Source organism: Taurulus bubalis, assembly GCF_910589615.1.
Source record: "Taurulus bubalis genome assembly, chromosome: 16".
Classification (NCBI taxonomy): domain Eukaryota; kingdom Metazoa; phylum Chordata; class Actinopteri; order Perciformes; family Cottidae; genus Taurulus; species Taurulus bubalis.
Window position 1 is genome coordinate 9,249,199 of NC_136604.1, and position 66,125 is coordinate 9,315,323.

Below are 66,125 nucleotides of genomic sequence, written 5' to 3' on the forward strand. Positions count from 1 at the left end.
TGTTCAACAAACAGGATTAAACTCTGCACCAGCACCCATCCCAGTAAAAAGATTATAATAACCACATCATCGGTGAGTGAATTCTCTTCTAAAACCAAACATATAAATGAGCTTCTTTGTTAAATGCTCTAATTCACATCAAAATAAAATGTTCTTCCATCAGGAAATTAAGTCACTGCAATTTACATTTCGCTTCGTTTCAATTTGCACGTTTCAGCTGATTGAGCTCTAAGGACAACTGACCCAAACCCACAGCCTTTCACCCTGACGCAGGGCTTCACCACTACCCTCACACAGTGCTCTTCCCAGCTGACTAACAGAGGCTATTATTGCAACAAAAGATCGGATTTGTCAGAAAACAAGACACGATAAAGTATTGCATCTTTCATTTGTCTTTCTTACTACAGTATTACTTCTTTTTTTTAACGTGCAGCATTGTCAGCTATTAAAACATTCAAAGATTACTTTACCCTACGATCAACATCATTCAGTAATAATACACGTTTAGTTTTGATTGATACAACTTGCATACGTTTTAATGAAGTACTCTCACTTTCTTTGTAATTTGGTCAATTATTCTTGATATTCTGTAGTTTTTCAGAGGCAAAGGTGGATATTTTCAAGTCCACTATATGTAAAGTTTTAGTTTGCACGAGCAGAAATATGATTTTACTCAATTTTAAGTCTGTGGAAAACGGTAAATCTGCCTCCATTGTCTTATTTTGGAAGACATGTCTTTCCAAATCTTTAAATATCAAAATGTTGCTTAAATTCAAATATTTAAAAGAATAATTTGGCTTTTTTGGAATACACAGATGAGAAGATCGATAGCACTTTCATGTCTGTTAGCTGAATAATTTCACATTCTTCCTGTCACCCCTCTATCCTTTTCTAAATACCCTTTCAGCGTACAACACACATATGTAATCTTAAATACTATATTATACTTATATTTGGCCCTGTACAGTGGAACCAAGACACCTAGACCAGAAGCGGAAATCCTCTATCGAGGCTCACATAACAAGCCTGAACTAGAACGATTTATTTTGCTTCTCTTCCATTACATATTTTTTCTTTTAATATATCCCGGACCCATTCATTACTGGTAGAGTTACTGGATCCACTAGAACAGAGGAGCTCAAATGTGTCCAAGAGGACTTCAAAATAGCCTTTTTTTTTACTAGATGCTATTTTACACGATTTCAAACAATGGCTCAGCTAATGTGCAGTTAGTGACAAACATTGTGCTAACAGAATAAAATAAAAATAAAATAAAAAATGAACCAAGAAAGTAGAGAGAGAGTAAGAGAGAGAGCGAGAGAGCAGCTCCACATCTCTCTCCTCTTCTTCTCTGGTGTTTGGTTTGTATCTTCTCTGCTCCTCTATCATGCAGCATGTAGGTCAGGCTAGATTATTCAAAACAAACAGAAGCATCATTCTGGGCCCTTAATAAATCATGACAATAATATTTGGGATTGTAATGCCCTGTATACTGCACATATTGCATCTACACTTTTTTTTCTTCCTGGAATTTCACTTCATACACATCTGTATTCGTGACCATTAATATACAGGCCACTTCTGAGCAGGGCCTGTTGTCAACTTTGCCCTGGAGTGAAGGCTACATTAAAGACTTTTGCACTCCTGTGGAGGAGGGCAAAAACACACACACATTTGAAATCAATCTGTGGATTAAAGAGTCATTTTTTAAGAACCAAGAAGCAGGCTTTGGGCTCTTAGTTTCAGAAATGCCCCTTGCAGAAGTCCCTAGAGTCTTAAAGCTACTGTTGCAGAACGATGAAAAAAGTCCTGCAAATCCGAGCGTGTTATTGGGTATATTTTGGTGAAAACTTCAGCAGACACACACTCGCACACACTCTTGTCGATCTCGTCGGCATCATCATAGCAGATTCGAACAAGCCGATTCCACGGCGAGGAAGAACAATTTTCAGCATTTTTTTATGATTGCAGCTTCAAGGACTAATATTCATCAACAATGTTCATTATTCATGTGTTCATTCGATTGTGTTGACCACAGATGAAGAGGTGTGTGTGCGTGTGTGTGCGTGTGTGTGCGTGTATGTACGCGTGCAAGTCCCCTGAATTTTCTTGTCTGGCCCTGAGAGACAGAGACAACCTCTCCTTAAAACCACAAGTGAATAGAATATCTGTAATGGCCGAAACAGCACTGGGACCAGAATGCTTTGTTGGCCTGCTGTCCCATGTAAAATGTAGTTGTTTTCGTCAGCAAATCAAGAAAAAGCCAGTCAACGCACTCAAACTGCCCTCGTCTCTCTTCATTGTGTCTGTGGACTCCAGCATGATATCCTCAAGTCTTCCCATCAGCAATCTTTTCAGTGAATTTTGTTGTTTCTGCAGCAACGTGTCTGTGGACTTAAGCTAGCCAATCACAGAGCTGACTCGTTCTCCGTGTGACAGGAAGCGGTGGTGGTGGTTGCCTTGCCCTTCTTGTTGAGTTTCAGGAAGCTGGGTTTCTCTGTCACCACTGTAACAGCCCCTTTGTTGCCATTGTGATTTTCCAATTTTGACAAGGACCGTTTTGAAGCTTTGGCTGATTCCCCATCCCTGTCAATCATAATTAAAATCACAACTGTTAAGACTGTGTTTTGGGGCTTAAGGAACAGTTTGACAATCTGGGTAATTGTGTATTTGCTTTCTTGCCAAGAGCAAGTTAGCCGGTTAGCTTAACTAAGCATAAATACGGGAACCAGTCACAACAACTGAGCTTTGAAGGTGCTGATACCTTCTGACAGCCAGGCAAACTGTTTCCAGACTTGTGCTAAGCTAAGCTAACCAGCTGCTGCTTGATATTTATCGTAATGACACGAGAGCGGTATCTAACTCTCGGCAAGTGAAAAAGTGTATTTCCAAACATGTCTAACTATTCCTTTAAAGACAGCAAAATAACTCACCCGTTGTTTGGAGACGGGTAAATGACCAGAAAGAAGGCGGTGAAGAATCCAAGGAGGGAGCCCCCAGAGGCCACCATGGGAATGACACGAACGCTGCCAACAGCCTTGACTACAGCACCCAGAGCTGAGGCCACCAAGATCTGACTGATGTACACCTGCAAAATAGCAAATGATTAAATAACACATATTTATTCTCATGTACTGTATGTATACATATACTTCACATACATATAAGACTAAGCCACAAAGATTTCATTACGACAATATCACTCACCTGGCAGGATAAGATAGCACAGTCGATACCAAAGCCTCTGCGGGAGTTACCAGGACTGTGCGTGATGTACTGCAAAAGGCAGAGACAGTTACAGTTAATGAAAAGCTACATATTAGTAAAATAGCTTTTCCCATACAGTAATACAGAATGATATGTAGTCCCTGGGAAGATTAATATTGAAACTAACAAACAAGGATTTTCAAGTTGAATCTGTCTGTACCTGTTTCATTTCGTGATACTGTCCCAGCAGAGCATACGGGCAATAGGAGATGCTCATGGAGATTATGCCCATGGTGCTGATCATCCCCATGGAAACATACACATTAGGGAAGATTGCCATAACAGCTGTTCCTAAGGAGGGAAATAAAGAGGAAATAAAAAGTTATTTATCAGGTGCTCGCTCATTTATTTTGTTTTATTCTGTTACTGTACTGTGGTTTATACCTATGGAAAATGCAAGCGTTCCCATGATGTAGATGACCTTAATGCTTAGGTCAAAGTTGTCAAGGTACTTCTGGAGGATAGCTGGAGAAGGTAGATTAGGTGGTTAGTCCAGAGTTTAATGTCGAGACGAAAATAAAAGAGCACTTTAAAGCCAAGTTAAAGGAACAGTGAGCAGGATTAAGTGGGATTTATGGGCATAAATATACTATGTTAATTATCACATGAGACTAAGAGTCATTGTGCATCATTAGCATAGAATGAGACATTTATATCTACATACGAAGCAGCCCTCTTCATGGAGTCCGCCCTTGTTTCTACAGCAGCTCAAAACGGACAAAAAAGTCGTGGCTCTGGAGGGCCATGGACATTTTCACTTTCCTTGAAGGCCACCGTAGATTTTAGCACACACTTGGGGAGGAAGAGGTGAGCGGAGGGTGTGTTCTGCAACCTCACTAGTAGATACCACTAAATCCTACACACTGTTCCTTTAAGACAGTTGTGTGTGCATGAGACTGTGTGCATTCCTGTGTGCTTGTGTTACCTGAGCATGTAGCAGCAGTCATGGCATATATAACAAGCCCCCAACATCCCATCTGAACTCCTTTGTGATAATCCTCCAGCAAAGTAGAGTTAAGAGGAGCCTGAAGGAGAGAAAAACAGGCTTAGTTTTTAACTGAGCTGTGGATTAACTAGGTGGAGGCACACTTTTAGTGTGTGTGTGTGTGTGTGGCTGCTGTTTCACGTACGGTAGGATCTCCATGGTAGATGACTTGACCCATGAAGTCAGTGAAGAAGACGGCCTCAGCAATGATGGAGAACCAGGTGAGCAGGTGACAGGCGCACAGTCGCAGCAGCTCTGGAGGCATCTTCAGCATGGAGAGCCACAGCAGCTGCACTGTGGTCTCAACCTAAAGACAGGAGACCAGGTCAGACAATACCCAACCAAAAAGACACACTTAACATATCAGAAAGAAATGAGGGAGTTCGAGTTGGTAAATTCCTTCTCACCTCTCCCTCTTCGCTCTCCGTATCCCCACTGGAGGAGTTAGTGTTCCCGCTGCGCTGTCTGTTTCTCTGTCTGTGCCTCCTTCTGTGTCTGGCCTCCACTTCGCACAGGTCGCTCATGCTGCGAGACGGCTTGATGAGATAAGCGCCGTTGGCCTGGCGGTAGCGGTGGCTCCCCACTCGACCGTAGTAGGAGAAGGTGCAGGACGGCTGGCGGTAGAAGATGTGACGGTGCCGCAACTGCCGCATGGGGGCTCCAGTACTGGCAGCTGGAATAAGAGACAACATTAAGTGATGGTTTATTATTATTATTCTTATTATTATCATTAGTCAGAGGTTAAGAAGCATTAAACACACTAAGGGTAACAAATTTCCCCCCTTTTTTCTATATTGTGTCCACTTGGCACACTGGCACGGCTCTAGCTCTTCATCTCCTCAATGATACTGCTACCATAAAAGGTGAATTAATTATTTAAAATATGTTGTTGTAATCAGCAAGATTCAATACAAATACTTCAGTAAAAAGTCCCCCAAAATTGTTTTCTATCACATCACTTAAAATAGCAATAAACAATTAGATAACTCATTAATAATTAAATGTTTTTGAATGAATACTATTTGTTATCCCTCTATTGAATCTAGAAATGTGAAAATGAAACACAACATGAAAATACCAACCTTTGACCATTCCAGCACGGTGTGCCTGTCCTTTAGAGCTCAGCCCGTTGGTGCTCGCTGTGTCAGGGTTGGTCACACCGGCTAACAGCCTCCCGTTCAGTGTCCGCTGCTCATTGAGCTGGTTGTTCAGCAGCGCCTCCTGACCGTCATCATTTTCCATTTCCTGTAAAAAAGCTGAAAGGCGGGAAATTCTGGGGCTGGTGGTTTGTGTTTGGTGATTGTTGGTTTGGAGCAGGTCCTGACTTCCTGCACTGCTGCTGCGTCTGATGTTGCCAAACCGGCGTGGCGGAGTGCTGTTGTTTGGATTGAACAAGTTACCAGTCGCAGGAGGCGAGCCGTGATAGGGTGAGAGGCGGTCAGCAAAGATGGACGGCTCTAAGTGGCACAGGTAAAACGAATCGTGGTCCAGGTGGTCGAGAGTGGCGTCTGCCATGGCGAGAACACTGTCACTTTTACCTGGAGACAGACGAAGAGAGAGTAGTTAGCAAAGATTGACCTAGCAGACACCCATGTATGTATCTCTACATCCACTTGCATGTACAGTATGTGTGTATATATATATATATATATATATATATATATATATATATATATATATATATATATATACATATATATATATATATATCTATGTATATATATATATATATATATACATAGATATATATCTATAGATATATCTATATATATCTATAGATATATATCTATATATCTATAGATATATCTATATCTATATCTATAGATATATCTATATATATATATATATATATATATATATATATATATATATATATATATATATATATATATATATATATCAGGGCTCTCAAGTTTTTAAGACAGGTAAGAGTGACATATCTTCCCCCTCCCCCCGGCCGCGCCTCCGCCCATGTCGTATGCCCACAGACCAGCCCTCCTTCCCCCCATATTATTATTAGCTTTATTTTCATTGGTTGCTGGATTACATTTCACCCAGATACAACAGATGTGTTTTTCTGATTGGCTATTCGTAGCCCATTTCTTTTTTTTGATTGGCTGATGAGTGGCACCTCACGGCAGAACTCCAGGGGATTCGGGGGAGACGTGCTTGATTCCTCCATGGTGAGGGCAGCGCGACCAGGTCATGTTTGCGCGCTGCGGCACATTAAATAGCCTAGAGTTTTTTTCAGCGTGAGAAATACGATCTGTGGCGGGAGGGCGTGACTTAAGACCGAAATGCGTGACAGTCACGCTCAATGCGTGACACTTGAGAGTCCTGTATATATATATATATATATATATATATATATATATATATATATATATATATATATATATGTACACACATAGAGGGCAGAGACTACTGTTTCTGTTTTATTAGGAAATCAAATCTTTTACTGCAATGGCAACTGTGATGAAAATAAGCTCTAAATAAGCTCTAAATATGAACATAGCATCATTGTTTTCTTTCCTGGCTCTTTAAGCCTAGAAAACAAAGGACCACCAGATATTACCCTCCCGCAACCGATTTCCTTTTACAAATTTGTTTGGTTTTGAAGGTTCAGCGAAAGAAGCAAGGGTCTATGAACTCACTTCTCACAAGCTCCATCTCTAGGAAGTCCATGTCCATATCCCCATGTTCCGACAGGTTGTCTCCATAGGGGTCATAGAGATCGTAGCTGTTCATCGTCTCATTCTCTCCAATCAATTCAAGCTTGGGGGCGAGATATCCGGTCCTGCCATTGGTGGATGCTTGCTGTTTGGTGCGATCCGGACTCTCCTGGTGAGGACAGAAAAACAAAGTCTTACGGTTGTTGTTTTTAAACTACTATTTAATTTTAGATTTCGAACACACACACACACACACACACACACACACACACACACACACACACACACGCACACACACGCACACACACGCAAACACACACACACAGTACCTGATCCAGTCTGTCATGTTGGGTCAAATAGCGCTGCTCGTCGATGCTGAAGAGATGCAACACCACGGAGACGGAGAAGAGGATGGCAGCGAAGAAGAACAGGATCTGCTCCTGGGACTTGAAGGCTTTTCCCAAGAAGGTGTGCGTCCAGTCTAAACCTCCGAGGGCGTAGCCAACCGCACCACCAAGACCTGCATACATGGACCAAAGTTTAGACGTACAAACGAGACATAAACAGAAAAAGATTGTGCCTAATGTTGGCAGGACCACAATTATTACAAAGTATATTTAAGTGCATTACACCTACCATTGCCATATTAAAATCATGTGACAGTGTGTCAGAAGTCAGTGGTACCTGCTGAGGCAGCGTGGATGTTGAGCGCCATGTCTTGTTCCTCCGTGTTCGCCACGTCTAGCAGGTACGCTCTGATTGGTCCCTCCGTTGCGTCTGCACTGAAGTCCAACACTACCACCCCCAGTACAGTAAGAACAATTCCTATTGGTTGTCTCCCCTGCTCGTCACCCATCGACAGACCTAATGGAGGAAGACATGGATAGACAAACAGTTTTAACTGTAAAATACGTGTTTGTTGTCATTTTGCAATGAACTAACCAGCAATAAAAACTGTTTGATTGTTGAACAGTTAACAGAAAGAGATGTGGATAAAAATAAGGCAGATGAGATGGACAGACAAGCTTTGTTTAGTAAAAAGATTGGTCAAATTGTGTAAAGTGTTTAACCCTACATTTGACCAATGACCGTGTAGAAAGTTTAATTTATTCGTCCACATTTTAAGATATCCGTGACCATTGATGCAATGATTGTTAAAAAAAGACAAATAAATATCTACAGAAATTGAATAGAAATTCAGGATTTCAGCAAACAAAAAACCTAAAAACATGTACATTTTAATTTTACAAATTAATATTAAGGTAGGAAATATAACACATCTGGAATATTACACTGATTAGCGAGTTACAACAGCTGCGCACCACCACAAAGACATACAAAAAGGGGTCACTGCACATTTCCCATACTGTTTTGCATGATGTGTGTGACCTTGTGAGACCCAGTCCTGCCCTCAAGCTGCTCAATTCTGTGTTTGTGTATCAGGGTCTGAGTGTGAAATAGTATGGATGCATGAGCACAGTGATTGAGGATCATGTAAATGTGTGTGAGTGAGAGAGAGAGAGTGTGTGAGGGTGTGTGTGTGTGTGTGTGTGTGTGTGTGTGTGTGTGTGTGTGTGTGTGTGACGCAGCATGACTTCCATTAACGCCGGGGAAACAAACGTTCATAGAAGTAACAGCAGTGTGTGTGTGTGTGTGTGTTTGTGTGTGTGTGTGTGTGTGTGTGTGTGTGTGTGTGTGTGTGTATAGGTGTATGTGTGTATGTGTGGGACAATGGAGCGGCACTACTCACTAGACTAGAGCCAGGCACACAGACAGGAAGTGAATTGTGATTGGTGGAAAGAGGGAAGCAAACAGGAAGCATTTCCCTGTGAACTGCCTGCTCCTGTGTTCCCATGTCAACACACACACACACACACACACACACACACACACACACACACACACACACACACACACACACGTTTACTACAGTGTTCCCATGTCACAATGTGATGTTAACACACATTCATATATACATAACCATGGGAACATACACCTTCTCTCTATCTCTCATTCTTCCCATACAGGTTACTGTTTTTTTCCCACGTCAACCCCACTGGCAAGGTGCTCTCTCACACACACACACACACACACACACACACACACACACACACACACACACGCACACACACACACACACACACACACACACAGTCGGGCGCCCTAAAACGAGTGCCAACCTCTGTGCAGAAGAATGGAGATAGAACTAAATAGAATCTGCTGACAGAAAACAGTTCACACAGCTCTCGTTCTTGTTATTTATAACTCCGTTGACAATTCATTTTACTTCGTTCTATTTACAGACATTTAAAGTCGGCTCTTGTTGCACTGTACATTTATTCACCCATTTGGTCCACATTTGAATATATTATATAATGTGGCTTGGATGCACCAATATGGGATTTTCAAGACCAATAACGATAACCGTCTGTTGTGGGAAATACTAAGGTGGTGACCAATAACACTACACCTGCTATTGCAAAAACACATATTGGGAACAACATTCTTCTTCACAGTGTCTTTTCTCTCTTAAAAGTCCGAACAGACAACAAAGCAATTGCCTGTGACACTTCATTCTTTATTAATTTGGCTATTTTAAAAAAAGGCTCCTCAGTTTAAGACGCAATTATCATCTCAAATGACATCCAAGATACTAGATCAGCCACTAATACATGGTGTATTCCCTACAATTAACACCACATGGGCTCTAAATATTGAGCGTGCTGTTCACCAATTAATCCATAATAATGTGTACTCTATTAAAATCACATGTGGTTGACTTCCCTTTGCCTGGTTTGACGCACAAGTTACATTCAGAGACAAAACGATGTTTTGTTAACTACACAGTCGTACCAGGAGAGAATACATGCAACAAAGGGCTGTAACACCAACAACATGCCTGCAGCGAGCTGATAACATCAGGTTTCAGCATGTCAAAGGATTATTTTAGCACCCTACGTCTACCAGGGATGCAGCTGATAACTAAAACTATGATGAAAGCTAATGTTAAGCTATGTGTTAGCGAGCTGCTATAGTCTGCTCACATTAAAGCAGTTGCAGAAACAATAACGCCTAGCTTGCTGCATGTGTAGACAGAGTGTCAGGATCCCACAGGTTTCCCATTCTGCTGATGTGTAAGAGATGAGGACACACACTACTTTTTAGTGTGGGCGTCAGTGAAATAATTATTAAACATTCAGTCATGGAATTAGAGTTCAAATGATATAATTGTGTTTACAGGAAGATGGTGGTGAGGAAAAGTCAGGACAGCACATCCCTCATTTTTGTTTCACCATTCCATTGCAATCCTCTTCACTGGACTAGTTAAGAGAGTGCTCTCCTCTCCTAGACAGACTGTGTCTGGCCTGTTTCCACAGTAGTTCAGTGGTCTCGCTGAAGCTTACTGGTAGGACACCGATGATCACAGCTACTGTACTAGTGAAGAGAGTGCTCTAGCTCAGGGGTTAGGGAGCGAGAGCACTATCTTCACTAGTATTACAGTAACTTTGATCATCGATGACTCAAATCAGATGACTATCCTTGTAAACAGAATGTGGATTGGTTGCTTAGTTACAGAAAATGTAATGTATACTTGTGTGATCTGAGTCATGTACAATATTATTGTATTCAGAATACTCTTTAATAATAAAAGGTCTGGTTTGATACTTAAGCATGACACAGAATAAAGCAGGTGTTCTGGTCTTGCTTCTAGAAGTTAGCTTAGCATAAAGCTAACATATGATCCATGAAATAAAGACACAGCAATCTAGAGTAGAGTTTAGGGTTTTTAGTGAGAATTTTTCCTTATTTTGTATGAAAATGACCGTACAAACTACCCATATACATGAATGTTAAGGTATGATTTAGCATAAAGCCATCAGGCCAGAAAAGGTAATTAACATGACTCACTTGACTAGTTAGTGTCTAAGCTAATTTTAACAGTGATGTCAATGGAGAAATGCTAATTGAGGTTATACTAAAACGATAAGCACACAGAGATTATATCGTAGACTATATTTACATGTTACATACAGAAATACTTAGAGAACTAATTAGACCTCCAAAGGCTACCAAACAGTAAAAGTGAACAGTATCTGCAGTATATCCTTACTACTACGGCAAGAGAGGAGGGAAAAATCTATGAATGAAGATGCAATTACATTGGTTTCTAATGCAACACATGCAAATGTGGGGAAAAACAGCATGTGATCACGGTTTATAAATAAACATATACATTTTTCTCCGGGCTAAACAGGTTTATTAACTGCTGTTAAAAATCTTGATATGTGTTTGAGCTGTTAATTGCGCTCTGTTTTTATGCCATGAGACTGAGATAAATAACTGGACCAAAGCTTACAGGTCAATACTATAAAGTCAGTGGTTAGTGGATTGTGATCAGTGGTTATTCTTCATCTCTTTCTCCCAATATGTTATTGTGTAACAACATTTTTAAAAGTGAACCAGAAGGTTTTGATGATAAAAAAAGTGATGTTTAAAAAAAGCTAGTGATTGCAAAATCAATCAGCTTGTTTGTGTGTGTGTGTGTGTGTGTGTAGACAGATGTGGTTAATTACATTACAACCGGAATTATAGTAATGTAGTTGACCAAGAGATCAATATCTGTGAGGCATGATTGACAACTGATCAATTTGATTGATTGGATTGGTTGTGTGTGACCTTGACATTTAGATGACTAATAAACTGAGGGTCAGACTGAGGGTGACTTAATCAGTCTCTGAATAAGGACATGACCCTGCGGGAAAGCTTTCAGCAAGTGATGCTGAAAGAAGCTGTCCTGTTCTTTTAGTTCCTCTGTGGCACTAGTGCATGATGGGTAAAAACAACAGCGTCTGGATTGTCAAAGGTTAATTTCCCACTGAGGTTGTGAAAGTCTCAAGTGGTTTAGATAACAGCATTCAGCAGATGGCACAAAGCAAACCGCTGCATTTTTATGCCATGTTTCTGTGATTTATAAATACTATTTTCTTTTACTTTTGTCTTTAGCGTGATTAAATCTGTCCGTTGTTGCTTATTTCTTTGTGAAATAGGGACAAACTGCAAATAGCTTTTCTTTCTAAAAACTCTATGTAAACATTAGTTTACTTGACTAACTAGATGTTTGCAGCTGATGAAAGGACCCAGAGAGCAGAAATAAATGGATGACTGATATGCTCTCTCTCAGTTCCCATTTACACACAGAATATAAATATTGAATAATAAACACTCACCAATCAACGATCCATTCAGAAACAGAGCCACTCCGATCAGTGTCCCGATACAGAGAGCCAGGATGAACGGCCTCCTCCTGCCCCATCGCAGAGTGCAGCGGTCGCTGGCCGAGCCGATCAGAGGAGTGAACATGAGGCCGAGGACCGGACTGAGGAACCACGTCAGACTGTAGTACTGCTCTGGAAGACCTGCACCCAGACAGACAGATGAGTTATAGACAGTTATGCTGACAGGTAGTGACAGGTGTGAGCTCTTTGATTAGCATCTACATTGAGATCGATAATCAAAGATAATCAAATATAACCAATAAACTGATTTGACCATGGAGTTTTTCTGGCATCCACCAGGGGGTGCTAAAGTAGCATCTTGTAGGAGCAAGAGGCATCGTTTATATTTTGATTGGTTTAAAATAAACAAATTATTTTGTATATTACAAAAACAAGGATGTGCATTTGATTCATGCGAAACTGCAAAAACAGGATTTATTTTTTATATTTGATTGAATCTCTAACAGGGACAATGCCCCAAACCGTCACTGCACCAGATAGAGCTAAAGATAAAACCAGTGGCCTTTTAAAACAAAAATGAAAAAACATCATAATAATCACTGTCTGGGTTTATCAAAAATGATGTTAACAGTATCCTGCAGTTGTTATGTTCATTTGTACATAATTTAGAATATGATAAAAAAAAGTAGCTACTTATGAGAACAATGTCGTTGCAGTCATTGCAAGTGAAGTATACTGCAACATAAATTGACCGTTGCGTTGTTGCCTCAAATACTTAAGTCTAAACGTGAGGCTGGCCTTTATCAACGCTGTCTGTGAAAACACTCTCAGATGGAAAAAAGGAGACAAGCCACAGCAACCATATGCAACAGGAGCACCTGTGTGAACCCTCGCCCTGGATTATCAAACAAAGAACTACAACATTCACTCTGGTGTGCTGGTTAATGCAGAGAAAAAGAGCAGCAGTGTGGCGACTCAGTGATCAAGTTTCTTGGGTTTTTGTGACACAACAGAAACATCACCAACAGCAGTTTGTCCATCAGGATTAGTGTTTTCATGAGCATGCATGAAACAAATACATTAATGTGGCCTGCGTCTTTTGAAAAGTACAAAAGATTTTAAAGTCTTGTCGTCATTTTCCTGTCTTTTCTGAATACTGGTACTTAAATCGACTTGATTTGAACATATTAACGTCATAAAATGTAAGTGAAAGTCATGCAGGCGAAAAGCAAAAAAAGCCTTTGTTGAGTATTTTAAATATAAAATCCATTTCCTGAATTCAATGGATTGGACTTGACCGTAACCTAGACTGTTATTTTCATGTAATTTTGTACTTTGTACCTCAATTTTCCATCGCCAGACACCAGGTGAAGATCACACACACACACACACACACACACACACACACACACACACACACACACACACACACACACACACACACACACACACACACACACACACGTTGCATGAGAGAGGATCTCACATTAGAATGATTGAAATAACTTTGTACATTTAGCTGTAAACACACAGGATGCAATAATATAAAGGAAATACTGTTCCAGAAACATCTTTTAATAGCTTTTAATAGTCCCTGCACACACAAACCTGTCATCAAGCCCAGTTTTCATTAAGGTGTCTGTCAGGGCAAGCCGTTTAAACACACACACACACACGCCCACACGCACACGCACACGCACACACCTGGGATCATAACTGCGTCAATGATAGTATGTAATATTTTAAAACACAGAAATGTTAATGTTTTAAACACATTATGTATTTGTTTTGAAACCCCATCTTTTTTTCAGTAAATTCTATTAAAGAAACTGGTAGGAAAGATGGGGGTTGAAAAGCAGGACTAGATAGTAGATGAGCGTATGAAATGATTAAAAATAGCACACATATCCGATACCATTTGCTTTGAAAGATATTTACCGACAGAACTTCTCAACATATCCCTGAGTCATTACACGGACAGGCATTATCACCACCAAAATAACACAATTACATCCGACTGCGCCATTGGACACATGATTTAATTGTGCTGCTTCAAGGAAGAGGAAGAGGATGAAGATGAGGAGGAGGCAGACAGTCTCTGAGAGGATTAAAGTCAGCTGAATTGCATATAATTTAATCAGGACTTCGTCACTGTCTCACTGTAGCTTAATCAAAAATAAAGAAGACAAATACATTAAATGCCGTTTGGCTGCCACACTATCCCTTTCAAATGGAGTCTGAAAATATCTTCTCAGGAGTTCGTCCCACTCTTGATAATCTTTCCGCCTTCAGTTTGAAGGTACGGCAGCCTAAGTTGGCTCAGATAATGATTAATAACTCTGCTTAAAGTTTGAACACATTTAAGAGTTGAAAAATGCCTCAAACAAAGGTCTTGGCATTTACAAATTACCATAATTAAACAGTGGTAAAAGGTCTATTTCTCAACGCTCATTTCTAAAAGGGTACCAGTGTGTTTGTTTCACTGTAAAAAGCAAAAGGAAGTGCACCATTCAACGAGGATCACATTAAGTGATTTCAAACAAATTTTATTTTTATTACATCTACAATACAGAGTGCTCTGGATCAATTTATTCCTCAGTGAACAAAAGAGATGGAAAGCTGGGGACCGAGAGCAGCTCATGTGATTGAGATGACATTAGGCTCCAATACATTTTAAACGCATTTTCATATTTCTCAAACAGAATGTAATGTAATGACATGGACATCATAATGGAGTGCCACAGAGAGTCTAACAATATAGAGCTTTAGTAAAATGTCCCCGCCTCCTGCCCAGATCCTTTATCAGACCTTATAATGTCTGAGGTGTGACTGGTTAGTTTACCTGCTGACTGAGGCAGCAAATCCAGTATGATGTGCTCATTTGGTTGGTAAATTCAGGGAAATGTTGCATGGCTCAAGTCAGTGGGTGTCTATGAGTGATGCTGGTGGAGCTGTTGTCAACATTTTGAAGTTTGGAAAGGAGTTTGTTTGTTTGCAAAATGCTGCAGTCATGTGAAAACCGTCCCTGCTGCAATCATGGTAATTTTCATGTTTTCGTCGCTGCTGATAAATCTCCTGTTTCTCAATGACAAGAATTATGGGCTGTAGACCTCTCACAGTCTGTGACGCAGAGCCCGAACCTCAACAAAAGGATTTCCAAAGAACAGATTATGTAACTACTAGATATACAGTATCTTGGTATTTCCCCCCATCTGTTTAAATGATGTCTGACTGTCAAACGTAAGGGGCACTCGTGCAACCACAGGAACACAGGCGTATGAAGTGAACTGCAATCATGTTAGTCGCTAGTCGTTAGTGGAGAAAGGACAAGAAACGTGATGAGAGAGCAACAACGTGAATACATGCTGTGCATCTATTGTGCCACATTGGCGCTTTGCCTCACTTTAAAAGGCGCTGTACAACTGTCGACCTTTGTGTTTCTCACGAGCGGGTCATAAACACGGCTTGACCCCTGTCTCTGTGGTGACCACGTCTTTGGAACCCTGTCACCACGGAGACTCCATCACCTTCACTTCCTGGCTCCTAATACGGCCGTGTCATTCACATAGGGCTTCCTGTTGTGGGGTTTGTTCAAACCAAGGAAAACTTTGTTTCTCTGTATTTATTTGTATTCCCCCTTGCTGTCTGTCGCACACACACACATCAAGCTATACGTGAACGCAACCAGAACATTAAGACAGTATGCACACATACACACACAACCTGTTTAAACTCAAACAGTGGCACAGCCATAAAACAGGAGACAAAGCAGCAGATAGCAATCAGTCTGTCTGTAAGTTTGTCAACATCAAAAACAGGAAAACTGGTTCTTATTTAACAGCCCCCCCCCCCCCCCCCCCGCCCCCCCCCCCCCACACACACACACACGATACAGAAGAAACACAGCAAGTAAATAAAGACATGTCTCTGTTCCCACACACACACAGACAAACGCACCTACCATAATAGCTGAGTTCCCACACACTCTCCTTTACTGTAGGTACCCACACACACACCGACATGGAACAATACTGAGAGAATCATGACTCAGGAAGTATTTCAGAAAGAGGGGAAAATAAATGAGTCGAGTAAAGAGAGAGTGTGAGAAAGGATTAAGTTGAAAGCAATGTTAAAATAGGGAGAGGATAAGGTCAGACAAGAAGGGAGGAAACATAGAGAAAAGAGAGGGAGAAAGCCGGAAAGATGGAGAGACTGACGGAAAAAGTTCAGATTTAAGCCGGCAGGCGCAATGATTGTTGTTGATTGATCGTGGGAAAGAAAAATGTACAATCTGCTCCATCTATCATCAAAGTACTCATTTTACTATGGACAATTCCTCCGCACACACACACACACACACACACACACACACACACACACACACACACACACAAAATATGGAGCTCATTGTGACTGAGTACAGACTATCCATTCATACCAACTTCTTCGTAGACTTCATGTGTGTTTCTCCACGGTGTGCCTCTCTGCCACTCAGAAATACGTCCATTTAGGAAAGTAAAATTCTGTGGTTCTAATTTAAAAATTTAAAATAAAATGGTATTACAAACAAATGATGCCCACTGTCTCCTTCTAGGAAGACTGACATCAGTTGATGTTACTATGAGCCCTCTTGCAAATATCACAACAGTCAATTCCTTGTTTTCAGGAAGTCCTGAAAAATAATTATTGTATTTCAGTTTTTGTACTTTGCACTACGATTTGTTTTGAAATGCAATTTGTCTAATACGCTGACTCCCAAAAATATCTCCAACCACCGTCTATTTGAGTAATTTGAATTACACAGTGAGTACAAATTCACTTTTACAAGCTGTAATCATGTGCCAGGAAGAATGAATATTTTCTCTAACCCCTCCATTCCTACTATACTTCACCTCTCATGATGATAACAATATTGTGTTTCCTATCCGGTAAACAAAGGCTACTACCACTCTATCCTTACGTCGACACCTCTCCATCTCTCGTTCTCCAGGCTCTCATCATCCTCATCACAAAAGTCCTTCCAGTTCCAATAAACTCAACAATCTGACTTTTCTCCAAAAGAACTGACAAACATCAACCTCATTCTCTCCTTATTTCCCTTCATCTCTCCTCTCTCCTCTCTCCTCTCTCTCTGTTCCCATCCCTCCCATTCCCACTCTCCCATAAACACAAAACAATCCCTCCATATCCTGCGCTAGCGTGAGAAAACCACAACAAAAATGACAAGTTTCCCGAAAAGAGCCGGAGAAATGGTGTGAAAGTGAGAGTAGGCCAGAGGTCACGAAGGGAGAAAGTGGGCAGGAAGGAAGGAGGGTGAGAGCGAGAGAGTGAGGGACGGAGAGCACGAGGAAAGGAAAGGAGGAAGCAGGTGTTTTTGACTAAACAAAACATGTGAACTGAGTCAGGTGTAGCATTCAGAGAGGAGGAAAGATAGGGAAGCAATGCCACAGAAGGACTTTGGAAGCACATTTGAAATATTTACATCAATATTCTATTATTGATAGGCATCTGGTTGCAGGTTTTATGCCAACACTAGCAGCAGGCCCATCTGTGTCTCTCCAACTAACTAGATCGCTTCTGTTTATTCCTCTTCTTAGAGAGGGATAATCAGATACCTAATATGTATGGAAACATGAAACTGTTGCACCAGCAATACTTTGGTCAGGTGTTTGAGAATTGATTCATGTTGACGGCTACATGAGCAACATGTGTGAACAAAAGAGGAAAAAAAACAATACGTCTTTTTTTCATTTAAAATGTATATAGTCCTAAAAATTCCCAGAATTTCCATTCTGGGAAATGATGTAAATGATTGACCATTGACTTCATTTCCCAGAATGCTTTTGCACAAACTGTTGTGTTCAGTTCAGCACAAAACTTGGCCTTTACAAGCAATGTTTATAAGGCCAGTACCTCAGCAGCCACTGAATAAACAGAGTTAACATAATATAATGAGTGAACATCTCTGATAGAAGCGATGTTATTGAATAAAACAAAATGAAAAACAACAATAAGCCGTATGTCTCAAGGAACTAACTCTCATTTTATAGATCAAACGACAGACGCAGACTAGTTCTGTTTTTGTGCCTGACATAAATCATCTTGTGCATTTATTTCTGATGATCTGTGTGAACAGCTGCATTAATCCATAGTGAATCAAAGTGGTGAAACAATAAAAACATTAGTTTGAATTCATGGAGGGTGCAGACGCTTTATAGAACCTGTAAAAGTACTAACTGCTTTCTACATAGCCTGCAGATAATTGTGAAACTTAGTGAACGCTCCTGAGATTGAATCAAGTATTTAAAAAGAGAGAGAGAGAGAGAGAGAGAGAGAGAGAGAGAGAGAGAGAGATGTTGCCTCACAATATATTCTGTCTTGTCACAGCCTGAGGGACAGTGAATGACCAACAAACACACACACACACACACACACACACACACACACACACACACGCATGCACATATGCAGACACACAATCAATAACCATTTTATTGTCTCAAGAAACACAACTGTTTTCTTCTTTTAACTTATTTACTGTAATGTTGTTATCTTAAAGCTTTGGCAATATTGTCTTTTTTTAACTTTCATGCCAATATAGCACTTTGAATTGAATTGAGAGAGATAGAGAGAGAGAGAGAGAGAGAGAGAGAGAGAGAGAGAGAGAGAGAGAGAGAGAGAGAGAGAGATTAGGTAAGAAAGGAGTGAGTCATTGTACTTCCAAGAAATAAGAAATGGCGAGAACATCAATCATATAACAGACACACACAGACTCAACAAGCTGCACAGGCAAGGTCATCATTAACAAAGTGCCTGCAGCATGAAATACTGAGCTATGTGTGACTCAGCGCACAACAACAAACTGACAATCAACCAATCAATGCTGAAAAGAAAATAGTGGTGGTAAAAGAAAATGATACCTCAAATGCTGGAGGAGAATCAGCGTATAGCTTAAAACTGCTTATTTTTAAATTCATTTAGAAATAAAACAAACACACACCAATGTTCTTACTATGGAAAAAGGTGGCATTCAAATTGCATGAAGCAAGCTTATACGCACACACACACACACGCACACACACACACACACACACACCCACACACACACACCCACACACACACAGCTGCTCCTAGTCAGCAGAGTTATGTAACACCACTGCAGTAAACTGGCTACCTCCTACTGAGAGAGACACAGACGGAGGGAGAGACTGAAACTGAGAAAGAAATTTAAGGTGTGAAATCTGGTGAATGCTGATCCACAAATGTCTGAATGTATTTATTCAGCTCTATTTTAATGCCTCCACCATTAATAAACAAACTATATGTAACTGACAGCAGGGAGGCGGGCCCTCAGACTGAGACTGCCCTATCACACAGGAAGCTCCAAACAGCATCACCGACTGCCCTTTCACTTCCAAAAAAAGCGATCGATCAAGCCGATCAGCAGCAATCAGTCAGTCATTTTATGTAACCGCAAATACAGTAGGTCAGCAAAAACTCTCGTTATAGTGCTGCCTTCAGGTGTCAATTAAAAATGACAGAAATGCAAATCTGTGGCAACATTTCTGTCAAAAATCCTAACCAGCGCACAGTGAGATCCCAAAACACACCTGCAATTACCGCTAAGAGAACAACACTGAGGTCGTGAAGACTGTACTTTTAACGTTTAAATAAGTGCATAGTGCTTTTTAAATTAGCAAACAAAGGATCACATTTGGCTGATAATTGTGTGTTAGCCATGAAGACCTACTTGGCATTGGTCACTATGTTTGACATACCTTATGGCAATGTTGCTAGAAGTAATGTTTTCAAACATATAAAAAAGTTCTTCCTTAATTTGTATTGCACGCAAATTAATACCATGATAGTAAACTAGACTGTATATATATATATATATATATATATATATATATATATATATATATATATATATATATATATATATATATATATAAAAAGTTCTTCCTTAATTTGTATTGCACGCAAATTAATACCATGATAGCAAACTAGACTGTGGGCAAAGCGTATGACCTTTAATACCTTCCTGGGTAAAAATATATAGTATTTTCCTGTTGTAAACAAGGAAACATGGAGCGCTGGTGAGAGCCCACAACAATCTGACAATCAGCCCACTACTTTTCTCTGAGCAAACAGATCTTGTGCTTAAATTACTCCCACGTCCATCATTTTAGTCCGCACAAGATTAGTCTCGTCAGCATCCATCACTCCATCCTTCCTTCAAGCTATATACTGTCAAAGTGAGAGATAGCAGATGTTTTTCTCTTTTTAAATACACACATATATAAAATAAGCCTGAGGCCAGCCATTACTGCATCTCTCACTGGCTGCTGCTATTAGGGCAGTTGTGTGTGTGTTACGTGTGTGTGTGTGTGTGTGTGTGTGTGCGTGTGTGTTCGTTTTTTATTGATTTTCTAGTCTGTTCGACTCACTGCTGTACTACCAGTCCAACTTGTTCTGCACTTTATGAAACATAAACAAAAGAAATGACATGGACACAGAAATGATGTATAAAAACTGTATATTATATCGACAGTACAACCACTCTGGGCCCAATTTTGTGACTATTATTAAGATTATTTTTGCTCACAATGTATTTTTTGCACAATATTTTTTAAAACAAATATGTTATGTTAATATAGTTGTATTAACACATGTTTACAACAATAGCTCAATTATTATTATATTGTTGTAAACATGTGTTAATACAACTATATTAACATTACATATTTGTTTTATCTTCGATGGATATTTCTCGTTTGACAGCCTGAGGATCAGGGTGCAGTTATGATTAATCGCTTCATCATGTGAAGGAGTGCCGCTGTGCAATTCAAACACTGGGGGAGGAGAATTATTCGCAGCAGCTTTATGTCCCATTAGCCTTGTGCTGAGATCACTGCTGAGCTCGGAGGTTACTGGCTGTGATGTTCTGAGCGAGCTGAGGGGAAGTGTTCATGCCGTGTGGGTGTTGTGTTTACGTCTGATTCATTCCCGTATTGGGCCTTCTGAGGCCATGTGAATCTTCTTAAACACAACATCTGTGATGGGAGCTTGATAACCCACATACGGCTTACTACACCAACACACAGAAACTCTACCCGTTTTGTGGAGTGAAGTGAATTCATTTACAAGTCAATGATCACAATTTTGATGTCACTTCACAATTAGCAAAATTACTCTTCTATTATAATTATCATTTCATGTTTATTCATTGAAAATATCCGAAAATAACCAAGTAATAACTTTTCAAATCAAATGTAAAGCAGAAAGAGATGAAGAACATGTATGTCAAAGTCATAAAGTAATGTTGCATATCCATCTAAGGTTAGCTCGCATAGCGGCCCTACGCTACTGGTCATACGCTGCTGGCCATACGCTGCTGGTCATATGCTACTGGTCATACGCTATTGGTCATACGCTATTGGTCATACGCTACTGGTCATATGCTGCTGGTCATACGCTACTGGCCATACCAAACCAATTAAAGCTTGAGCAACAAACCCCTCGACTGGATTGACTTGAGCAAGGGAATGTTTTGTTTTGTGGATATGAATTGATGTATAAATGTTTAAACTGATGCAGTCATTCTTCATGAAAAAAAGACTCCTCCTCAGGGTCTAAATATTTCCTGATATTCTATTATTGTACTCATAATTTAACCTATTTTTAAATGGTTTAAAAATAGAAACATTCTTATATATGATGTGTTTGTGTGCTTTGTATGTTATCCTATGTTTCTGTTTCACCACCGATTGCCCTTTTGGGACAAATGAGAGTGAATGATTGATTTAACTGTTTATTGAGCAAAGCAATATCATAACAACATTATGGAGATATTTGTAATTTGCGACCCCCGTTTTGAAGAATTTGCTTTCCCTGGTGTTTCTTTGTCCCTCGTCATCACCTGAGAGCTCTGTGGTGGTTTGTTTTTGATGACTTCACCTCCCTGGAGGGGGAGAGATGGGAACAATGTGCTGACAAACAAATACACACATTCAGCTCTGCATGCCTCACATATCTTACACTAATAGCTCACACATACCTAGCTTATCGCCTGTTGCATGGACAACCATGCACACTCCATGGTCGCACATAACATGGCTTTGTCTTAAAGACTAAAGCCTCTGCTGACTCTGCATTCACACCACAAACATAAACAACCAAAGATTTGGGGTTCAGAGATTCTGTTTCCCGCATTCTGGTGACTTTTAGATGCTGAAAATAACAACAACAAAAATCATACTAGTGTTGCTGTTTGCCTTGTGCTTTTCCCCTTGTATCAGCATGGCACCAATAACCCTGCTCTGCAGTAGTGGTGATGTTAGCAAATAACCCTCTCTAAAACCCTTTTGTGTCTCCACGTGTGTACAGCAATAACATTAATAAATGAACAAAGTTACTGCAGCGATTATATAAAGTGCTATGAATAGGAAGGCTTTTAAATAACTGACTAGACTGGTGTTTTTGTCTCTCTCCCTTTTGCAGAAAGACACACGGAGGAGTGAAGATTGCGGTTAAAGGTTCTCTCGAGCTGGCAGGAATACAATTCACACTGTGAGTGTCTCCTATTTCTCACTTAACTCTAAAAAGATGTTTTTCTCTTTCCCATCCCACATACAGCGTTTCATCTGACCTTGATACATGCTTGCATCTGTTGCTTCCTCATATATGAACATTTTATTTATCTATTCACCTGTCCTTCACCTCCTCTGTCCCATGAATGACTCGGTCAGATTATGGTGATTAGTCACAGTGTGACATCAAGCCAGTCATTTATATAACTCAGTATTACTCTGTCTGCAAGGTCATCTGCTAGATTAGACCAGCTAACATGATAGGATCACTCAGTGGATTAGGTTACCTGGGATGCTAGCAATGCAAGATCAAACTGATTTGCTGCACAATGAATAGCATGGAAGACCTACATGCAACGTTGAAACAAAAATGTTGTAGAACGCTGTATAAATTACCATTTAGTTACATTCAACGGAGGCATTGATGTTAGATTACAATGGAAAGTTAGCATTTAAAAAACACTGGATGTGGCAGCTAAAATTGCTAAAATCAAACAAAATAAACATAGCACGACAAAACCAGATGGCTTTTTTGCATTGTACTGAATCTAGCATTCTGGACTTGTATTTCTAAAGCCGCAGGCACTGACAGCAGAAGGCCACTGGTCCACTGTGTTGCATGCTAACATGCTAACATGCTACCAGGATCTGGCTACCTTTTGGTTAACTTCAGGGTTTACTGCAGTGTTTTATAGTGGGGAAATTGCATCTACATCATAGTACACATCTGCTCACTAAATTGATCAGACTAGATGCATCAGGGTCCTGATATGCAACTATTATTTTGGGTGTCCAACTGTGGCTGGTTCATCCAAGGAAATTGAATAACGTAACGGTCAAGACACTATTACAGTAAGCTGAGGTTTTCAGCCACATAACCTGATTTAATAGGAGGGCATATCCAGTTGGATTGTAGTAATCTCCTTTAGTGAAGCCAAGAAGGCCTCCAAAGAAGGACAACAATGCTGCAAAGTTGCCAGCTCTGGCCTGTTTTGGGTACCACATTGATGTCATAGGCAGTGTTGCATGCGCAGCCGGTTAGTCAAACAAATAAAAATAAAGAGATTAAGACTAATTGTGAAAAGGCGCTCTTTAGGTCACCTTCACAATGTCCTGTCCTTCAACTAGTTTCTAAAAGAAAGTCAACTTTCTCAAGAATTATTTGAATGAGGATCACATAAATCAAAATATAAGATACATTGCTGCACTATCAAGAACTCTTAAGTCGAACACATAAGGTAATTTGTATCAAAGACGAGTAGAAATTCTCTCATCACAGCAGTTTTTTTCACGTTTTATAAAACAAGAGGTGTAGGCAGCAATAGTAGTCAAAGGGACTTCTCAACCTTGGTAAGGTTGGTAATGTTCTTCACAAACATGTTTTGTTATATTTGTTGAAGTTAACTTTACATCACTGACAGCAATGATTGAACGGTCTCACCAAAAAGAACGACAAAACCCACCGGCTGTGATCTTTGCCTCCTTGTTCCACTCCTTTTCTTTTCCCTCCTTGTCATCACTCTTAATCCCGTTCTTATCATTAACCTCACTTTAAGCAGCATTAAATCATTTTTTAAAATGTATATATGTATATATATATACGTATACGTATACATATATATATATATATATATATATATATATATATATATATATATATATATATATATATACACATACATACATACATACATACATACATATATATATATACATATATATATATACATATATATATATATATATATATATATATATATATATATATATATATATATCTGTGCCTATCTCACTGGTTTGAAAGAGAAGCAAGACCAAGTTGGAAAACATGGCGTGTCAGTACTCATGATGTGCATGCCTTGAGGGGAAAGCATGACGTTTGAGTGACTGCTGCCTGGAGTTCAGAGAAAAAACTAACAGAAAAGAGCTCTGCATGTTCTTCACACCTTGTAAGGTAGAAGTTATTATCCTTTCTCTGGGTTTTGTAAATATTAGCTCCTTGACCAAACTGTGCCTGCTTCACACACACACACACAAACACACACTCTAACAAACTCATTTTTCTGACCCCAGTGTTGTGGGGCTACATGCACATACACACACAATGGTTTCACTCAGGGCGAGCCAACCAGCTAATTCCAGTAGCTACAGTCAGTCTCCAGCATGCATAGAGCATTAAGCACATGGAGGGGGGGCAATATTTGTTATCCCAAAACTTGGACTCCTGCCCATCTCACTAGGTCTATTTGTCTGTTAGCAGGCTAAAAGCATGAATACATCTTAACAACACAAACCAGCTGATCGTGTTTCACAAGAACTGGTAAGTGGCACGAAGTAATAACAAAGAAATGTTGCTCAGGACAGGAAGAAAAATCTTTCCAAAATGCTGATCTGATAGCAGTGAGAAAAAAGCCAAACAGGTCATAATTCCTTTCTCTAAATGATTAATTTCTTGCAAAAAAACTACATACGATTACATTTGAACCCATCATGACAACTTTATAATTCGATTTTGCACAAAACTTATTTTTTTCTCAATGGACCTTGAATGTATCACAAGGAAACTAAATGTAACCTCTGTACGTTAGTTGTTAGCTCAGTTATTTAGCCAAGCAAGACAATGCTGCCCACCGGCTGCTAACAGCTAACGTTAAAAAGCTCTCGTACTTCTGATTTCAACACAGATATGTTGTTCACAATGTGGCATCATAAAAATATATACACCTATAATAGGTGTGCAGTGCAAGTTTGAACATGTGCAGGGCAGATCGGGTAGGTTGTATACAGTGACACATGATGTTGTTGTTGTTCTAGTGCGGAGCTGATAAATATTATGAAAACGTGATATCGGATCGATGCATGGACTCACATACCTGCTGAGCAGACTGGGCTGTATTGGGTGGAGATACTCAGTTGGAGGGCGGTATATTTTACTGAGCCTCCATTTGACTTAGAAATCTGAATGGCTTGTTGAATCACATGTTTTCTTATCTAGATAGCCCACCAAAAAACAGACAGGGTTGTCTTATTTCCAAATTTGTAGGTGGGTGGTCACTCCAGATACCAAGCACTGAAAAATATACTTTTTCATAATGTGCTGTCCTCTTGAACAATGGCTGCAATCCGAGCAGATCTGTATCAGTAATGTGCATCTCCTAATTAGTATAGAATTGCAAGATGTTGCACTGCGCTCGACTGAATGCTATCTACTTCATAATTCATGGTTGGAAGGCAATCTATGATCAGTATAAAAAGGTCAAATTGAGCAGCAGCCAATTAGCCTGACTTGAAAAGACGAACCTGACTGGATTAACTCTCCAAACCAGCGATGAATCTCAGCGAGACACCAAAAACCACTGCGCAGTGTGTTCTTGTATTATTCATTTCAGTAGACTAATCTGTGGCAGTTGTACCTCTCAGCGGCTCCGTACTAAGCGGGGCTCAGACACATCCTGATCTAAAAAAATAAATAAAATAGGTTCGGGCAGCTAAACCAAGGCAAAAATTTGAGCAAAAACATGCAGCAACAGCACTGGTCTGATACTACAACAGGAGACAAGCCTTATTTATGGTTACAGTGACTATGATTCCAAGGTATACATTGTTTTTAAGAATCCTATACTTCTAATGCCATAACATATTAGACATAATAGACACTTCCTTTTCAACATTTGAAATATCTCAGTTCCTTCCTTTGGAAATAACAGAACGTTGGAAATGTTTTGAAGCCTTTCTCCGTGTGGTGGCTCATCCTGGGTGAGTCAGCCAGGACTCACGGTGGCCACAGAGCGTCCTGCCACTCATGTCGCCTTGGTTATGTAAGCTAGGAGATCACACTACGCCACAGAGGGGGAAGGAGAGATTTGGGAGAGAAAAGGAAGGCAAGGAAGGGGGGAGGGAGGATTGCATGGGAAGTGACTTTGAATTATAAACAAGGTTACGGCTGTTTCAGCCATTTATCTCCCTCTCTCTCTCTCTCTCTCTCTCTACCTCCCCTTCTCACTCTCATGTTCGTCCCCTTCTTGCCTCCCTCCTCTCCTCCTTTTCACTCTTTTCACACCCTCTCCATCTCCCATGAGGTCTCCAGTGTATTCCAGACGAAATTGGACTTGTCGAATTCTCTGTCAAAGACGATGTAGGTGCAAATGACAGTAAGCCCACTGCGACTGGATATCTGTCTGTGTGTGTGTGTGTGTGTGTGTGTGTGTGTGTGTGTGTGTGTGTGTGTGACAGCAATCTAGCTAATCTCCAGACAGATCAAATGGTGACAAGGTGACCAGGACTTGGCTTAAAGTTAGCTGCTAAGGTGTCCTCTTAAATGCCAGAACAACGTCAGAACAAACAACATGACTCGCTGTTCCTTATCACAAACTATATTAAGTTTGCAGGCAGGTTGTATTCTAAATATGACGATTAACACAGATACAATCCTGAATCCTGTTCATATCCTGAAAGAAGACAATACACTTTGATTAATTCGTCCTCAATGGTTTCAGCTTCTCCACTGTGACGATTTTTAAAATAATAATACAAATCAGATTATATTTGGCTTTTTGACTTTTGGTCGGATAACACAAGACATTTGAAGAAATCTTTTTGAACTTTCGGAAATTGTTACAGACAATTTGTCTCTATTTTCTGACATTTGATATAGCTAATAAAAAAAAAATTAATGGATAACGAAATTGATTATAGATGCATCCCTAGTTTTAATACTGATGTTTTATGTAGACTGAGTAAAACAGACGGCCCACTAGGAGCCTGCTAGGTGAGGATTAGATGCTCTACTTTGATTTCGGGGGTCAGAGGGTGTGTAAAGCCAGATGAAAGTGAGAACAGTAGCAGACGACTGAAGAGAAATCTCTTCTGGTATTTATCACTTGTGTTTGTCATTAAATGTGAACATTTCAAACTGAATAACTATATATTCACAACTGTAAATCTGTGTGTGCATGTGAATTATTTACTCACCTATCTGCAGCAGCACAGGCGTCACCAGCGCCGTCTCCATGGCATAGCAGAACTCCCGGCCGAACATCACGGCCCCGTGCATCACCCATCTCTTCAAGGGTATGCCTTCGAGCGATCCCTCGCTCGCTGATTCCTCCACTCCTCGACCTCCGCCTCCCAATCCATCCTTCTCACCTCCTGCTCCTCCTTTCTTCTTGTCCGAGCCTGATGCCGTGGTGTTTTTGGCGTTAACCCCGCCCACCAGAGATCCGACCTGCATGGCGTCGGCCTCTGTGTTCTGGGGAGGCATGTTGGAGGGCATGCACGCGATGAGAAAACAAGTGCACCCACTCTGACACACGGACACTTTACCTTTAGCTACCAAAGAAAAAACAATAGAGTACTACTTCCAAACTTCCTAAAACTACTCGTGCCAAGTCACTCGTAGTTATTTTAAAACTGGGAATGACCTAATTACAATCTTTACAAGCTACAAATTGCACCCTGTGGAAGTAACTTGCTTTAATATTACTGCTTTAAAAGAATAATCACCAGATAAGGGTGTTCAAAAGAAATGGAGTGCCAATACCACTATTATGAAAACAAAAAATCATGTAACACATTAAAAGGTAACACAATTAATCTTGGGCCTGCTAAAACTTAACAAGGCTATGGACACCAAATAAATGAAGGAAACCAAACAATCAGCAATCAGGACAAATGTCCTGAAAACAACTTGACCCTAAACAGCCTAAACTAAACAAGAGGTAATCCTCCTCTCGGCTTTTAGTTTTGTCCCAGAGTCGGAAAAAAACTTAAAAAAATCAGTTTTCCAAAGGCTTGTAGAAATCCAGAAAAAATAATGGAAGCAGTTGAATTTTCAAAGGAAGAGTGTGCGGTACATTCCAAGAGGAGTGAGTTTGTGTGTTTTTCTTTGTGTGTGTGTGTGTGTGTGTGTGTATGTGTGTGTGTGTGTGTGTGTGTGTGTGTGTGTGTGTGTGTTTATGGCTTTTTTGTCATTGAGGTCTCTCCCTCTTTTTCCTACTGTCTATTACAAGATGCAAAAATCCATATTGAAGACCATTCAGTAAGTTCCAGTGTCATTTTGTCTATAGAGGGTTGGATGGAGGTCTGGATGACGGAGTGGGTGGGGGCAAGGAAGAGGCCGCTGGGGGAGTGGGGAGGAGGAGGAAGGCAGGTAGCAAAGGTGGGCGGAGCTCTTCTGAAAATCCCCATCGATTGGCTGATCAATCTGAAGGAAAACCCCAACAGGGAGACAACCAGCACCACAACGCACGCGTCCCATTGGTCAGGAGGAGAGATGACCGGAAAAGAGAAACAAAAAGGGAAAAAGAACCATCAGAATTAGTGACAGCAATTTAACTTTCACAGGCACTGACCAGAGGAAAAGCACTTTACTGCATATAAAACAAAACTATCTTTCTCAGGTGTATCAACATGGACGTAGAGGCAGAGCGTGAGGCAGAGCGTGAGGCAGAGCGTCATTTGACACAAGCAGAAAGAAGAAGCAGTGAAGATACAGCAGTCAGTACTTGCCAATCCTTGGGGTTGAGTTGATGCACGTAAATGCTGGGGAAAAGGACAATCGGGCTTCTATAGTAAACACTGGCTGTGGGTGTTTTGATGTGCATCATACGTCAGCTGTTTTTTTACCCTTAATTTCTTTATCAATGCTGCCTGAGGAAGATTCCCAAGCTTGAAACATGCTGCAGTACAGAATAGTTGTCTGTATTAATACACAAATAATATTTAACATATTCTATCAGACAGCTCCAATAATTGTTATTATTTATTACCAAACACATTTAAGAAGCTCCTTTCCCACAGTTTTTTGTGGACCCTTGATGAGTAAACTGACTGTAAGAGCAAAACACAAGTTCTCATGACCATCCTCCACGCTACACACAGCTGAGACATAACACATTTCTGTTGCATAAGTAGAAAGTAACTATTTTGCTTTGATAGCCGTTTTATCATTGCTTTTGCGCGTGAACAAACATATTTCTCACTACTTACTCGCCTCTTGGGATCTGTCCATGCAGAGAGTTGCAACATTTTTGCCTTATCTCATATACAAAAGAAGTTAGTGGAATTACTGAAACCAAAATACCAGTCATATTTATTGTACTGGCATGGAGGCAGAAATGTCATAAAACAATAACTCAAAACCTGGATGAACGAAACCAAAACTATTTGTGTAACCAGGCACCAGAGAGAGGACAAGAGAGAAGATGAGTATTTGTATTATATTTGGGCATATTTGGGTGTGTTTGAATCTGTGAGAGTGAGTTGTATGAGAGTACCAACATGCTGATACCACAAATCAAGACACGCACACACTCCTATGAAAAGAGTCCATTTTTACAGAGTGTAATTGGTTTAAGCACATGATTCGTCCTAGCAGACAGACACTCGGACAGTCTTTCAAACTGGACGGGGAGAATGAAAGCATGCAATGCATTTATGAGAAATGTATTCAAGTTGAGCTACTGTTTCAAACAGAGGGCTTATGTGTGCTTGGTGAGAAGTAATGAGAAATATGTGGACAGAAATGAAAAGAGAAATAGAGGAGAATGAGGCGTGAAGGCCTTCAGCTAATAATATGCCTGAGAAATAGACTGTGTGTGTCTGTCTGTGTGTGTGTGTGTGTGTGTGTGTGTGTGTGTGTGTGTGTGTGTGTGTGTGTGTGTGTTCAACACTGTGGAAGTAAAACACCATTTCTGAAAGAGTTAAAATCCAAAGTGTGGGTTATTGTGTCCAGCGGGCCAGTGGATTATAACCCGTGGAGACGGCACGTTCTGTAACACCCAACACACACTAATGCTTGCCACGTGAACGACACACACACACACACACACACACACACACACACACACACACACACACACACACACACACACACACACACACACCAGTGCTAAGACCCTCATCAAGCCTCTTAGGGTGAGATTGAGAAAAAAACTAAATGAGAGAGAGAGAGAGAGATTAGGAAAATAAGGATGGAGGGTAGGAACAGGTGGAAGGTTGGAGGAATAAGAAATGGAAGAAGAGGAGTTGGGAAAAGGAAGAGAAGGAGAGATGAAGAGCGAGAAGAGAAAGACAGATTGAAGAGGGCAGATCTTGAAAATATTTGTGTCCCATTCCTTACTTTCTCTGGTTCATCTCCTCTTCTCCATTTTTAGAGCTCTCACATGTCCCATTAACATTCATGATGCACTCAAGATGGTCATGAATATTTTACACACACACACACACACACACACACACACACACACACACACACACACACACACACATGCACGCACACCTGACCTCACAAACTGCAGCAGATTACATAACAAGCCCCCTGTTTTATAGTAAGACATATACATAACAAATACATACCACTTAAAAATCAAAATTATGTTAAAATTAGAGGATGGACATAGAAAAAGCACCACAACCTCCCTCAACTGGGAGGGAGAGAACACGATGTGCCGGAAAACACGAACTGGCAAAAGCCTCTGCGGCAAGATGTCACAAAATGCAAACAACAACAGGTTTCTCTGAAAAGAGAAAAACAACTTCTTTACACTTTATGCTGTAAAAGCACAGAACAAGCTTCCAGACAAAATTAACTCTTTAAAAATAGAATGGATCAATTCTGATCAATATTGTTCTTCTAAATAAGTATATTGTGGTATTATTATGTTGTAGTTAGAGTCTGGTGTGGAGGACTTACATCCTGTACCAGAATGTTTTTAATAATAAAAAAAAGCCGAACTGGAAGCCTCAAACATCTCTTAAGAAACGTTTTGGTGAAACTGAGGCTAAACCCATGTGGTGATACAATCTGTTCCCTTATCTGTAGAACAACTGTGACAGATATAATGATATAGATCATTAAATCAAGTAAATGTTCACTGGGATCTCATGAAAGTGTCACGTCTCTGCAACTAATGGGATGTGCGTCAATGGGCTAAAACACATAAAAGAGTCACTGTGGCCTTTCTACATATTTCACAACACAACATAGAGCAGGATAAGCATCGGTATATTGTGCTCTGAATGTGGCCGAGGCAGTGAATGCTATCTGTTTAAAGATCTATACACATGTAGCACCATTCAGTTGTGTGATGAGACTTAAAAAGATGCCTGCAAAGTCCAAGGACAAATTAAGAGTCTGTTGTTTCCTTGTCTCACAGATCAACACACTCACACTTTCTGAATCTGCAAACACACGTAGCCAAGGTCTATTTTAGTGAGTGTTTATTAAAGAATTATTCTTCTTCTTCTTCTTCTTCTTCTTCTTCTTCTTCTTCTTCTTCTTCTTCTTCTTCTTCTTCTTGTTGTTGTTGTTGTTGTTGTTGTTGTTGTTGTTGTTGTTGTTGTTGTTGTTGTTGTTGTCTGGCACACAGTGTCAATGTGCAAATAAGCAGTGGCTTGATTTATAAAATGCTTTGCATGTTTTCTGTGCTCTTGTGCCATCCTTTTTGAATACCTTAAATGTGACACCACCTATTTATGTAGCACAGGTTGTAGGAAAAAATGGCTTGCCTCCATCTTGTCAAGTATCTAAAGCCAAGGAATATGTATTTGGGCAACGGGGTGGAACGAGGTAGGGACAAGTAAGTGGTACCAGCTGACGGATTTATCTGTCAATCGAGACCAAAGGGTGCAAAATATGTCCTCATTTAATCTGAAAAGGAGTGCACCACTGAGAATAATATCAGAGAAGACTGCAAACCAGCCAAAGTTGTGTAAACCAGAGAATTGTTTGAACTTGTGCTTAAAAACCTGAAATCAATCGCATATATCATTATATCATTGCAAATTAATATCTGGGTTTGGACAGCTGGTTGCACAAATACAAGAAATGAACATACACCAACTTTACATTTTCTGACATGAAAACATGCCGTAAAGAAGATGTGTCTCAATCTTTGTGAATACATGAGTCGGTTCTGGTGTGTTCGATTGCCAAGTCCTTACATCAGCTTGTATCCGCACATTAATGTTGGTGTCAGACACCAGCAAGGTATGTGAACACTCTGCCAACATGACTCTCAACATAGCATTGACCCATATAGAGCTGCATATAGATTACATGGCTGAGGACCTCAGGGTCAAGTTCACATACTGCTGTTAATGTTTGTGTGCACGGACAGTGAGGGGAAATAAAGGGATGAGTTATTTGTTACTGCAAAAAAGACACTACAATTTTACAAGCCAAGACCTGAACCGATCTGATGCTTCATTCGGTCCAATATGAGAGTATAATGGGAGTATTTGTGACCAGACCATGAATGAAAACCAAAGAACCTCCGAATAGATATGAAATTATGTAATCTGGTATCATACTTTCTACAACCCTCTATTCATGTCGATATGAGTCTGTTCCTGATGTCACAGGAAACTGCTTCCCATTCACTCATAAAAGAGTGTTTACTCAACACTTTTCAGGTTGACCAATCAACTCAACAGGAATGGGTCATGTGACCTCTATAGCCACGGAGGTTCCGAGCTAGTTATCGGAATGTGCTCAAATAAAAAAACGTCTAGTGACCAGTTACACTTGAATATCACCACGCCAACCACGACACATGGTCAGGCAGAGACGAATGAGTGTTGGCAGTGGATGACACAAAATATATATAATTATAATGGATTCATAATGATAGGTAATGATGGGTGAGTAGAATATTAAAAAATTATTACAGCTGAGTTTATTTTTTCCTCCTTTTGTCATGTGTTTCAAGAAGAAGAAGAAGAAGAAGAAGAAGAAGAAGAAGAAGAAGAAGAAGAAGAAGGGTAGATGAACTGAGAAAGGACGAGCATGCCGGTGTTGCAGGTAATCTGTTCTGGGGCACCAGAATAAACACTCACTAAAATAGACCTGGGTTACGTGTGTTAAGTGTGTGTGTGTTCTGCGAGACACAGGCATCTCCCTTCCCTCCCTCTTGGTCATTTTCCTCTCGTCTTTTATACGCCTGTCTTTTCTGTCCATCGGAGGATGAAAAATAAATCTAGTTTTTGACAAGTATTCAACATAATTTCCCAGTTCTTTCTTTGCCTATCTCTATCCTGCTTCTGCTCTCTTTGTCTTTCCTTCTCCTCACTTTTGCTTTTCCCCTCCTTTCCCTCTACTTTAACACCCCGTCCATTTCCATTCACATCTCCTCTCCATCCTTCTCAGCTCTCACGTCAAACGGTACATTGTCTATTTTGGCTCCTAAGATAAGGTGAAATTCTATATAAGCTGAGTTCTTGTTACAGACACACAGAAACAATAGTACAACTGAGTGGTGCTACATGTGTATCGACCTATAATCAGATAGGATTCACTGTGTGTGTGTGTGTGTGTAGAAATTCTAAACGTCACTAAGGGACGTTTACTCTTTTGGGTCTTCTGTCTTTTACCTAGATACGGTGACTCGAGTACAAAGACTCTTCAGTCTTTAGTTGCATACTCTCTCCCTCTCTCTCTCACACAAACAGACACACACTTAGTAGCACAGAAGACAGTTCCTGGACATCTACAGTCACAGGCAAAAATGTAAACACACATGCTGCTCTAACTGCAAAGCAACGCATGCACACAAACACTGAAATATGATCATGCTATTGGTGATATGCTCGTGAAAAATAGCAATATTCCTAGCTTTGGGAGGCAGATGGCAGGGATGAGTAGCACACACACACACACACACACACACACACACACACACACACACACACACACACACACACACACACACACACACACACACACACACACACACACACACACACACACACACACACACACACACACACACACACACACACACACCGAGGGACCGAGAGTCCGAGAGACTGAGAGAGAGATGTGTGCATTATGGTGCAGTGCTGCTGCAGTGCAGAGAGTACAGGGGGGCACATGTGCATCAACATGCCCTCGTGCCAATGACAAATCCTTTACTCCATACCACAGGGCTTATATCACTATACCGGCTGGTATGAATATGACATAATATACCTGCTGTTCACATATGGACACTCTCTCTCACACACACACTCAAGCGTGTACAAATCAAAACATTTATGAGAACCTCTCATTGACAGCTCTGAATAAATATCCAATCTCAACCTTACTTGAACCTCTCAGCTGTCTCGTCTCAAAATAAAAGCAAAATGTCTTCGCTCACTTTATACTCCTTCGTCATCGTGGCTGATAATATGACGACATGGTTTCTGAGTGGGAGTGACAACTCTGAAGGCATTCATTCAAGGTCAAAAGTGAAGCGCTCTCCCCAATAAAGAGCGTAACGATTACAATTACAAAAGACTATATTAGGAACGAGACATCTATTACATTTTCTTTAGGTGAATCAACTTCCCAGTATGAACACTTGAATAGTGTATTATTTTAAGTACCTTTGTAAAAATCAAGTGTATCACTTTTTAAAATAAATATCAACTGAACCTCTTTAATCAAACTACAGAAGAAGAAAACATTTGTAAAATGTAGTTTAACCATAAACAGAAACATTTCTACTTTTAACGCTGGTTTTTAACCAACCACTGTTGACAATACAAAATACCAAAATCCTGTTCTGTGCATACATACTGTACCTACATGTAGTAATTTTCTCCAAGTGGCTAAATAGCTGCGAAGCTTCCAACACAGGCAAATATAATCCAATACTAACTTTTACTAATTGGTTAATTATAAAGGAGAGAGAACCATCTTGGATTAATGGATTCATTCCAGTATTGCTTCATTGCAGCATTATATCTAACAAATATAAGACATGAACCTATTTTTAGCATATTATTCTGAATTTTAAACCTCATCACTGACAATCTAAAAGTTTACATTAAAAAGACTGGATGACTAGAAGTCACGGAAAAAAAACTCATTGTCATGTCAATGTCTATTGTGACATCTGCATCTTTCTGAATGTGGCTCAGGTCTGTTTTTAATGGTGTTGCAAGGCATCCAATAATTAGCACGCATTAACAGCAGGTTCAATAAAGATGCAGCAGTGGTGGCGTAACACATGCAGACGTTATAGAGAAAAGGAGAAGGAGGAGAAGGAGGACTCTCCTCTGTGCTGTGTCAGCTAGCTTTGTGTCAGTTAGCTTTATGTGAGCTAGCTTTGTGGCAGCTAGCTTTGCAGCCAGTAATAGCTCAGTCATCCTAGTGTTTATTTTTAGCCCTGGCTAATAGGCTAGCTAGCACTCAAAGGTGACCAGAGCCTTGTGAATAAAAACAACAACACAGTGTATAAGCAACAGTAGACGGTCCTGTCTGTGGAGGTCATTCACACACAAACAGACACACCGTTATTTAAATCCACTGCCTGCTGACCTGAGCCCGTCTAGACAGATGATGTCAATGTAGTTTCTAGTGTCTCATAAATATATAATAATAATAATAATAATTATAATAATAATAATAATAATAATAATAATAATCATCTTTACTTTAATCTCTGACCCTAAACCTTTTTTATTCCACAACTAGCATGCCAAAGACTCCTAAAGTAAAAACGCTGTGTTAACTCCTGCAGGTCAGAATGACTGAAGCTGGTTACAGGGAGGTTTTGACGAGCTGCTGACAGCAGCCTCGGCCTCTTCTACACCGGAGTCACGTTACTGGCTGAGTGTCACCCTCACCACACACAAACACAAACACACACAGGACTGTAACGCACAAACACAAACCCCATCTGTGCCCCCTCGGACTACAGTACCCCCTACCTAAAATCACATTACTGCAGCCCCCCACGTGCATCCTGTCTGACCCAGGGGGCCTGCCCCCTGTTAGAGAGACTGTGCATGTGTGTCCGTTTACATGTATGTAAACGGACATACCCCCCCTCGTACAGTCTCCTTAGGTTTTAACCCATAATGTCGCAGCAAGACAAACAAGAGATACAGAGGAAACAACTAAAGGAGTGTGCAAGGAAGTGAAATAGATTTACTTGATGCATCTCGCAATTTGTGGTTGTGTTTCTTCTTCTTTCCAGCCATCAGCGTGACCAAGCACCATCAGCCAACTTTTTTTTCCAACTTTTTTAGTTCTGATACCGATACCTTGGCTTTGGGCTGATTATGGAGTATCTATCTGGTACCAATGTATATTTAATAAGCTGTGTGAATGGGATCATTGTTTTATGTGTAAGACAACATGACAGACTTGAATTGTCTCCTGCACCCAACCCAGGTATTTGATTCAGTATCGGCCCAATATCAGTCTCGGTATCAGTTCATCCTCAGTGTGTCACAGTCAAAACAAAAGTGTAACCCTGAACCTGTCACTGAGACAGTTCAAACCTCACGCCTAAAAACAAACACATTGTTTGACAACAAGCCAATAATGTCTAACTGACATGTGTGACAAGTTGATGATCACACGGAATGAAATATTCCACTGTAGAGCTCACACACACACACACACACACACACACACACACACACTGCCTCATGCATAAACACATGCTAGATGCTGATAAAGGCCATCTGACATCAACAGCATCAAACTGCGTAACCACACAAACACAAACAGTATATTTTTGTCAACAACAAACACATGCCAATTATCATGCAAACAAACTGGCCCAGCAGCAGAGATTATATGATACGGAATTAAATCTTCATATTATTGTCACAGTAACATTAGAATTAGCCTTTTGGTGCAACATTTGGTAGCATTGGCGCCTCTTTAACCACAGAGGAACATCTTGTACTTTCCTGTTGCCAAGCTGGTGAAAACAAGTCCCACCATCAGTAATAAAAGAAGCAATTGTTACAACGGGACATGGAATGTGGATCGGTATATGGAACTAATTTAGCTTCGGTTATGATACAAACCAACCTGTGTCCAACAATCTCAGCAAACCTGCAGCTCACACTCCTGCAAACAAACAGTCTGATTGAACTTGGCAAGATGTCAGTATGTGAGCCAGCTGCCATGTTTTTTTTCCCCAAGGATGGTGAAGGCATTACGCGCCCTGAACCCCGATCAGACAGAACTCTAAGCACCCCGGGGGAGCTTTTTGTAATTGCTTTCAATGAGTCAAGCTAGTCCCCTCTGTGCGCCTCTCGGTTTTTTTTTGCGGGAGCACGCTAAACGCCTCGAGTTGGAAAAACTCAAACTCCAAAAAAAGAAGATGCAACAACATTTAAACAAAACAATTATCTGTAATCACAGATTACACCGACAATTCAAAGGTCAACTTTCACTATGGCACAGGGATACGTGTGTGACAGCTGGGTGTTGAGGACCTAACGGCAACCACAGAAAGAAGATCTGACTTGCTAGCAGTCATCTCTGGCACCCAGTCAGCTCTTTGGTAATTTAATTGGCAAGCGGGATATCAGTTTGGCCAGGGACCAGATGAGTTAGAGAAAATGGGAATAGCGATTGGACAAAACCCCAAGAGATGTCTTTAAGAGACAAGTTTCATTATTTGATTTACAACTGACACTTCTCCTTCAGGGTAAAATGACTTTGGACAAAAACTTTGGAGAAAACTAATCACTGAAAAATTGGCCCAACTGGGTATTAAAAGCAACCACAGGCTGCAGAGGCCAAATGGCTCCATAGGCCAAATTTGTTCACGCTTTTCACGCTATCTGAGCTCATCAGACCCTTGCCATAACTTTTGGTGCTTTTTTTTTGTAGTTTCAAAGTGCAATGGGAAATATTTGTTTGAACTGTGCAGAGGCATTGAGCTGCTAGTCCAAATGTCTGAATGACAGGGAACACGCATACGGTGACCTTGAGCGAGGCAATCGGATGTACTGCTCCTTCATTACAATTAGGTATTCATAAATAAAAAAAGTTATGTTCTCGCTGTTGCTGGCTCTTTGAGTCTGGCTGCATTTCTACTTCGGAAGTGAACAAAATAGTGTCTTCATATGTGATAATTAACCTCTTAAATGACGGAGGGGAATATAAAGATGCCAGTGTTAATAATAATGTTTAAATTTGACACCAGAGGTATGTTTAAGAAGTTAATGGTGATACACTACAAGCTTCTTCTTTCCAATTCGACTGATTATTTCAAAGTTCCTAGTGTATGTGAACGTTTTTTTAACAAAGTACTTTAATAATTAGTTAAATTCACTTTTTTTGGGGGCACTTTCTGAGGACTTCTCATCCAGGTTGATGAAAGAGTTTGAACCTTCATTCTTGACCTTGAAAACTGCAGTTGCTGGCGTTGAAGAGCATTAACATAAACGTTGCTGGAGTTTAGTCAGCTGCTGTTTCCAATGACAGGAATAAACGCTAAACTGTTGTTGAAATGTGATAACATGAACATCCGGGGGGGGGGGGGGGGGGCGCATCTTTGCACATATATGGCTTTCTTGTGACAAGTTTCAACCATCTGGGGCAAACTACAGAACAGAAGAGGCTTGCAACACCGGTTTTGTGTTATTGACAATCTTTCTGGCTACTGAGAGTATGTCCTCCAACTCAAAGCCAGGGCTAAATACAGTACAGCCATCTGATATTTACTTTGATAACAGTCCTCCACCACTAGAAAACCAACCAGCCATGCAGGAAGGGCTCCTGACAGTCGACGCAAACAAACAACTGCCGATTTCCAACCAACCACTTACACGCATCTATTAAACCGCTGATCAATCAAACCGTTCTCTTTTTCCAAGATATCGACGTCAGCCCACTGTCAGAAGAGAAAGTTCAGATAGGATAACTTGGTAAAGCTAAGAGCCCAATTTAAGAAGTGTGCCGTTTTTTACCCACCTAGAATGTAAACAACCCACCAACCCACCACTCGCGAAAGGTCATGCCAGGTCTTTGAACTTCGAATGCTGTGTCTCCAAACAACACAACAGCATTTATAGCAGCAAAACATATATATATGTGTGTGTGTGTGTGTGTGTGTGTGTAAGATCTGATAGAGATATGGGAGTCTCTCTTTCTCGGGTTTGTGAACAAAAACTTCACAGTAGTAGGAAGTGGGTTATCTACACACAGGATCAGAGCTTAAGATACAAAGCCAGCTATGTGTGTGTGTGTGTGTGTGTGTGTGTGTGTGTGTGTGTGTGTGTGTGTGTGTGTGTGTGTGTGTGTGTGTGTGTGTGTGTGATGGACAGAGAAAGGCAAATAGAAAAAGGAACAGTGTGAGGTAGGAACACTTCAGGCTTTTGGTCCAAACGGCCAGTTACATCTTAATAAACTGATCTAAGTTATAACTCCATGTTTCATTCATGTTCATTTTGGAGATTTTGTGTGGCACTGTGGCCTTTGCCAGTAGAGAGTGAGTGAGGACTAAAGTGACGAGGAGGTTGCAGGATAAGAGTCTAAAACCTCTGTACAGCAGGATACCTTCATGTTTTAAGGAACCTGCCAGTTGCATTGGCTCCCACTGAGACTCTCAAGCTCCGTCATGCTGTGTGGAAACCAATGAACAAACAGATCTGGAGTCACAGGGAGTATACTGGTGTTGGCTCACAGCACAGTAATCAACAGCATTCTTACAACATGCCAAAGTCATTGGAATGTGATACCTTTTTGTGAGCAACAACCTCTTAAACATCCAGTTTTCAAAGTACACCTCCTGCACAAAATTGTTTATAATTCAATTGCGAACCTCAAGCAAGTCCCCACTTGTCCATCATAAATGTAGTGTGTGTGTGTGTGTGTGTGTGTGTGTGTGTGTGTGTGTTTTGTTGGATGGCTCTACCAAGAGACTGGCAGGCAGCATAGTGTGTGTAACACATGGAGAGAACATGCAGTTATTATCCTTCTTTAAATTGAGATGAAAGGAAGCGTACTAAGACATTGTTCACATGTTGAATAGAGAAATATAATCCAGTTCTGCATGCAAAATATAAAAATAGTATGTGGGCAGATGATCAAAAGCGATTGTCTGTGAATGTGGAGTCATCTACTGTGTGCTCTGTTTGCACAATATCTGTGTAAATGCACAGTTAAGTTCATGAGTGTGTGTGCTTGTGACCTATTGTGTCTGGCTATATGTCGTTGGTAATAACCCGCCGCTGACTCAGCGCCAGATAATAGTCAGCCGAACATTTCATCAAGAGGAAGTCGGTCGCTTTCACTTCAGCTGAACCTGTCGGTCTCAGGCGTGACTGCATCGCAACATGTCGAAAAAAAACAGGCTGACGCAAGGGGACACTGATTTTTTTAGGGAGAAGTACGAACAGTTGTGAAAGAGTCTGTGCAAATTCTGTCAGGTCGATTCAAACCAAAACCCAGATGAGATCATCACACGCTGCACATTTAATCTGTATTGTTCTGCTCGTGCTGGTTGTGGTTTTCACCAGAATATAAACACATTTGACTTGAAAGAAAAAAAGAGAACATATGCTGGACGTTTACATCTCTCTTTCAGACCATTGTTATGTTTTTGTGCAGATTTACTCAACCAAAAAGCAAAATAACAAACACAAGGACGATTCGTAAATGCAGTGTTAAGAGTGAATAAAAGAAAAAGGTGTTATCTCCTCAGTGTTTGTGCACGCGAGACTCACCAAAAGGCCTTGGAAGCGTCATAAATGTCGTCGAAACGTTGACAATCTGGTCCACGCTGCAATGTTAAGCCCTGCAGTCGTACCTAAACACACACAAAACCAAGCAGACACAGTTAGTCAGGTGTTATTACAATAATATAATATATTACCTTTATTAAGCACTTATCAAAACAAAGTTACATAATATGTCACATAACAAATAATAATGCAGCAATAACCAGATAAAAGCAAAAGCCATAAAACAGAATAAAAAGTAGAATCAGGTGAAAAAGGCAGAGTAATAATAATAATATACCGTAGGCTACAGTACATTAGATCGATACAGAACCCGACACCACAGAAAATGCACACGCCTGCTCTTACTCTCTCACGCACACAAGCCTGGAAATAAATCAGTGGCTGCCAATAGATCAGAACACACACAAACCAGCAAAACACTTAACGCAGTCTCTCTTCCAACACTCTGCCTTAGTAATGGTGCACACTGCACCAGTAATTGGATGAAGCTGCAGCCGTCCGGCACAGATTCAGAATTGTACACAGTCAAAGAAATGTGTGTATAATCCCTCGAAACAGAAGCAAAATGAGAATCATTCATCAAAGGATGTAAATGAAAGATCATCGCAGGGAAATAAAACAAAAATGTTGTTGAGACATTTATATCACGGCAACAACACTTTTTATTAAACTGTTTCAAACTGAAATTACTTGTTTGACCAACAGCCTGAATCCCAAAGATGTGACACACTTAAAAAGCTAGAACCAACAATAGTTTTGCTCCGCTTAAGAAACTACTCGAATGAATAATTTATTTATATATTTATCTCAAATATCTGAATCGGTATCGGTGACAATGGTGACAATAGATCCCATTATTTAAATAAACAACATTTCGGTACATTTATATCCATGTATTTATTTGTTACATTTTGTTTTGCAAAGTTAGGGACACCATGTCGAGATCAAGCCTGATGATGTTTCTTCACACATGAAAGAATGACATCAGTCACCTTCACAGTTTATTAATGAAACACTGCTACCAGGTTGTCAGTATCAGTATGAAAAACCTGTTTGATCGACTAATCATTATAAATGTCTTCTGTTCATATAGAAACCTGCATGACCTGAATGCTGAGGGCACCAAAAGCCACAAGAGCTGACGTGTAAACGCACCAACAGCCACGGATAATGAACACACAGATGAATAGTTTTTGACAAAAGCAGGGAACTCCTCGTATAGGATTGTTTAATCGGTGAGCAACCAAGACCAGCATGCAACAACACATACCTAGCTTTTTTGTTTTGATGACACAGTCAAAGGTGTGTTAGTAGGAGTCAATTGCTCCTTCCTGGTTAATTACGAAAAAAAAGGCAGTGATGAAGGAAATGTCCAAATTGCAAACATGTATTTTTAAACCTGCTTGACATTGAAACAACTTTCAGAAATCCTGCTTATAAACACTTTATAATCGGCGCAACCTAATTATGCAACCTGACCTGTCCCAAGCTGTCTGCGGCTCCAGCCTGCCCTCTCTTTTTGTTTTTGACACGGGCCTACACAAACTACTGTAAATGCCCCCCTCTCTCCTCCTCCTCCTCCTCCTCCTCTCTGCAGCAGCAACCTGAGATGCTGCCGGAGCAGACCGACCTCGCGCTACAAAATGTTTAATATCAGTCGCCTCTCATCGCCGGTGCTTTACCCGGACGCAGAGCTCACCTCGCCGGGTCGTGTCAGCCGCTGGCTCCGTGTTTGTGTCCGCTGAGCGGTCGGACAGTCGCTCTGCAGCAGCTTTTGTTGCATAGGTTGTCCGTTAGTGCCGCAACTGAAGCCAGGGCTTTAAATACGCCTTTAAAGGAATAGCTGTCGGAAGAAGAAGCGTAACGCTGGCTTCCGTCGACGTCACGGCTACTTTGCATAAGGGGGCGGAGCTACAGAGGCAGGGTAGAAAGGAGCGGAGAGGCTGACTTTTAGAGGTGAATACTGTAAAACATATTCAGTGACACAAAGTACGTTTATTCGTCTACACATTGGACGTACTATCCAGTATATCCATGTTATGCTAGGTTACTTATACGTATAATACAACTCCTTTATATTTTTAGAGGGAAATGTTACTTTTCAGATTCAAAACATTCATCATACACAAGATTTGGGCTACAACAATAAATATAAAACAATGTGCAAACGAAACAAAATAACGTTGATAAATAACAAAAAAACAACACATACAATGTACAGCAGGATTGTAGCAAGGACATGATGGGACATGAACAAGCACACACACACACCCTCTTGGCAATATACCTTTACCAAGAGAGCGTGTCCTTATGACGACAAATAGACTGCAGCAACGATAACAACAAGATCATAAAAACAACAATAACTATGCTAAATAGGATTAAATTAGCTCCCTCTTCCCCAAACAACAAGGCTTAAGTGCACCTATTGCACAAATGCTATTACACCACGTTTGAATCCGAGACCTTTATTGATAATTAAGTATTTTTATGGTGTGATATTTATATTTGTAAGTAAATCATTTAGAGTACTTCTTCCATTATTGATTGTTTGGTCTCACAGTCCCCACCACTGTATGAACGTATGTCGCCTCCAAGGGCATCAACACATCTATATTAATCTCTCTGATTTTCCCTGCAGCTGAGGTATGTTAAGTTTCTTGGGTAATGCGTGACAGCCATAATTTGATTATGTTACACCATAAATATCACACAAAAACAGCAACAAAGTGCACGCAAATAGGGCTGTCAGCTTCTGGATCTCCATCTGCTTCTCCCTGTGTGTGAACATCCACACTGATTACATGATTTGGTTTCTGAAGGCTACCTTTAGGAGGAACTGGTACAAAAAAACAGATGGAAACTGAAGAGACAGAAGTGATGTGAGAAAGGAGTGTTTCTTGATGTACACAACAACTACTCATGTTGTACATTCTGTTTCACTTAGAAGTCTGAAGGTGTATAACCTGAAAATAGTTGGTGTATAGATGTAAAACAGGTTCAACCTGCGTGGGAACAAACCAGTAAACATATGATAATTGTGTGCAGCAAACTTGAAGGAATTCCACCTGTGACTGTACATGCCAAAAATGATGGCACTATGTTTTGTGGGTTTCAGGGGGCTTTAAAGATTCACATCCAAAGAAGGTCCAGGGAAGTATTGAGGGATAAAATGCATTTATCATTTTGGTATTTTCAGTCGTATCATTTAATAACACAACACCTTTTTTGTCATTAAAAGATAACATGCTGCACTAGCTAATGACGTTAATAGAATGTAAATATTGTTTTCATGGCATTGCGCTGCAGAGCATTTAGCCTCTGGTAACTAGCGTTATTGTTTCAACGCTTTATGTTTCTGCACACACAGCAATTGTGTTTATTTCTTACTCTTAATTTAGCTCTTGCTTTTTGTAAGTAAACATTTATGGATTAAAAGCAAAGTGATTAAGAGCTGCAGGAGACACAGGGAGCAATACTGCAGCCGAGGTATGAGTGGACCTGCACAGTGAGAGATTAAGAGCTGCTTATGGCTTTATGTAACACAACAATGCCCCGCACACACATGCGCATACAGATTCCATACCACAAACTGCACAGACCTGCATATTCACAAGTAGGGAATTTGAAGGATCAGACATTGTGAACCAAATGTAATTAAAATACTAGTTTAGCTATTTGGCAGCAGCTTGCTGATAGTCCAACCACAACAGCATTAGTCAGTGCTCACACAGCGGCAGCGTCATCATCTTCAGAAGACAGATGAAGGCAGATGTTCCAAAAATGAAGAGTACGACAACAGGCCCATTTGTTAAAACTCGTACTGAAGTTGGTCAAACCGTCTAAAAAGGTGCAACAATTTGTGGGAATTTTAATAATTTGGGTACTTCTCCTAACATTGATTTTCTTAACTTAAACTTTACTTCCTGCTGTTTGGGGGTCTCACAGCCCCCCAACACTGTTTGTGTAAAACTAATACAAGCAAGTGATAAGCCGTCAGTTAACAAACGTAAGGAATCCAAATTGATTTATTTGTGAGGAGTACTGTACTGTGAAAGAAAAATAAATAAACAGACCCTATGCAACCTTTGGGTTGAATGAGGAATTGATTTGACTGATTAATGGCTATTTGCGTGAATATAACACTGACTGTTCTACACACTCCCCGCAGAGTAAAATACATATATTATTTTCAGTTCAGTAAACGAAGTCACATGTGTATTTACACAGTTGTTATTCATTTTTCTACCTTTATTCATTTCAGCCTTTCGGTTCACGAAGATGAAATCAAGACTTAGCCAGATTGACTCTCTGTGGAACCCCAAGACACCCTTAGTTTATTCTGAGTTTCCCTCAGAAGGTTTCTTCCTTTTTTCCCTGTGAATGGTTTCTTCAGTTTTTTTCCGATGTGAGGCCCTAGGACAGGGATGTTGTATGTGTACCGATTGTAAAGCCCTCTGAGGCAAATTTGTAATTTGTGATTTTGGGCTATACAAAATAAACTGAATTGAATAGAAAACACCACAGTAGAACCAGCTGATCAAACAAAATAATCTGAAAACAGTAGTAGCTTGAAAGCTCTCTATCATTTGCCTGGTCCTTTGGGCATGTTCTTCTTCCACCCAGTCTGTCGTAACCTGTGTGAGAACATAACTGTAAAACTATAATAATTGTCTGCAGCAAACTTGTAGGAATTCAAACTCTGCATATATGAATGAAACCTGATTACTTTGACTGAAGATGCCACCTTGGCCGCTGATATTTACTTTAACAAATGAGGATGTGTCACTATTTTCATAAACAAAGGGGTTAGTAATTTAGCCAACAAAAGAATTGGCAGATTGATATAAAATAATCAGCTCTGTTATATTGATATTGTGGGTTCTGATCTGTGAAATTGAACTTCAATCAGCTCTCATCAGAAAACTTTAACTTCTCTCTGTATCAAATAGCTCCCTCTTCTGGTGAACTCTGGGAAGTGCAGAAACGCGGAGATGGAGTTACATTTTCAACTGAAACCAACTAGAGCAAATCATTTGCATGTAGTTCTGGAATGGGCACAGTAATAAATGCATGCCATACAACTTTTAGATTACTTTGTTGGATTGCTGGGAGCAATATCTCCCAAGTTTTTGACTTGTAGGCCCTTAAAGTGAAGCAGTATCTACTCATGAGACTTCCTCACCAGTTGCACTACGTCTTTTCAAGTATTTTATTATTTTTAACGAGGTAAACCATATTTACTTTGTTCACTGTTGGTTAAATATTAGAACATATTGTTAACAGTCTTGAAGATATAATAAAAAGTCCTATGAAGTATTAAGTAGTTTGCATCATCACCAGCTTAGTTTACAAAAGGAATGTATTTGATATTCACAGTTATATACAGTGTATATATACATCTTGAAGTTGAGCCTCAGGTGATACAAAAATGTAGTTTAACAGGACAGAAAAACAGATGTGTGCCTACGTCTTTATTCTATGTGTTCAAGAATCCCAAAAAGAATTGGAGAGAAAAATGGAATGTGAAAGAGATCTTCAGTCTATTCGGTTTCACAGTTAATACATAATAATGTTATTGAAACAGTAACAAGTTAGAAATCCATACAAAATTATAAAATGCATATATCACAAATGTCTCAGAACACAAAGACATATGAGAAGCAATTCATAGCCTGGCCTTTAGAATTAAAGCTATATATATATATAACATAATATTTTTAATATAATAAGGCATTTTATAGCTGGGATGTTGGACCTGACCTTCATCTCTCCCGTCAGTCTGTAGAAACATTTTGCCTTAATCCTTCAAACCTACTATCTGGTAACACAGGTACAACTAATGTTGTAGGAAAATAAATAGAGAACATGTAAATACTTGGTCTAACAGTGAGGTAAGTATTTGATAAAGAAATATAACAAGAAAAAAACACTGTGGGTTTGGTCCTTATTTTGTGTGTTTTCATCAGATTCCAGTTGTTGCAGGACTATGCTAGTTCCTCTTGAAAATTTCTAAAGCGTGATAGTTCACAGCGAGTCCCAGAGCAGTTGAAGCGGAGCGATGGCTCCAACTTTAAAACGAGTCCATTCCTAGAGACGCAACTCTACTCCACCTTCCAGATGGCTATCTTTCCGTCGTGTTTGCCAGCTCCGCTGAGGACGTAGCGGTCTTCCGCAGAGCAGAGCGCCGTCACCTTGTCGCTGTGGCCGTGGAGCTCCTTCAGTACCAGGTGGCGCTCTGTGTCCAGGATGTAAATCTTCCCTTTGGTGGATGTGCGGCCAACACAGCCGATCCATACCTGGAGAGAAACGGGAGCATTTGTTAAATATGGATTGTAATGCATTCAAAAGGTAAAGTGTTTCGTATGTGTTCATCAGTACTCTGTATTAACCTGGTTTTTAACTTTGATCATGCAGTAACATCCGGTGCAGTCCTGTAGAGCCACGCGGTGATGCGGTTTGCTGGTGTCCTTAATGTGCCAAATACACACTTCTCCTGAGTCCTCACAAACACTCCACAGCTCCTCCTTCTACCACACACACAAACACATTGGGGAAAGAGGGTCACACTCAAATCCAACATACCAATATATATTGGTGTTGGATTTGAGTGAGTGAGTGAGTGAGTGAGAGATACCTCAGGCAACAGCAGTATAGAGCTGAACATAGCGGTGGATCCTCTCTGCTGCTCTGGTAGAGTCAGACGTTGTTTCAATGAACCGTTCCTCCACACCTCCATTATACTGTCTCTGGAAGCTGAAGATAAACGCAGACAGACAGAGAGATTATTTCTTTGCCCATAATCGACTTCCATGTTTGCTGTTTTAATGCTCCAGTGAGAGAGTGTAAGCCTTACAGCACCACAGCGTCCCGTTACAGCTGTAGACGGATTGCAGGCGGTCGCAGGAGAGGCGGAATTGCTTCTTCGACTAAATGGTTAGGGACACAAAAAAATTTTTTATGAAGTGAAACATTACCGTCAATAGCAGTTGCTCTGACGACAAGGTTGAATGAGAAATGTAACCCTTGAATAAACCTGTAAGCTATGAATGTATCAAAGCTTATTTTATAGCACTTTGACCTTTTATGTGAGCATTCTGATTTATTTAGTACTTGTCCATCCATCCATCCATTATCAGCCGCTTATCCGGGGTCGGGTCGCGGTGGCAGCAGGTTCAGCAGGCCGACCCAGGCTTCCCTCTCACCCGCAACACTTTCCAGCTCATTCTGGGGGATCCCGAGGCGTTCCAAGGCCAGCCGGGAGATATAATCCCTCCAGCGTGTCCTCGGTCTTCCCCGGGGTCTCCTACCAGTTGGACGTGCCTGGAAAACCTCTAATGGGAGGCGTCCAGGAGGCATCCTGACTAGATGCCCGAACCACCTCAGCTGACTCCTTTCGACACGAAGGAGCAGCGACTCGACTCCAAGCTCCCTCCTGATGTCCGAGCTCCTTACCCTATCTCTAAGGGTGAGCCCGGCCACCCTGCGGAGGAAGCTCATTTCGGCCGCTTGTATTCGAGATCTCGTTCTTTCGGTCACGACCCAGAGTTCGTGACCATAGGTGAGGGTTGGAACATAGACCGACCAGTAAATGGAGAGCTTCGCCTTCCGGCTCAGCTCCCTCTTCACCAGGACGGACCGGTACAGCGCCTGTTTTATTGCTGCAGCCGCACCGATCCGTCTGTCGATCTCCCGCTCCACCCTACCCTCACTCGTGAACAAGACCCCGAGATACTTGAACTCCTTCGCTTGGGGTAGGCAGTTTGTCCCCACCTGGAGGGAGCAATCCACCGGTTTCCGGCAGAGCACCATGGCCTCAGATTTGGAGGCGCTAACTCTCATCCCTGACGCTTCACACTCGGCTGCAAAACGCCCCAGTGAATGCTGGAGGTGGCAAACAGGACCACATCATCCGCGAACAGCAGAGAGGCGATCCCGAGACTCCCGAACCGGATCCTCTCCGCCCCCTGGCTGCGCCTAGATATCCTGTCCATGAAGGTCACGAACAGGACCGGTGATAAAGGGCAGCCCTGGCGGAGGCCAACACCCACCGGGAACGTGTCTGACTTACTACCGAGGATACGAACACAGCTCCTACTGCAGGCGTACAAAGACCGGATAGCCCGTGCCAACGGGTCCGACACCCCATACTCCCGCAGCATCCCCCACAAAAACCCCCGAGGGACCCGGTCGAAAGCCTTCTCCAAGTCCACAAAGCACATGTAGACTGGTTGGGCAAACTCCCAGGACCCCTCCAGTAGTCTTGCAAGGGTAAAGAGCTGGTCCACTGTTCCACGACCGGGACGGAATCCGCACTGCTCGTCTTGAATCTGAGGTTCGACAAGCGGTCGGAGCCTCCCTTCCAGCACCCTGGCATAAGCTTTTCCCGGGAGGCTGAGCAGTGTGATGCCACGATAGTTTGAGCACACTCTCCGGTCCCCCTTCTTGAAGATGGGAACCACCACCCCGGTCTGCCAGTCCATGGGCACTGTTCCCGACCCCCATGCGACACTGAAAAGGCGTGTCAACCAAGACAGCCCAACAATGTCCAGCGCTTTCAGCATCTCAGGGCGGATCTCATCCACCCCTGGCGCCTTGCCACCAAGGAGCTTTTTGACTACCTTAGCGACCTCTGCCAGGGATATGGGAGAAACCACCCCAAAGACTTCCGGCGCTGCCCCCTCTCCGGGGGACATGTTAGCCGGGTTTAGGAGTTCCTCAAAGTGCTCTTTCCACCGCCCGACGATGTCCCCAGTCCGGGTCAGCAGTTCCCCCCCCCCCGCTGAGAACAGCCTGGGGTAGGCCCTGCTTTCCCTTCCTGAGCCGTCGGATGGTTTGCCAGAACTTCCTTGAGGCCAACCGAAAGTCCTTCTCCATGGCCTCCCCGAACTCCTCCCATGCCCGAGTTTTAGCATCCGCGACCATCGCAGCTGCAGCCCTTCTGGCCTGCCGGTACCCGTCAGCTGCTTCAGGAGACCCCTGGGCTAGCCAGGCCCGAAAGGCCTCCCTCTTCAGTTTGACGGCTTCCCTCACCCCCGGTGTCCACCACCGGGTTCTCGGGTTGCCGCCACGACAGGCACCGATGACCTTCTGGCCACAGCTCCGAGCAGCCGCGTCCACAATAGAGGCTTTGAACATGGTCCACTCGGGTTCCATGTCCCCAGCCTCCCTCGGGATTTGTGAGAAGTTCTTCCGGAGGTGGGAGTTGAAGACCTCCCGGACAGGATCCTCCGCCAGACGTTCCCAGTTCACCCTCACTACAGGTTTGGGCTTGCCAGGTCTTTCTAGCCGACTCCCCCGCCATCTGATCCAACTCACCACCAGGTGGTGATCAGTTGACAGCTCTGCTCCTCTCTTCACCCGAGTGTCCAAGACATACGGCCGCAGATCAGATGATACGACTACAAAGTCGATCATTGATCTCCGGCCTAAGGTGTTCTGGTACCAGGTACACTTATGAGCCACCTTATGCTCGAACATGGTGTTCGTTATGGACAAACTGTGGCTAGCACAGAAGTCCAACAACAAAACACCATTCGGGTTCAGATCGGGCAAGCCGTTCCTCCCAATCACGCCCCGCCAGGTTTCTCTGTCATTGCCCACGTGAGCGTTGAAGTCTCCCAGGAGAACTATGGAGTCGGCAGGAGGCGCCCTTTCCAGGACCCCTCCCACCGACTCCAAGAAGGCCGGATACTCCGAACTGCTGTTCGGTGCATAAGCACAGACAACAGTCAGAGCTTTACTCCCTGCAACCCGTAGGCGCAGGGAGGCGACCCTCTCGTTCTCCGGGGAAAACTCCAACATAGCAGCACTCAGCCGGGGGCTCGTGAGTATCCCCACTCCCGCCCGGCGCCTCTCACCCTGGGCAACTCCAGAAAAGGACAAAGTCCAACCCTTCTCCAGGAGCTTGGTTCCAGAACCCATGCTGTGCGTGGAGGTGAGCCCAACTAAATCTAGCTGGTACCGCTCCACCTCCTGCACCAGCTCCGGCTCTTCCCCGCTAGCGAGGTGACGTTCCACGTCCCTAGAGCTAGTCTATGCTGCCGGCGATCGGCTCGTCCAGGTCTCCTGCCTGGCCCGCCGCCCGTTCTGCATAGCACCCGACCCCGATGCTTCCCCCCGCGGGTGGTGAGTCCACAGGGTTGCTGGTCCATGATCTTTTTTCGGGCTGAGCCCGACCGGGCCCCATGGGTGAAAGCCCGGCCACCAGACGCTCGCCGTCGAGCTCCCCTCCCGGGTCTGGCTCCGGGAGGGTGCCCCGGTTTCCCTTGTCCGGGCGAGGTAGCTTCATTCCGTGGGCCGTACATCATCAGGGTTTTTTGAACCGCTCTTAGTCTGGGCTCTCCCCCGAGACCTGTTTGCCTTGGGAGACCCTACCAGGGGCTGACGCCCCGGACAACATAGCTCCCAGGATCACTGAGCCACTCAAACTCCTCCACCACGTTAAGGTGGCGATTCATTGGAGGAATGTATCAAAGCTTATTTTATAGCACTTTGACCTTTTATGTGAGCATTCTGATTTATTTAGTACTTGTGTTGGTTTAAAACGGACCTGGAGTGTTGAGACGTCCCACATCATGACGCTTCCCTCTGCACTGCAGGAGTACGCCACCTTCTGGCTGAATAACAAGTGAACGTGTGACAGGTCAGACAAAAATATACATAGAAGGGACACTTGGTGAAATAGTGCGCGTCAAAGGTGTGTGACAGGACAGTTGTGTGTGTGTGTTACTTGTGTTTGTCCGTGTCGAGTGCCAGTCCGGTGACCTCCGCCCGGTGTTCAGTCAGCTGTCTGTTACAGATCATGGCCACCATGCTGATGATGTAGATAACAGAGTCATCAGAGCCCATCCACACCTGGTCCTTATCAACTCCCAGCATGCAGTTCTGAAAACGGAGACAGAAAGACACGCTACTGATCAGAATTCACAAAGCTACGGAGAACAAGCCAGGTGTCTACGCATATGAGTTAAGACTAAATATGAAAACATTTTGGATGAATAATAGGAATGAATAGGCTGTTTAGAGGAGGCAACATACAGTAAGGTCCCACACGTAACCTACATGCTTTTTTTTTAATTTTCAGCTGCATTTTACATCAGTGACACTCGTTTCTTTTAGAAAACTCAAGGTAAGTGATTAGCAATGAATTAGTCAATGTCAGACAATAAATGAACTAATATTTTGATAATTGACGAATTGCTTAAGTTGCATTTCTGGTTCTTGCTTCTAAAGTGTGTGTATGTGCTGCTTTTCTTTCTGTCATGTGAGAGGAAAATGGACAACTTCTGGGTTTGTGGACGGCCCGAACAAGAACATTTGGAGACGTCACCTTAAGCTTTAGGTAACTGAAACATCGCTCAAGTGGCCAAGACAACTTAACTTTTCCCCCCCAAGATCTCTTGGTCACCTTAGTTGAATTGATTAATTGAGAAAATACCCGTAGCAGGTATACATACCTGTAGCATGTATAAACGTAAAAAGATTAGGTTATGCATAATCCTAATATTTATTTTGGGTTAAACAGAACGTGCTGAGAGTTTAGTGTGGGTGGAAATGAATTGTGCACTACTTAAACTCTGCACTAGGTGGAGGCATTTTCTAATAAACAACACTTGGCGCTTGAACAGCACTGTGTCTAATACTGTAATCTGTTTCTACAGTTTCAGACTGTTTGGGGAAAAAACATATGAAATCAAAATAAAATATGTCTATAAAGATGCTCAGCCATAACTAAAAAGAAAAGAAAAATCTGCTTGTTATTTTCTTATCAGTTGCTATTTTAATCATCAGTCATGTGTTAGGTTACTACTGTAGAAGTAAGTGCAATGTCCAAATGCTTCAATACGTGACGTAGTCGCGAACTGTGTGCAAATATTATGCTTGAGTCTTAAGAAAACACACACACACACACGTTAACATATTTCATGTGACTGTGCCCTGCATGCTTGGAGTCGAGGACAGTGATTAGCCCCGAGCCTGAAACCTTTACATTCATCCTTAACTTAATTTACCTTGAACATTCTCCACCCAACTTTCACTTGTTTGTATCTTGTTGTGAGAGTCGATGTTCGCATAGAACATTTGTTGGTCTTGGAGGGAATGAAAACTATTCAAAACATGTGCTTGCAAGTCTGAAGATAATACTGACACCGTTTGAGGTGAAGAATACAGGAGGAAAACTTGGAGGGAAACAGTTTCATCTGTATCTGATGTCAGTGGTGTGCATGTGCTGCTGATCCTGTCCAGATGTGAAGAATTCAAACATCTCGTCAAGCGCTAAGTGATAGAAGAACTTGTGAAAAAGAGATACAAAGCAAAATAACGGAGTCATAACTCCTGGGAAGAATTTAAAATCGGTGCGTGCAGTGTGTGTGTGTGTGTGTGTGTGTGTGTGTGTGTGTGTGTGTGTGTGTGTGTGTGTGTGTGTGTGTGTGTGTGTGTGTGTGTGTGTCTGTTTTTGTTACCAGTCTTGCATTTCCAACATGGCAGGTGTGTGTGAGGGACCAGCTGGAGGCATCAAACACCATCACCTTCCCCATGCTCACAGACACCCATAACTGACCTGAAACACATGGAGTATTGATCACTTATTTCACAGTACCGTATCGGAAAAAACTTGTGACCTACAGCTGCCAGTGTTTATTCTTTCAGGAGGCCGAGAGGGAAATGTGAACGTCAACCGACAGTTTGAATGGAAACACTTCATGTTCAAAACAATTTTTCTGCTGCCTGACTCCACCCAGGCTTCACCTAACGGTCAGATATCCTCTAACGTACTCAGCGCTATTTAAAAGCACCGCTGGCGGAAAGAAAAAGAAAGTAACGCCCTGTATTTCATAGGAGGGGCAACAGAGAGCAAGAGAGAGCGAAGAGACGCAAGAGAGAGAGGAGGTAGAGAAGTAGGAGTGAACTGGCCATACGCCAGAAATTCAATTCAGTGACCTATATTCAAACTGGAGTGTCGGAGGGAGGCAGGGAGGGAGGGTCTGAATAGCCAGATTTGTTCTTTTAACCAACAGAAATCTGAGAGCTGACTGCGACAGAAGTACTGAACAGAGTCTGTATATGTGGGCATCAGTGAGTATGAGTGTTCGCCACTGTGTTAGTGCCGGGGGTCAGTCTGCCACCAGCCGGGCATCTAAGTGGCCCCATATGGTCGGTCCACTGAAGGCAATGGCTTTATAGTGCTTTTTAAGATGTTTCCTCTCACTCTTCCTGCCGCGTAATGCGCCAGTCTGTCTGCCCCAGCATAGTAAAGTCAGAGGACTGTTACCAAAGGCTCAACAACAGTAAACAATTATTGTGTTTTAAGGTCAAACGTGAGGGCTGGGATTTCCTGACGGGCGACAGAATAAAAGAACAATCTGTGCCTTAGAAAAGGTTTGGGCTGCCACAGCTGCCAGAACAGCTTCAGGACTCCGTGGTGAATTGTTGTTCCAGCCTCTGGAACTCTACTGGAGGGAGGAATAGCATTTTATTAAAAGCAGCTCACTCATATTGTGTTTTATGTTCTTGAGGAGAGCACTGCAGACATCTGGTGACCCTTTGTGTATTAAGTGAAAGTTTCCGTATTCAGGTTTTCCAAGATTTTCCTTCTATGTGGTAAAGCTTTGTTTTCCACATTAAATACACTTTGTTTTGTGTTCCTGCATTATTTGAGCATTTTAGATCTCATGAAATAAACCCACTGCTACTTTAGCTACGAGTATTTTCTAGGTGAGCTTCTTCTTGCTTTTACTATCTTGTGGAGTGCAGCAAAAGTGGGGTGCAGCAAAGTTACGGTCTTTCTGCAGAATTACAAGTCAAAACACGGCCAAAGGTTTACTGTTTACAACTGTTTTTCCCAGAGAGGGACGGCATCACACCTGCTGTTGACATGATTACTATTGCTGTATATTCAACGGGATTATCTGATTTATTCTGTTAACATGATTTCAAAGCTGCCACTTGAAAGGCTGAACTGTATTTATATGACAATTTAACCTTAAGGAGAGGTTTCCCTTCAAATATATTTGTACATTTCTCGCTGACATCCTTGTGTTTTCAGAGGTTGAGAAACTTTGTGTGCAGCTTTATGACGGACTGTCTCTTTATGTTGGATTGAGTGGCGATGACAAAGCAAAGGTCATGTGTGTATTTGCCAATCTGTGCATATGTCAGTGACTGTGTGTTGGTGTCTCAGTTGAAACTCTGGAGTGTACAACTTCCTTCCTTGAGAAAAAGAGAGAGAGAGAGAGAGAAAGAGAGAGAGAGAGAGAGAGAGAAAGAGAGAGAGAGAGAGAGAGAGAGAGAGAGAGAGAGAGAGAGCACTGAGGAGATTGCTTGGTGACAGTTTTTACCTGGTGTGTACAGAAGCACATCTACAGCCTGAGGTGCAGCGAGCTCCACCGAGGGGTTGATTTTGTGCTTCAGCGTCTCTGAAGTTGTCTTTGGGACCATCATCGGCACTAGAGACACACAAATCAATATTAAAGAAAGTTAACTAATCGTTCACAGATAGTGAACCTATATTAGGAATAACAAAGGTTTTAGTGCATCATAGAAGCATCCAAACTGAATCAAAGCAAACTGAAGTGATAATGGGAGGTAAAGTGGTAAAAGTAAACCAAACGGGACAGAATCTACAACAATAATCATCAGCACCTTCCATCTTGATGCGGTCAAAGTGAGCCAACTTGGAAGCAGCGTAGATGGCCTTACTGCTCTGAAGGCTGCCCACCACTGCGTCCATTAGCAAGGCGTTGGTCAGAGCCTGCTGCATGTACTGGGGGTCCTGGAGACAAAGATCCATTCACAATTACGCCACAACTTGACATGTAGCGCTTTGCAAAAACAGCATAAAAAAGGCATTACCGGTACATTGAGAATGTACAAAAGAAAATTCTAGATTAAGAAAAACATTTGTGAAAGCAAGCTAAATTAATTTTAGTGGTATGACTTCAATTATAAATGAATAATTGCTTTGGTGAGATAAATTAGAGATACATATGTGTTGATTATTTGGTTTGTATATTGGTGCAATGCTGTCAGAGGTCTTGACATTGGGCCGGCTTATTCACCGTGAAAAACAGAGAGTAAAAAAATAAGCAACCAAAAGAGAGAAAGGAGAGGAGTGAGAGACAGAGATGTTACAGTTACATCATCTGGTTTCACAAAGGAAATTCTCCGTCTTTGGTCCTGTGAGTATTTGTGTTCGGGTACGCCTCAGGGAATTTCAAACACACCTACCAAAGGTCAGTGAAGTTTATGATGACTGGCATGAGCACGCACACAAGTACACACACACACACACACACACACACACACACACACACACACACACACACACACACACACAAGTACACACACGTACACACACAAGGCCAAGTTATGAGTAATAAAGGCACATGATAACTCACCACATTATCTTTCTGCAATTATTCCTCTCTTTTCTGATCCATCCCCCTCCCACACACACACACACAGCACCTTATACTGGCACCCACATACTCACATTCACCCCTCAGTTACAGCTTTACCTTGTGTTGGTCTGCCATATTGCGCCCAGCCCACATCTCTATGACCATCAGGTTCCATAGCTCAGTCTCCGTTTTCAAATTGGCCTCGAACGTCTCTTTCCTGCCCTGAACACGCAGCTTCAGGCTGGGGATTCTCAGGAGGAGGAAGGGAGCCGAGGACACTTTCACCTCCTAGAGGAAAGGAGAGGAAGAAAGGATGTATATCACTATGCAGGATCAACATACTGAAAATGTAACCTAGAGTCCAAAGGTCTTTTGTCCTTCCTTTTGGCTCACCTCTAAATCTCGGTACTGTGCCACCTCCACGTATCCCGGTCGTCCGTCGGTGAGCAGGAAGAGCCGGCGCTGAGTCATGGCGATCTTCCCCACACCGCGGCTTGTCTTGACAGAGGAGGACAGCTTGAAGACACACTCGCTGGGCTCAATGTGCTCTGAGACGGACGCTGGCAAGCACACCTGAAAATCACACAACAAAACCTGATTCAGCTGATTTCACTGGTTTGTCAGTTGGTCAAGGAAAAACCTTTTCAACAGCAGGTTTTATCTTTAAATGGCCCTTTTGGTGTTTCAGTTGATGAAAAAGAAGAGTTGGAAACTTATATTCATGCAGTTCGCGGTCAAAATAACAAAATCAATTGGTATTATCAAACAATTAAATGAATTTGTTGATTAACTCTTAATTACAGTTTAATTTACTCATAGCTCACATATTGCAATATTGTTTGAGTTGCCATGTTTTCAGCCAATCTTAAGATCCTTTCTACCATCTAACCTTTCTATCATTTTAACATTCAATAGATTTTCAGATACAAAACTAAACTAATACAAGTGCTTAAGCAAAACAACACAATCTTAGTTCTCGATGTTTGCTGATGGATATGCCGGTTAGCAGACGTAAAATAAGCCTACAATTTCAATTATGATCAGCTGACAAGCACATTGGGATTGATTTTCCGTCTGTGTCACACTTCACTATTACACTGTAAATGTAAATATAACTGCAGTCGATGTTGCCAAAACTGTACCATTCAAGATTTGGGCTCAAGTTGCATGTAACAAGTTAAGCCCACATACAGACCTCCTGTGCCTCCGCCTCAGTCTCCTTCCAGATGGTGTAGAAGACTCGAAACAGCTCGGGACCGACTTGCTTCTGCTGACCTGCAACAAACAAACACACCCTTTCATCATTAGGTATCCTTTATTATTCTGTGTCGACACAGCCAGAGGCTGAAACTGTATAGAAATGCTCAGCTTCATACTGTCTCTCACTCACACAAACACACTCACACAAATATCTGGTAGCTGACCGGGCCAACTCCTTTTTTAAGCAGTCTAATCTTCCAGCTTGCCTGCAAAGTGAGCAGTTGGGGGCTGTCCTCCCGTACGTTAAAACAATAATACAGTGCACTCCCCCTCACACACCATCCCATACAGGCATAGCCATCTGTTAATTACTACTGAGCATAAAGTTTAGGCGAGAAAATGTTATGTAACTTTTTTTAAATTTTAAATCAGTATTTAGCTCAAAATTCAGTTTCATTATGACTTCAAATAGCCACAGCAGGACACGTCATATTGAAGTCAAGTAGTCTGCAGAGTGATATTGTGGAGCTGATAGCCAGGCATCCAACACTCTGAACACTCTGTCTGTATCTCATTCAGCAGGTCAGAAGAGGAAAAGGAAAACTTGATGTTGGCTCTTTTTACCGAACGGGATGTAACTTTCCCTTTTCCAAAACCATAATGTGGAAAGCAAGATAAGCTCTCTCTACAACCTTCCTTCCTGAAGAAAGATATCTAGAATGCAATTTGGGCTAAAACCTCAGCTTTTGAAAAAGTACCTCACCTCCCCCTCTTAAAACATTGTGCCTCCCTAGGAGATATTATCTTAAATTAAAAACAAATACCCCTTTATTATTCAGCCCATCGCTCATATAACTTGTCCTTCCCGTTTACTTACCCAATCGGAGAAAACAGGAATGTTGACAGGTCACTGCAACAGTGGTGTTCAAGTCTGCTTAGTGCATCACCATATGCAACTTATAATATTTGCCTTTCGCCACCAGCTGAAGGCCAGTAAATTACCACTGCAGCCCTGGTTACACCTACAACACTAAACAGCCCTGCATGACCAACTCTCCTTCTTCAAGAAGGGCTGAGGTAATGATTAACCTGAGGAATGAGTGTTTGCCTAGAAAGAGGTAGAAGGAGTGTGTGTGTGTGTGTGTGTGTGTGTGTGTGTGTGTGTGTGTGTGTGTGTGTGTGTGTGTGTGTGTGTGTGTGTGTGTGTGCTTAGGCAGCAACTTGGAGTTGTAAGAAAAGTCCTTTGGGAGAACCTGTATGATCAAAAGAATGGAAAAAAAAAAAAGCCCGAGCTGCTCTCATAAATGTGCATTAAAAGCACATAATGCACACATACGTACATGTAAGTGCAGTATACAACCCCACTTACCTACAGTTAAAGCATCAAAGAGTCTATGTATGGTTCCTTGATCTTTTACAATGCCGGACTCCTGGATACATTTCACAAACTCCTCCAGCTGCATATATGTTTTCGGCAGCTTGAAGCGCTTCACGGCATCTTCCTCACAGCCGTTGCCGTCGCGCGCGAGTTCCCGCTCCTGGTCTCTCTTGACCCGACTGATGAGCCGCTTCAGTTCTGGCCGTTTGTCGACCTGTGGAGAGATTTCATTATTACGGCGCTAATCAATATGGTCATCAGAATAATGACAGAAGTTCTGATACAACTCAGGGGTTGGGAATTGAGTTATTGACAGCCATTAGTGATGACTTTTAGACCATTAGATTGTTTCTTTGCCAGAGTGTTGTACACCTCAACAACAATACGATTGCTTAAACTTGACCAATACAGACAGTATATACTGTATATAAATATATAAATGATGCAATCAACTGAAGTGAATCCAGATAACTGCATTTACAACGAGCAGAGAACAACACAGTGTCTTCATTCATGACAGACTGACCTGTGACCTTTCAGCTTCTGGCAGAGAGTCAACCAGAGACTTAACCATCTGAGAAGGGAAGATGTCTGAGTCGGTCTTATAAAGGCTCTGGAAGTCCTCCAGTGCATCCAGACGCCTGTTGGACACAGTGTTCACCAAACCTCGCAGGTAGTGGTACCTGGAGAGAGCGACGGATGGATTAGGTTAGGTGTCTGATAAGGGTTGTTCCGTTGTCTAGAAGTTTTTGGTTGGTTAGCAATTTTGCAATTCTCAAATGAATTTATAAACTATTCACACATAATGATACAATCACTAAGCACAGTGTGAATGTTTAAAAAAAGATAACATCATAACTCGTGGTGTACAACCTGTTTTTCTAGTTTATTATTTCCTTTAAAAACAAAAAAAATAATGACACAGCAGGAAATCTGACAGAGAAGCATCTGCTTCAGAAAACGGGTTGTCTGAGGTATTTGTATTTGCTTTGTTTAAAAAAATGTAATATAGCTTCTATTTAGTGATGGAGTCACCGTCTAAAGTTCATGGATCAGAAATTAAAACAATTAATCTGAGCGAGTCACAAACACAAATACAGTGCCGAAAATACTTTATCAACATTTGTTGATGAAAAACAGTTAAAAGAGCAAAGAGCATACAGATATTTAATATTGAATGTTTGTTTCTCAGCTAAACAATAAACAATATACATTATCAGTTATGTCTCCTCATAGTACCTGGCCATCAGGGCAGAGTCTTCAGGTTGTGTAGCGTTAATAGCCTTCCCCAGCGAAGAAACCATGTCAGAATAATAGTTCTGGACGTAATGATAGGCCAGCGGAGGGGGGAACTCAGGGAGGCGGAAAACCTTCACCGCTTTCTGAGGAATCTTCAACCCTAGAGGGTGACAATGGAAATTAGAAATAGTTTGACACTTAATTGACTCTCCATTAATCTGTTTTGATCCATCAGTGCTGACCAACATCCGGTGACATCTTCCTGAGGGAGGCTGGTCTGTTGGAGCTGATCACGGTATCGTTGGCAGGCTGCTCCAGGTTCGGCAGGCTGGCTCCCAGCCTCCTGCTCAGTCTGTCACTGGGGCTGACGTAGCTGCTGTAGCCGCGCCTGGACAGATCCGACAGGAGAGGACGCCGAGGAGACTCCGTCATCGCACGATTCCTGTAGAAAGACGCGGAGGAGACATGTTTAGCTCTCTGTCAATACTTTTATTATTACATGAAGGCAATCCATTTGTTCATTTATGGGGGTTGGCTGAGCAATAAACCCAGATGATAAATATTCTTACAGTACTTAATTGGTTATAGCCAAATCTCCCATTCCAGTTATTCACTACATAAGTGTCTTTATTACCGGAGGGGCTCTCGAAAAGCACGCCAGTGTATCTTCTACACTATGTGCATTACTCAACCAGTCAGTTCATACAGATAGAAATATATACAAACTATATGAAAGCAAAACTGGGCATTTTCATTATCCATTCATTTGCTAATTATTTCCTCAAACAATAGATTACTTTGCCCTGAAATTGTTTTTGTCCAACAGGTTGAAACTTAATTAAGTGTGGATCACCTAATTGTTCCAGTTCTATCGGGCTGAGAAAGTATAATACGTCTAGGGAAGCCATAAAGCAGACTAAGGGCTGCGTTATGCTAGAAAATAACCACTTTACAGGACTGCATGTCTCATGGGAGGTGAGAATTCCCACTCGGCTTGTAACCTGAAAATGTCTTAACATGATCTTTAAAATATCCTCGTTTTAAGTGTGCAACAAACAAACTACTCAGCTTGCACTTTTATACCGACAGGTGCGTGGTTACCGCTGTCTCTCAGCTATGACATCATACTAGCAGATATCCTACCTGTGTGCATGGTTACGCGTGTTCTGCTCCATGCGGCTGAAGGCGTCCCGTTTCCTGTTCAGCCTGTCTCTCAGGAATGAGTGGAAGATATGAGTGTCTAATGCCTGGGGACAACAACAAAGAGAAACATGCAGCACAGATTGTCAGAGTTTGAGCTTGTGTGTGCACGCGTGTGTCTTGTTTGTAAAAAGTTGTGAGTGTACCTTCTTGTAAAAGAGCTGGTCTGCTGGCTCCCTCGTCCTCAGAAACTCCTCACTGTTGAAAACTCTGTGTTCATGGTTTAGAAAGTCCTGGACGCCTCTGACGAAGACAACACGACAGATAGAAAGAGGGGCAGTTAGATTAAACATACAGAAACAGAGAGAAATGGCTTAATTTAGTCAAATATATTCGAAGATGTAACTTATACCTACTGACCACTGTATTTCCTAGAATCACAGCTATTTGAGAGCTTTACCTGAAGATGTTGACCACGAGTTCCAGAGCGATGTTTTGTATCTGCGTGTTGAGGCGTGTCTGCCAGTCTCTGCGTTGGCATCGCAGCGCGTTGGCATCAGTGCCCGCTCCAAGATGACACAGCTCCAGGTCAAAGTGAAGCTGGAGACACTCTGCCCTACACACACAGTACACCAAGTACGTAAGAGTCGGATTGACCAGAACAGACTCACAGGACTTTTCCTGAATAAACTGTGTTCCCTTTGTAATTTGATTTAGCTGGTATTTAGGAGGTAGATTTGATTTTGCTCCATACATATACATATATATATATATATATATATATATATATATATATATATATATATATATATATATATATATACATATACACACACATATACATATATATATATATATATATATATATATATATATCTTCTATCACTGTATGTGCATTTTTGATTTGGTCTTCAGTGCAGTGGAGACATGCTTTGAAGATAAAATAAAAAGATCAGATTTTCTGTTATTGGATAATGGAGTGAATTGAATAGCTGAATAAAAGAGGAAATCAAATGTATTTCTTAGATGTTCAACATTTCCTACAATTCCCTAGATGTAAATATAACCAGAGATATTGAGGTGGTAGCAGAAAAGGGAGAAAAATGGCTGATTTTTGACACATTTTTGTGATGATGATCTCATCTAAATGCTGTGTGTGTGTGTGTGTGTGTGTGTGTGTGTGTGTGTGTGTGTGTGTGTGTTACCTTGACATAAAGCTCTCAGCTGCAGCCAGAGGGATAGCTGGTAGGTCAATGGTTTCAGACCATGACGACTGAATGATGCCATCATCAACATTCACCAGAATTAGCTCTTCTGTCTCCTACACACACACACACACACACACACACACACACACACACACACACACACACACACACACACACACACACACACACACACACACACACACACACCCCAATGGGTTCATTACGACAGAGTCTGACTGTGCTCTCCTGTGTTCGACTAACAGGCAGCTACTGTTAGATATGTGAATTAAGCTTCTGTAAGACACTGAATAAAGATGAATGCAGTGGAGAACCAGTTATCGTTAAATACTGTACGTTAGCTCAAACGAGACAATTGCAAAATGACTGGTCATTTGAATTACACGCTAGCAATTTTATTAAAATGTATGATGTAATACCCAATGTTAACTATACTGCCAAGAGACTTGCCCTTTCTGGGAAATAGCCAAGCCATTATAGGGTAGAGGGATGGTGAAGCTAAGAGTTATCCATTAACTCCACTGGTTCTGACTAAAATGTATAAAAAATGCATTTTCTTTTTTAGATTCAAGATTCAAAATTCAATCATAAAAAAAGTTTAGATATTAACTTGATATCAACTGAAGCCAAATCTTAACTTTGGCATAAAATATCAGATTTGCTGACACGACTTGGCCCAAAGCAAGAAAGATAAGACTGTAAGCCTTGATGCTGATAAGAAAGTGTGTAGACAGTGAAGGTACTCACTGCAGCGACCTCTTCAAAATGACTGATGTGACAGCCCATCAGGAAGGCTGTGGGAGCCATGAGGAAGTCCAGCATTCCTCTCGCCAAGACAGGAACATAAGGCTGCTGCCAGGACAGAGGCTGAAAGAGGACGACAGATGAAAACATGGATAAGTTATACAATATTTCTTCAAAGTAAAAATTAAATATTGAAATTGTGAGACACATTTTCCCCATCTACTGACCTGCAGGTACAAAAGCAAACTCTCTGCGACAAGAGTGAGTCTGGCCCAGTCGGCAGAGAATAATACCACCCTCTGCTCTTGAAGGAGGAAGGAAAGCACCTATAGAGAGAGACGGGCCTCATGGCGTTACCTTAAAATAAGAACTTTTCCAGTTTGTTTTACTTGTACTTCATGAAATAAAGGAACTGGCTATACCTCATTTCTCAAAAGAAATACCCATACACACAGTAAAGGTATCTTTGTATGACTAAATAAATATATTTGACATCATTTTAAGACTCCCTCTTGTGTTTCTACACGATGCAAGAGCAGTCTGTGTGCTGAATTACCTGGAGCAGTGTTGTGTGCGTGAAACAGAGGAAAGGAAGATGCAGGTCGATGTCGATAATAGGACTGTCCTGATCCTCCCTTGATGGAAGAACCACGTGGATGGGACGGAGGTTGAAGGACTAACACACAGAAACACACACACATTTTACTGTGAATATCTAGCAGAGACAAATACAGATAAAGTGAGGGTGAGAGAAAATTTGTTTGAGATATCTCAACTGAGAGACAAAGTGTTTTCTGACCACATTTAGCTGTCCAGGTGGTGGTAAAGGGACCAGGGACAGCTTGGCGGAAAATTCCTTTATGGTCTCCTCAAAGTCTGCTTGTCTCGTAGGCCGCAACAGGACCAGGAGACTGAGAATCGAGTCGGGGGAAGGAGAGGCGGGGGTGGGAGACAGGTTTAATATGTCACCAAATCACCTTAACCAAGGTCAGGTTATCCATCAACCATTAATATAAATTATTACCATGACAAGCAGTCTTTCAGAGCATTGTAATAGGGGAACTTGGAGATGATACACACAGCAAACGGTGTATAGAGGCGGGACTTTGACAAACTCCCCCTGTAGCCATTCTGGATAGCACCTTCCTGACAGGACTGACAGGGTAGACAGCCAATGAGAAACAACCATCTACATTCATTGGATTTTCTGTGTGTGTCTGTGTGTGTGTCTGTACCTGCACAGTTCTGTAGTACTGCACGACAACTCCATGGGTTCGGTTCCCAAACAGGTCGGTAAAGACCAGGAAGTGATAACTGTCTTCTCTCAGCTCATTGGCTAACTGAAGACCACCTATCCAAAAGGAAATGTAAGAGTTAAATTCACATAAACATCCATCCATCCATCGGCTTTTGCTGAGGCGACCGCTCCGGTACCCGTCTGCTGTTTCCAGAGACCCTTGGGTCAACCAAGCCTGAGGCCTCCTTCCAAGTTATTAACATCCAAGTCGCAATATTAACTGGGAAACTCACGATTTTTGTCATAATAAAAGACATATGGCAAAAGTGCATGTCAGTGCATGTCTGCATACCAGTGGGTGGTTTTGGTGCGTAATCTACATTGCAGACTTGAAAGTGAGATAGTAATCCATGACGGTGGTTATGGCAAGATTCTTCTCAAAAGTATAATCTGTGACTCATCATGACATTGTCTAGTTAGATCAGAGGAAATCAAGGTTTGGACATGTAATGCCATGCACTAAAGAAGTAAGCAAAGCACACGAGGCAAAATAAAAAACGTGTTGCTCGAGATGGCCACTGCCACTTATGGAACGAACTCTTGTATTTGCAAAACAAATTTTCCCCATTGCGTTTCATTCAATTCAAAACATGGACATGTTAAGTTTGTCACAGAGGAAACACACGGTACCAGGGAAACAGAGCTGTGGCAATGCGATGAGGTCCAGATCCTTTGGAACACTGATGTCCTCTGTTGCTGAGGACGCGTCAGTACGATTGTTGGTTTCTCCGTTAGGCGACCCCTCTGGAATACGATCTCGCCTCTTCTGCAAACAACCAGAAAAACAAGAAATGTGGATGTTATTTCACATCAACAAAGATGCCTGCTGAATGTGATCTGAAAGGCTCAATCCTTCATCAGCATGTTAAGTGTCTCAAACTGACCGTTAATATATGAAAATGACTTTTCAAATAATAAAAACATTTTGTTTACCTTTTTGATGAAGCTCCTCCTCCTCTGGACACGACTGAAAGCTGGTCCAATCAACTGGCTGGAGTTGGTCTCCTTGGAAACAAATGGCGGGGCATGGACCTGCAGTACCTCTGCTTCCAACACCGGGATTTTGTCTAACTTACTCTGCAGATTAAGCTATGACAAATATTTAGGGTTATAGGTTTGGCAAACCAATCAGTCACTGTGTACATTAACACCCAGCACAAACACCTGTCTAATGTCTTCATAAATTGCTTTCCAAGCTGTGCCATTATTTCAGTATTTCAGATCAAATGTTTAGGTGCATGTGAATATGAAGCTGTGGGGAATG

The 66,125-nt window shown here is 41.7% G+C and overlaps 2 protein-coding genes across 2 annotated transcripts in view; both read right to left on the reverse strand.

Annotated features, from left to right (window-relative positions):
* Positions 1–2,408: 2,408 nt before the first annotated feature.
* slc45a4a (solute carrier family 45 member 4a) lies at positions 2,409–28,025 on the reverse strand (the record flags this gene model as incomplete). The annotated part of the gene is made up of 14 exons (XM_079232273.1): positions 2,409–2,586; positions 2,934–3,088; positions 3,208–3,276; positions 3,428–3,558; positions 3,652–3,732; positions 4,193–4,292; positions 4,398–4,559; positions 4,660–4,925; positions 5,335–5,790; positions 6,907–7,093; positions 7,254–7,444; positions 7,609–7,788; positions 12,153–12,341; positions 27,725–28,025. 14 exons carry the CDS (start codon positions 28,023–28,025, stop codon positions 2,409–2,411), a joined length of 2,646 nt encoding a protein of 881 aa, XP_079088399.1.
* An 18,491-nt stretch (positions 28,026–46,516) lies between these two features.
* dennd3a (DENN/MADD domain containing 3a) overlaps positions 46,517–66,125 on the reverse strand; it is a gene marked incomplete at its 5' end in the record, with an annotated part of 20,277 nt that continues 668 nt past the window's right edge. Inside the window, 28 exons of the mRNA XM_079232454.1 lie at positions 46,517–47,532; positions 47,626–47,763; positions 47,871–47,989; positions 48,090–48,162; positions 51,786–51,852; positions 51,966–52,120; positions 53,701–53,798; positions 55,576–55,683; positions 55,880–56,009; positions 56,755–56,925; positions 57,031–57,210; positions 57,833–57,912; positions 59,207–59,429; positions 59,742–59,898; positions 60,455–60,614; positions 60,697–60,896; positions 61,598–61,701; positions 61,801–61,897; positions 62,055–62,210; positions 62,800–62,915; positions 63,568–63,687; positions 63,792–63,890; positions 64,121–64,240; positions 64,364–64,475; positions 64,589–64,719; positions 64,800–64,915; positions 65,492–65,627; positions 65,795–65,938. Coding sequence (XP_079088580.1) covers positions 47,338–47,532; positions 47,626–47,763; positions 47,871–47,989; positions 48,090–48,162; positions 51,786–51,852; positions 51,966–52,120; positions 53,701–53,798; positions 55,576–55,683; positions 55,880–56,009; positions 56,755–56,925; positions 57,031–57,210; positions 57,833–57,912; positions 59,207–59,429; positions 59,742–59,898; positions 60,455–60,614; positions 60,697–60,896; positions 61,598–61,701; positions 61,801–61,897; positions 62,055–62,210; positions 62,800–62,915; positions 63,568–63,687; positions 63,792–63,890; positions 64,121–64,240; positions 64,364–64,475; positions 64,589–64,719; positions 64,800–64,915; positions 65,492–65,627; positions 65,795–65,938 — 3,705 coding nt within the window. The 3' untranslated portion in view covers positions 46,517–47,337. The remainder of the gene's footprint in view (positions 47,533–47,625; positions 47,764–47,870; positions 47,990–48,089; positions 48,163–51,785; positions 51,853–51,965; positions 52,121–53,700; positions 53,799–55,575; positions 55,684–55,879; positions 56,010–56,754; positions 56,926–57,030; positions 57,211–57,832; positions 57,913–59,206; positions 59,430–59,741; positions 59,899–60,454; positions 60,615–60,696; positions 60,897–61,597; positions 61,702–61,800; positions 61,898–62,054; positions 62,211–62,799; positions 62,916–63,567; positions 63,688–63,791; positions 63,891–64,120; positions 64,241–64,363; positions 64,476–64,588; positions 64,720–64,799; positions 64,916–65,491; positions 65,628–65,794; positions 65,939–66,125) is intronic.